Source organism: Lactuca sativa, chromosome 7, assembly GCF_002870075.4.
Source record: "Lactuca sativa cultivar Salinas chromosome 7, Lsat_Salinas_v11, whole genome shotgun sequence".
Lineage (NCBI taxonomy): Eukaryota > Viridiplantae > Streptophyta > Magnoliopsida > Asterales > Asteraceae > Lactuca > Lactuca sativa.
In genome coordinates, this window is record NC_056629.2 from 207,980,082 (window position 1) to 208,052,170 (window position 72,089).

General features: G+C 39.6%; 1 protein-coding gene and 1 pseudogene across 1 annotated transcript; one reads left to right on the plus strand and one right to left on the minus strand.

The window, feature by feature from the left end:
- Positions 1-21,154: 21,154 nt before the first annotated feature.
- On the minus strand, positions 21,155-25,331 carry LOC111882306 (2-oxoglutarate-dependent dioxygenase citB-like; annotated as a pseudogene).
- Positions 25,332-49,588: 24,257 nt separating this feature from the next.
- Positions 49,589-53,047, plus strand: LOC111882308 (glycerophosphodiester phosphodiesterase GDPDL3; the record flags this gene model as incomplete). The annotated part of the gene is made up of 9 exons (XM_052765447.1): positions 49,589-49,787; positions 49,908-50,201; positions 50,291-50,403; positions 50,497-51,007; positions 51,074-51,112; positions 51,213-51,491; positions 51,687-51,829; positions 52,008-52,500; positions 52,591-53,047. Coding segments are annotated over 9 exons (2,379 nt in total), but the record flags the coding sequence as incomplete, so codon positions are not given.
- Positions 53,048-72,089: the final 19,042 nt, after the last annotated feature.

Genomic DNA, 72,089 nt, shown 5'->3' on the forward strand with positions numbered 1-72,089 from the left:
CCTTAACTCATCAAGGTAATTGTCTAGGTTAGTTTTTAGGTCTAAGGAAGGAATATAGCCCAAATAAACACACTTTAGGGTTTTTACGGTTGTGGGAGATCCCCAAACCGTAAACACCTAAAAATGGTGGTCTTTGGTATTTTTCAAATCTTAAACTCATAAAGGGAAGTTTTAAACATGTCAAGGAAAGGCTTAAACATCAAACTAGGGCTAGATAAAGGACTTAGGCACACTTTGGTGGCTTTCTTGGTGTTTACGGCCCAAGAACATTCTTGGACCGTGAACACCTTAATCCTTGTATTCTTGGCATATTTTCTTGCTGCTAACATGAATTACAAGATTAATAAGACTCAAGGATGGAAGTACTTACTATAAGGAAGCTTGATTTGAGCTAAAAGTCCAAGAACACTTAGTGTGTGTTCTTGGTATTTTTTGAAATCTAATCAAAACACAAAAATGGATGGACAAAAAGATGTACAATCACTAGATTAAGTGTTATACCAACTTGAAATGGCTAGAACACTTACAAGTTTGAAGATCTTGAATTAAATTTTGGATGATACTTGAGAGTGTTTTTGAGTTTACTCTTTTGGTGATTTGGGGAGTAAACATAAAATGACTAGTTTGGGGAGTAAACTCATGCTTAATGCATGAGTTCATGGTTTTTGGATGATTTTTCGACCCAAACATAAAAGATTGGTCGTGAACTTCTAAGACACGAGGTGTTTGCGGTTTTTAAATTTCGAGACCTGAGACGGCCCATCCGTTCGCCCGTTCGTTTAAAGATTAATTATTAAAATAATCAAATGAACTTATTTTTCCCAAAAACAAGTAAAAGTGAACTTGACTTATAATATGACGTGATTGACTTTTAGGGTTTGACCGAATGAAAATTTAGGGTTGTCACATCATCCCCCTGTTAAAGGGAATTTCATCCCGAAATTAAAGTCTAAACAAATAAAGTAGTTACAAATAACTAAGCAAAAAGATGAGGATATTTCAGCTTCATCAGATCCTTACGCTCCCAAGTGAATTCTGGTCCTCGCTTGGCGTTCCAGCGAACCTTCACAATCGGGATGTGGCTTTGCTTCGTCTGATTGACCTCACGGTCCATGATCTCTATCGGTTCTTCCACGAAGTTGAGGCTCTCATTGATCTCGATCTCGTCGAGTGGGATTACAAGAGTCTCGTCGGACAAACACGTTTTCAAGTTAGAGACGTGGAATATAGAATGTACGTTACGAAGTTCATTGTGTAGATTGAGTTTGTAAGCTACAGGGACGATTCTTGCGAGAATCTCAAAAGGACCTACGTATCTTGGATTGAGCTTCCCACGCTTTCCGAAGCGTAGCAAGCCCTTCCAGGGTGAGACCTTCAGTAGAACTCAATCGCCCACCTGGAATTCCAACGGTTTTCTTCGCTTGTCAGCATAGCTTTTCTGTCGGTCTCTAGTGGCTTTCAATCGTTCACGAATCTAAACGATCTTCTTTTTCGTTTCCCGAATGATCTCCGGACCCGTGAGAGTGCTTTCGGGAACTCGTCCCTTAGCTAACTAGGTATCACCCACCTCAGCCCAGCACAGAGGGGATCTGCACTTTCGGCCATAAAGGGCCTCGAATGGAGCTGCCTTTATGCTCGTGTGATAACCGTTGTTGTAGGAAATTTCAACAAGGGGTAAATGGGTATCCCAAGTTTTCCCAAAGTCAATCACACAGGTTCGAAACATATCTTCTAAATGGGTATCCCAAGTTTTCCCAAAGTCAATCACCGGTCTGTGGATGGTAGGTTGTACTCATGTCCAGCCTAGTTCCTAGGGAATTTTGTAACGACTGCCAGAACCTCGAAGTGAATCTACTATCTCTGTCCGAGATAATAGATAAGGGAACACCGTGCAGTCTTACAATCTCCCTAATGTAAGTTCTTGTAAGTTTCTCCGTCTTGTCTGTTTCTTTGATTGGCAAGAAGTATGCAGACTTGGTCAGTCCATCGACCATGACCCATATGGAATCAAGTCCACCCATCGTCTTGGGTAACTTGGTTATGAAGTCCATAGTGATCCGCTCCTAATTCCATTCTGGTATCTCCAGTTGCTGTAGAAGACCGGAGGGTTTCTGGTATTCGACCTTGACCTTTACGCAAGTAAGGCATTTACTCACGAAGGTAGCAATATCTGTTTTCATGTTAGGCCACCAGTATAACTTTTTAAGATCCAAATACATCTTATCTGAACCTGGGTGGACGGAATAACAAGTGTTGTGAGCCTTGGTCATGACCAAGTCTCTGAAGCCACCGTGTTTCGGTGTCCAGATCCGATCTATGAGGTATAAGGCTCCGCCACCCTTGACTTCCAAGTTCTTATCCATCCCTCTAAGGGATTCACCTGCCACGTGTTCAGGTTTCAAAGCGTCGAGCTGAGCCTCCTTAATTTTCGTGGACAAGTGTGAATGGATAGTTAGAGCCAAAGATTTGACTCTACGACCAGCATATTCTTTCCGATTTAGGGCGTCGGCTACTACATTGGCTTTACCCGGATGATAATTAATTTCGCACTCGTAATCACTGAGTAGCTTGACCCACCGTCGTTGTCTTATGATGAGCTCCTTCTGGTCGAAAATGTGTTGTAGACTCTTGTGGTTTATAAAGATCGTGCTTTTTGTAGCATATAGGTAGTGTCTCCAGATCTTCAGAGCAAGCACAACTGCTCCTAGCTCAAGATCATGGGTGGTGTAGTTAACCTCATGTGTCTTCAACTGTCTCGAGGCATAGGCTATGACTTTACCTAGCTACATCAGAACACATCCGAGTCCTTGATTTAATGCATCGCAATAGACAACGAAGTCTTCTATCCCTTCGGGGAGGGATAGTATTGGTGCGTTGCACAAGGCTCGCTTGAGCGTTTGGAACGCTCTTTCATGTTTCTCTTCCCATTCAAAGGCCACGCCTTTCTGGGTCAGGGTTGTAAGAGGTTTCGCTATGCGGGAGAAGTTCTGAATGAACCTGCGATAGTAGCTAGCGAGACCTAGAAATTGACAAATTTATGTAGGTGTCTTCGGTGCTGACCAGTTCTCAATGGCCTTGATTTTGGAAGGGTCCACATGTATTCCTTCTTTTCTAACAACATGGCCCAAGAATTCGACTCGTCGGATCCAAAATTCGCACTTGGAGAACTTTGCATAGAGCTTCTCCGCTCGCAATGTTTCTAAGACTCTACGGAGATGTTGACTATGTTCCTGCTTACTTTGAGAGTAGATAAGTATGTCATCAATGAAAACAATCATGAGCTGATCCAAGTAAGTGTTGGATTAGTGTCTAAGTCCATAACTATTTTGGTATGTACTTGACCCGATGGTGCATGGTCCTTTTGGGTTGCCTTCACCAAAGCAACTTGATAAGATGAATTATGGAGAGAAAGGATTAAATATGATTTATTAATATATTATGAGAATAATATATTAAAGGAGAAATCATATTGTTTAATTAATATTAGTCAAGAATTAATAAGAATTAAGTTTGTGACTAAAAGACATTAATTAAACTAAAGGGACTAGAACTGTCAATTGTATGATAGTTGAATATTGAGCTAATGGACTCCATATTAAAGGGGTGGACGAATTCTATGGGAAACCCATTAGAAAGCGTTCCAAGGCCTTTAAGGAAAGGAGTCCATGGGTTGCTTAGGGCTTAATCATCCAAATTAGGGTTTCCTTGTTAGATAACCCTAATAGCCTCACTATTAAAGGAACCCTTATTCCCAAAAACGTGGATAAGCTTCCTTCTAGGGTTTCCACATGTTTTGGGCAGCCTCCTTCTCTTCTCCTCTTCATCCTCTTGCTCTTGGTGTTTGTGAACCATTAGAGGAGTGACGTTTGTGACTCTAAGCTTTCTAAAATCAATACAAGAAGGAATTGTGATTGTTATTGCTACATAACAATCAAGGTAATGTCTTAAACCCATTCTTATGTTAATATGATTATTTGTAAGCTAGAATTAGGGTTTATAGTCTTGGATAACTTGCATGTACAATAGAGAAACCTAGATCCAAGCATTAGGGTTTGTATAAGCACATAGGATGTTCTTATGACCAAAACCCATCAGTAAGGATGACACACCCTATTCATCAGATCCATGAATACTGCAGGCGCGTTAGTTAATTCGAACGGCATCACCACAAACTCGTAGTGTCCATAACGAGTTGGGAAGGCTGTCTTGGGAACATCCTCCTCTAGCACTCGTAGTTGGATTTATCCGGATCGTAGATCTGTCTTCGAGAAGTAGTTGGCTCCTTGAAGTTGATCAAATAAATCGTCAATGCGGGGAAAAGGATAACGATTTTTAACGGTAAGCTTGTTGAGTTCTCTATAATCAATGCACATACGAAATGATCCATCTTTCTTCTTGACGAACAAGATCGGTGCTCCCCATGATGAGAAGCTTGGCCTAATGAATCCCTTCTTGAGAAGCTCGTTAAGCTGATTGGAAAGTTCCTGCATCTCGGCCGGTGCTAGACGATAAGGAGATTTGGCTACGTGAGTAGCTCCTGGCACTAAGTCGATTCTGAACTCGACTTGGCATTGTGGTGGTAATCCGAGAAGTTCTTCTGGGAAGATTTCTGGAAAGTCGCGTACTTCTGGGATGTTCTGAATGTCTTTCATTTCTTGACTCGTATCGACGACGTGTGCGAGGAATGCATGATATTTCTTTCGCAAGCACTTCTGGGCTTGGATGCACGGAATGATGCGAAGGCTTGTACTAGGTTTTTCGCCATAGATAACTAAGGTTTCGATGTTAGGAAGTTTAAGACGAACTGCTTTTTCAAAGCACATGATGTCAGCGCGAAGAAGACTCAACCAATCCATGTCGATGATAACGTCGAAACATTTAATTGGGACCGGCATGAGGTCTATCCTGAAAGTATGACCATCTAAAGTTAAAGTACAATCTAAGTATATGCAGTTAGTACTCTCCGTTTTCTCGTTATCCATTTCTACCGTGAACGAATTATCTAATGCACATGGTTTTTGTTTAAGCAGGTGTGCAAATTTATGACTTACGAAACTTTTCTCTGCTCTCCTGTCGAAAAGTATGCAAGCATATGAGTTACTGAGGAGAAACGTACCAGTAACTATCGTAGGATCAGCTACCGCTTCCTCGTGGCCCATAGCCATAACTCTTCCTACTCCTCCAGCCATCCCCACTTTAGGCCAGTTCCTCTCGTAGTGGCCCACTTCACCACAACCATAACAAGCTTGGCCCATACCGGCATTAGGAACCTGGGCGGCCTGAGCTGTTGGAGCCTTGCAGAAACGGGTTGTATGCCCCTTCCTATTGCAGTTAGAGCACTTCATCTCCTTGCAAGGTCCGTGGTGGTGGAAGCTGCATTTGTTGCACTTTGGGAGAGTTCCAACATAAGTTTTTGCTGGTAAGGGGTTCGCAGGGACAACGGGAGTTACCGTGGCAACATTGATTGCCACAAGTTGTTGTCTCTTGGAGGATTCTTGTGAAGCCCCTCTTTTCCTCTTGTTCCACCCCTTCTTGTTGTTGTTGACCTTTTGTGGTCCGGGTGCAGGGATTATTAGGTTCTATTGTTTTCCGTGATCTATGAGAGATTTTGCCAGTTCCTTGGCACTATCGAAGGTGACAGGCTTAGAAGCTAACACACTTGACTGGATCTGGGGCGACAGTCCCCAGATATATCTCTTTATCTTCTTGCTTTCGAGAGCAATCATATCAGGGCATAGGATTGCCAGATCACAGAACCTATTTGTGTAGGTTGATATGTCAGATCCAACCATTTGTAGACCCCACAGTTCTAGTTCGAGTTTTTGTACTTCACCTCGTGGACAGTACTCTCTCATCAGCATGTCCTTCAAGTGTTCCCAGCTGATGGAATATGCCACCACTAAAGTTAGATACTTAACATGGCCGTTCCACCATCTTAGTGCTCTGTCAAAGAAGGTACAAGCTGCAAACTTGACCTTGTTGCCCTCCTGGCAAGCACAGATTTCAAAGATTGATTCCATCTTTTCAATCCATTGCCTTAACACCATAACCCCACTAGTCACATTGAAGGTGTGGGGTTTGGCATTCGTGAAGTCCTTGTAGGTGTATTCCCGGGGATGTCCATGGATTTCGCCGTGGTTTGTGGGATGTGCACCTGATCCCGATCCACTAGGGACAGGAGCGTTGATGGCTGACACAGCAGCTACTACTGCTGCTGTGAAGGCTGCCTGGAACATAGTGGCATTGAAAGGAGGAGGTGGTTGAGGTGGTGGTATCGGTGTTTCGTTATTTGAGTTATGCCTGAGATTCCTGCGTGGCGGCATCTTTAACTATACGTTTAAAAGATGACGACATGGATAAGAATAAATGAATTCAGCCCAATACCTTCCTGGCCATGGGAAAAGCATAACCATAGATTTCGTAGGACGATTGCCCTATCTCCCCAGTTCGATACTGGTCTTGTTGCACTTCTTCGAGTTAATGACGGATAGCCCGCTAGGTGAATAATGAATGTGTCTCATGGACTAACCCTCCATAGTCCAACAATACAATGAATAGGATAACTAAATGAAGATGATAGTATTTGGATAAAAATTTCCATATGATTAGATATCTGTCAATAATACTGGGATTACAGATGTAACAAGTTCAGGAAAAATGGCCTAGAAGTAGGCCTTACATCAACCAAGATAGGAAAATTTTGACAGAACTATAACTAGATCAAGACCTAACAGGTCTAAGATTTACAAAGATAGGAAATTAGACCAAAGTTTTTACATAAAGTAGGTTATATCCAAAAGATGAGTCGTCAAGATTCTATCGGCGATGAGAACTGCTAGCATGAGTTCTTGATCCCGACAGTAGACGTTCTATGTCCCTTATACGCCTGCCAACTCTCACATGCTGAGCTCGCAGTTCCCTAACTTCAGCTTGAGTTTCAGCAAGTTCCCTCTGCAGAGCTGCATTGCGGACCAGGGTCCTTTCATGAGCAGACTCTAGTTGGCGAGTGTGGACAATGTTAACGCCAGAGTTGGCGTCAATCTCCAAGACTCGACCGATAGTTGCTTGACCCAGTATCGTGTTCCTAGAATTCCTATGAACCATGATGGGTAGGACCCTGTCAGCAGAACCTCCCTCAGTGAGGTTGTAGAAACTTCTGTCTCCGTTGTAGGGAATGGGTTGACCATGTTCCTGACTCCATCTATTCAAGTTAGTGGCCCACAAAGGTCTGGGTCCTTGAAATGTCGGACGAGGGTTCAGGTTTGGGTCTTGAGCAGCTGGGGGTAGGTTGTTGACTTCAGGCTCCAAGTCAGAACTATCGGAAAAACCCTTAGCATGTTGACCATCTAAAGGGATTGGGTGATCATCTTCTGGTGCTTCCTCTAGCCATCCAGCGTTGCCTTGGTTTGGGAAGTATGGATCGCCGTGATGAAATCCATCCATTAAAATCTACGCGAGAAAAGGGATATTAAGAAATAGCTAAATAGATGAACTGAATACGATAATTATAGTAAGACCAACTACCCCTATGGTATTTCTTTATGGTTGTGTTGGTAAGTTTTTAGACTTGTTGCCACATCACAACCACTCTTGGGCATATGCTAATCACTCCTTAGACCATCATAGTTGATCAGGCTATGCCATTCCCAAGACTGACCATCTATCCCCAGGCTTACTTTTGATATTCAACAATCGTAATACTTTTGATCTTGTCATTGTGACACTGATTTTAGTATGAATACAGGCACGTATACTTACTTAAATATTTTCTTATTTAGAAGTATAACTCTTAGACAGAGTGTTTTAATCCTATTGTATTTATAGTTAGTATATCTTTTATGGGTTGATATACTATATTCACAACAAACAATGCTCTGATACCAATCTGTCACACCCCAAAACCGAGAACGGCGGAAACGTTCTAGGGTGGAGGACGTCATGTGAAGTATCATAACAATGTAAAGTAGCAAACAAGCAACAACATCATCCATTGCGTTAAAAGTATAGTTTAATACATGTGTGTTCTTTCATTGTAACAAGACACCAAAATATATAATCAAAATAAAAGACGAGTCTTTTCTGTGCTCCGTCTTCTCAAAACCTGGCCATCGTACCTGTCTACTGGTGACCTGAGAATACAAGTTATTTTGAAAGCGAGTATCAGCCTAAAGCTGGTGAATTCATAAGTATTTAAGTGTCATTGTCTTGTTTTGGAAAGCTGTTATGTATGCTATGTAAATCTCTGAATGAAATAGTTGATATAAGTATGAAAACCCTAGAAAATCCCATATTTCCTACTAGTATGAAATGTAGTCTTCTACCAAGACCCGAATGTTTTGCTACTAAAATGATAGTTTTTCCTTCCTTTTTGACTATTACAAACAGTACCTAGTCTAACTCATCATTTATGTGAATGTATCACAAAATAAAGTAATAGGAAAATTTAATCATGTAAGTGTTATCCTTTTGTATTAGGATTAACACGACATCGCGTCAAGCAAAATGTATAACCTTTGAACATCTGTATATTGTTCAATTGTCCTCTGTAGCTGTAGCAGGTTTAAGGAATGGTTAATCCCATAAAGGTACTCCTAATATAAGTATTAACCGTAGGCATCCGTAGATGGTCATTTACCTCTGTAGCGAACAGCAGGTTAAAGGAATGGTTAGTCCCGTAAACGTACCCCTAGTATAAGTAATAACCATAGGCATCCGTAGATGTTCATCTACCACTGTTGCTAACAGATGGGTTCCTGAATGGTTAGTCCCGTCTAGATATCCCATTGAACTGGCATAGGCAGGACAATTTACACATAAGGTACTAGTAAATAATCCTAGTAAATCTCGGTACAAGTATTCATGTAAGTGTATACAGGTATATGTATCTATGTAAAGGTATTCATCTAAGCGTATCTATGTAGACGTATTCATGTAACATGTAATGTATAGTATAGACTCATGAATGAACTGACTCTGGTGTAATTCCTTGTAATAGGAATAATCTTTTGTATCTTCTAACTATCCCTATAATAGTTAATTGGAAGGTAATTGGTTGTCCAAGCAGTTTTATACACCCTTGCTACACATGAGTGTGGGAAACTAAATGAAGGCTGAAAACTATAACATCAATACATATATAAGAACATAAGTGTATAGATATAGTTTTGTTCAAGAAGATAAAATGGTTTTACGAGACATCTATGAGTTTTGAACAATAATTAACAATGACTTGATGTCATTTTAATAAACATTTCAAACGTAATACTTTTGTTACCAAGGTCTTTTTAAGACAGAAAACCATTTCATGCATCACATTTTGAAGTATGTGAAATCTACTGGATGAAAACACAATTATAAATACATAAGAGTGATTTAATAACATGTTGTTTTCTACTTGTATTCCCCCTCCCCCATTAAAGCATTTAAAATCATTTAAAACATTGATTAAGGGGTATGAACTCACATGCAGCGAGTGGATTGGATTGAAGTGTCGGATACTGTGCTAGGTGACAAATGGAGACTTGTACACGCGCACGAGCCTAGTTATCATATAATGAACATATATATAACTAATTAGCCAATTTATAACTAATAAATTAAGGTGGGACACTCTAGAACATGAAAACACTTTGTCTCAAGTGTTAAAGATCACAAGGGTTGCATCCTAGTGTTTGTAGGGCAAAGCTAGAGTGTTTGGAGTTCAAGGGTAAACTCCTTTGGAGTTTACGGTTTTAATGACCATTACCCAAGGAGTTTACGGTAGTAAACTCAAGGGTTTACGGTCTTAAACTCTACTCCTTATGACCATATGTTGTTTTGAGGTTTTACAAGTCCTTTGAAGCATTTCTACTTGGTGGTTTGGCCTTTCGAAGGGACTAGAGCAACAAAACACCCCCTTTGAGGAGTTTACGGCCTCATGGTCATTTCCCTTTGGGTTTACTACCGTAAACCCATATGGAAAAGGGTATTGCCATGTTTTCAAGTCCTTAACTCATCAAGGTAATTGTCTAGGTTAGTTTTTAGGTCTAAGGAAGGAATATAGCCCAAATAAACAAACTTTAGGGTGTTTATGGTTTTGGGAGATCCCCAAACCGTAAACACCTAAAAATGGTGGTCTTTGGTGTTTTTCAAAGCTTAAACTCATAAAGGGAAGGTTTAAACATGTCAAGGAAAGGCTTAAACATGAAACTAGGGCTAGATAAAGGACTTAGGCACACTTTGCTGCCTTTCTTGGTGTTTACAGTCCAAGAACATTCTTGGACCGTGAACACCTTAATCCTTGTGTTCTTGGCATATTTTCTTGCTTCTAACATGAATTACAAGCTTAGTAAGACTCAAGGATGGAAGTAGTTACTATAAGGAAGCTTGATTTGAGCTAAAAGTCCAAGAACACTTAGTGTGTGTTCTTGGTGTTTTTGGAAATCTAATCAAAACACAAAAATGGATGGATGAAAAGATGTACAATCACTAGATTATGTGTTATACCAACTTGAAATGGCTAGAACACTTACAATTTTGAAGATCTTGAATTAAATCTTGGATGATACTTGAGAGTGTTTTTGAGTTTACTCTTTTGGTGATTTGGGGAGTAAACATAAAATGACTAGTTTGGGGAGTAAACTCATGCTTAATGCAGGAGTTCACGGTTTTTGGATGATTTTTCGACCCAAACATAAAATTTTGGCTGTGAACTTCTAAGACACGAGGTGTTTGCGGTTTTTAAATTTCAAGACCCGAGACGGCCCATCCGTACACCCGTTCGTTTAAAGATTAATTATTAAAATAATCAAATGAACTTTTTTTCCCAAAAACAAGTAAAAGTGAACTTGACTTATAATATGAAGCGATTGACTTTTAGGGTTTGACCGAATGAAAATTTCGGGATGTCACATTTGCCTTTTTGGTTGGGAATTGGGCCGTGTGAGGACCCATTTATTATTGGGCTTTGGTGGGCCCAATGTGCTTAGGGTACTAATGGGCTGTTAGGTGGTCTATCTTTAGAACCAATGAGTGAGAGGTTGGACCTAGCTCCTAATTGAGATTTATTGTAAGTTTAGCACAGAGTTAGAGTCTGGTACGTAGCAGCAGTGATTATAGGAGTTGTTCTTCATCCGAGGTGAGTTTTCTTACTATACTTTACCAAGAGTGGTAATTAGAGTTATGAGACAGAGTATTTGTATGTTCTTGCATGATGTGATTTCTATGTGATTTATGCTATATGCTACAGAGTTTATAGAGTTAGGACCTGAAGGTCCACAGAGTTAGGGCCAAAGGGCCCACAGAGTTATGGGACTGGAGAGTCCCACTGAGACACATTGACCGGAGGGTCAAACAGAGTTATTGCCTCGAGTGGCTAATATGTGTTGTGTGTGGTATTTTGGGGAACTCACTCAGCTTCATGCTTACCGTGTTATGTGTTATGTGTTTCAGGTTTTCTTATTGGATCGCAGGACGGCACCGACTTGATTGTACACACCAGAGAAATAGTTAAGAGGATCTTGGATTATCATTTTATTAAACATGAAGCTATGTTTTGTGATTTAATAATGATGTTTTGTGAAATATGTACTGAGAATTATAATTTTTCAAAAGAAAATTTGTTTTGAAATTTACGGTGTTACACATGCATGGCTTAATGGGCCTCTAGAGCTCAAAAGAGCTAAACCAAGGGTCTTAACAAATGCATGAGTCCATCTACACCATAAAAATTGCATTTTTATGCTTAAGGGAACAATAAAATGTCCAGATCTACATGGTTAAGATTCTGAAATGACCTTAGCTCACAAGGACCAACCAAAAGTGACTAAAATGGCCATAAACAAGCCCAAAAGAATATCTATATAAGTATTTGACAAGTTATGGACTTTATAACTCAAAAGTTACGAAATTAAGAAGCTAAATATTGATCTCTAAGCTCCTCCTCAAAGAATGAGTCTTCAACCTTCTTCTTCCACTTCAAGATGCACAAAACACACGAAAGTTCTTTACAATAGCTCAAAAGCACCACACAAAGGATAAGGGACGAAATTAGGGTTTTGAAGATATGAAGGCTGGTCTAAAATGTCCAAGAGGTGAGTTAAAGAACCTTAAATAGGGAACAAACCCTAAAAATTAGGGTTTGTACCAAGCCAGTGTATGCCCAATGTAACCCACGTACGCCTAACGTACGTGGTCGATGCCCCGATCAAAGTCCAACTAGTAAGCTAAGCGTACTAGCTAGAGGACTAAAATGCAAAAGGTTTTTATTATTAAAGGTAAAAAGGGAACTTACAAGATCCAAATGTTACACACCTAGCATCCTTCACATTATAGTGAGAAGACTCACCTGACTCACGAAGTCAGCTAAATTCTTTCTCACAATGGAAGATAGCTCGATCAGGGTTTCTCTCAGTGTGATAAGGTGATGAGGGAGGCAGGGTACACTACTAGAAAAACAGCATTTTACGACGTGCAATGCGTTTTGTAAAACGCTCAGACGACGCGCAAATGCGCGTCAAGAAAGGCCCTGTCATAACGGAAGACGACGTGCATTTGCACATCATTTATTTACGACGCGCAGTTAGGACGCGCAATGCGTATCAACAAAGGCCCTATCATAAAGGAAGACGACACGCATTTGCGTGTCGTAACCTTACGATGCGCATGTTTATGACATGCAAAGCGTATCAAGGAAGCATGTGTCATAAAGGAAGACGACACACATTTTTGCGTGTCATAATTTTAATTTTTTTTTTAACTTATATATTTTTGATAGATTTACTAATTTTCAAATTAAATAACACATTAAAAGTCTCATAATACAAAATAAAATACCATAAACAATAAAGATAATTCATTGCAGTAAGGACCATGTTAACAAAAGAATATAACATTATATACCATAAGTACCCTAAACTAATTAATCTCTTACAATGTTACTAAAATACCCTCAAGTAATCAATGTTCATAAGTTAATAACTAACTTGAAGATCGATTAGATCTTTATAACAAACAAAATAATAAATAAGAAAACTATAAGAACACAAGAATGGATCAAAGTCTGTCGAATGATTGATTCAACAATCCTCGGCAGAGCTCGATAAAGAACTTCCGCTGTAGAGGATTTAGGGTTTACAAGAACGATGAAGAAATAATGCACTGATCTATCATAATAATCTTTTCTATCGTTTTTTCTAATATGCATGCAAGCATATCAATTTATACTAAACCCTATCAAGCTCTCGGTTGGACAGGCCCAAACCGGAGCTACAAAACTTGGACTAATAAACGAGCCCAATAGACGCAATACATAATAAACCGCTACGCTACCCAACAATCTCCCCCTTTGCGTCAAATTGGAGCGAGACTACTTCTTCTTCTTGCTTGGGCCAGCGGCAGGAACCGTCTTCTTTACAGTTTCAAACAGACGTGAGATAAGCGCCAGGATCGTCTGTCTGAACCGAATGTACCATTGTATCATATCGTCAAAATACTTGATATCATCTGCTGTATTTTCTTTGCATCTATGGATGATCCCCAACACATGCTCTAGGCAAGCAGTGGTGTACAGATGTTTATCAGCTAAGGCAAAAAGACATTTCTGTCCTTCATTCCTAGTGAACATGACTGAGTTTTGCCTCGCGTCAATTTTGCCCATCTGCATCTGGTTCAGATCACTGGTCGAGCCAACAGGAGATATTGTTGGTTTCTTCTTGAAGACGCTTGCTATCTCCTGATCCATCAGTGCAACTTCCATGATGTAGCACACCAGCATCCTCTTCAGATGGTCGATGATCGGACCATATTCAGCTTCGTTGGTCAGAAGGATGTTGTGCAGAATAATCCAATCATGGGGATTGAGGTTCGTAAGATCTGCTAAAGAAATAGCATGTTCGGTTTTGGCAGATCCCCTGAGCACCTTGAACCGAATGTTGATAAACTTCTCTTCAGTGTATGGTTTCAAGACCCGAACATTGATGATCTTCTGAGCGCTCTAGGTTTGATATTGAGGTTGAGCAGCCTTCAGATAGAAATCAATCAAGTCCCGATCAACCTGCGGATGAGGATGAGGGAACTCTGCAACGTTGGAGAAGGCGTGAAAGATGAACGCCTTTCGGGTCAGTGGCATGTCGAACTGAGAGTCGATAGTATTGGAACAATCAAAGGAAATAATTGGTTCCAGCCACAAGATGCTCAGAGTGTCAATTGCTTCCTTTATCATCCTCTCGAGAGTCCAAGCAGGAAAAAGAGTTTTCCTACTCTCGAGAAGGTCGTGGGCTTCCTTCTGTTTTCGATCAGCTTCTTCAGCTTCTTTTTCCACACGAACACTATCATCATCATCATTGCGTCGACTTTTACGCTTCAACAAGTCGGCAATGGTTTCGTTGTCTTCTTCCTCTTCTTCCTCAGCAAGTTTCTTGCCTTTATCCTTCACACTCGAACCGGAGGCTTGGCCTACATGAGGAGGTTCGGTTGTGTGAGTTGCCTTTGAGGAATGAGGTGGTTGAGATCCAGACTCCTTTTCTCCCCCTTGTTTCGGAATGGACACGAAATCGGGTAGCCCTTCAATTTTGCTTAACAGATCCAGGGCAGGAGCGAGCTTCTCTGCAAGGGTACGCCTCACAGAATGATTAAGGATCGGATCATGTGCTTCGAGGATGTTAGAGATGGCTGAGTGGACATCCGAAACACATGTCTTAATGACCTCGCGTTCGGACCGAAGAGTGTCAATTCGCTGTTGAGAATGGGTGAGTTGAGCACTCTTGACCTTCAGGGAAGTGGTCTTCTTTGCCAGAACATCCATCAACGAGTTCTCAGCAGCCAAATCTTCTTGGAGCTTTGAGAGACGCTCGTCAATAGATGCATGGAAGGCTGAGTTGTCGTCTGTGAGCGATTGACGAAGTGAAGCAAAGGACTTCAACTTAGTAGAGATAAACGTGGCCAACTGTTGAACAATTGGTTCCAACATAGTCTTGGTGGCAGTAGCACTCTCCTGTAACAACTTTAACAGGGCAGAGGCATCAGAAAATAGTTTATCGACTTTTTCAGTCACAGCCTGACAGGCTTTCGTTGAGGCATTGATGGCGGAGGTTGTAGAAGCGATAGAATCTTTCTGAGCCCTTGAGAAAGCATCAACAATCTTCTGAATAGCAGCTTCAGAGAGTGATGATTGAGACGTGGAAGAAGAGGCAATGAGCAAGTCGAACTTGTCATGGAGCTCCTTAAGATGTTTCTTTGTGACCGGAGCGTCATCATCATCATCATCGCTCTGCACTTGAAACGGACTGTAGTAGACCGAATCAAATGTCATGTTTTCCCCGCCAAGGAAAGTGTCGTCTCCGTCAGAGGCATGACCGGGAGATGGTGGTGGTGGTGAAGCTGGTGGTTCAATGGTATGGGTAGGTTCGGGTTGGGTTGTTTCGGGTGTAGGTGTAGGAGTAGGTTCGGGTGCTTTTTGGGTAGGGGTAGGTTCGGGTGCTTTTTGGGTTTCGGTTGTGTTTATGGTTTCGGGTGCTGGTGGAGGTTCGGTTGCATCAGTATGAACCCCCGTATCAGATACGTTGGTTGTAACCTTTGCAGTGGATGTTGTTGTTGCATCGGTGAAGATGGTTGGTGGCATTGGGATTGAAGTGTTTGGAATGTGGGTAAAAGGGTTTATGGTGGGAATGGAAGTAGGAATAGTTTGAGGAGGAGAGGGAATTGGAGAAGGAGGGATTTGAATCTCAGGGGTAGGAGATCTGGGTGGTGTGTTGCCTCTTGGAGAGTCGTCAGAATCCGAACTCTCACCCTCTGACTCACTGGAGGAAGAAGCGATAATTAGCTTTCTCCTGGGTTGTGTTTTTTGCCTCTTCTGCTGCGGAGACTGAGCAGCTTTTGTGGCTTTCCACTTTTTAGGAGAAGGGCCTTTAGCCCCTTTCGCCACATGTTTCCCTTTGTCTGCCTTCTTGCCTCTTGGAGCAGGCTTATCGGCTTCATGGATCGACTTCAACATCTCCGGTGTGAGATCCCTCGGACCAGAACGCTTGAATTCTTTGTAGGTTCTGATAATCCGGCTATCAGCTGGAACGTCAGCATACATGGATTCCGGTATGGAACCATTGAAGGGAAATTTGGAAGCATCTGAGACGATGATCTTCGTGGTATGAAAGGTACCAATCGAAGAGATCAGTGCACCGGCGACAGTGGGGACATTGTACTTGTCCATCACCCACTTCGTAATCAAGGTCCAAAACCTTGCATAAGACACCTCTGAATGTCGTGAAGAAGAGGAGAGACTCTGGATGAGCTGTTGCCAAAGAACAAACCCATAATCAACATTGATGCCATTGTAGACACCATACAAGATGGACAGAAACAGACGACTGGAACCATCAGAGCCAGAACTCCGTTCAGAAAGACCTTTGAATAACACAGTGAACATCCCGTTCCACTGTGGCGGCAAGCACGACTTTTTGAATTTGGTGACGGAAGTAAGCACCTCTGTATAACCCATTTTGTAAAACATATTGAACAGGTGTCCCATTGGAATCGTCTCTGGATTAACCCTCGTAAGGTCAGCTTCCAACCCTAACATGGAGCAAAATCGTTGCTTGGAGATGGACGCTTTGTGATGAGAAACCTCAAAGAAGATCCTGTCAACCACTTTGTCGTAATGAGCAGTCGCATAGATTTGCGACAGGAACTCCATTGGAACTGATTCCGCCCTTGAAAGTGCAGGAGCAATCGGCGAAAACTTCAAACACTCGATAATGGGGAACATGTAGGAATCATAAGCGTGAGGGGTTAAATCGATAATGAGGCATTGTTGAGGGAAAATGGGAAGAATGTGGGATGTTGCGTGAACAGAAGATGAATCTGCCATTGTTGAAGAGAGTGAAGAAGATGATGAACAGTTAGGTTTCAGGGATTTCTTGCGCTCTAGGAATTTTACTTGCAGTAAAGAGGTAAATGGTAGAGGATGTCGCCTTTTATACTGGGATTTAAGGAGAGAGAAAGATCTTCCCAAATCTTCTATCGAAATACGAAGAGTTTTCCGGAATTTGACTGATGCGTGACAGTTAGGGTAACCGATGATCACGCATGAGAGAGAGTGTCAGATCCCTAAGAACACGCCTCCCATCAAGCGTCGTTTGAAGATAAACCGTTTCAGATTCACACGCGCCCTTTCTGTGCCATTTAGAGAAGAACCGTTTCAAATTCACACACGCATCTGCGACGTCATTTGGAGATTAGACGTTTCAAATCCGCACGCGTTCCCTTTTACGCCGTTTGAAATCAAATCAATTAGACTCCTGCCTGAGTCAGCAACTCTTCATCTTATCCCTTTAAAGTGTAACGACATTTTTTGAATAATACGCCCACGTGGATTAAAATTGACCACAACTTATAATCAACCACCAATCCAATGAAAAAGCCTGTAATTATTAGAACCAGAATTTTGGAAAATCAAAGATTTTCGTGCTAAGGGTGTAAAAGAAAAGAAATAAAGCAATCCTTTTTAGGAAAAATTGTGATGTCAATAAAGACACGAAAAAAATGATCTCGGGCACGAATCTCTTCCTTCAAGGTCAAGAGAGACCTTAAAGTGTTAGTGTGGTTTCCCGTTGAATAACGATCAAACACTTATTAAGAAGTGTTGAAAGGCTTCTTTTAATTAAGCTTTTTAGGGTGGCTTTTGCTTTGATTCAACAGTTCTAATCTTGAAATAAGATAGAAAGGGAACAAAGTACTTGTGAGACCGGTGTAGTCTGTTGAACAAGTAGGTTGGTAATAATTTTAAAGTGGCTGGGAAATATAAAATCTCAACAAAAAATTAAAAACTGGATCCCAAGGGAAGAAATGTTATGGTTTTTAACAATTTCATAGGAATCACACAAAATAAAAATTTGAGATTTCATGAAGATACGTCTGTCAATTCATTAGTGAAAACTAGAGCAAATTAATTGTTCACCGTCAATTCAGATTGGGTATGGAATTTTGGGTTTCACTCAGCTCGTAGTGGCACGAAACTAAGATCATAAACGCAGTTTTTGAGTAACCATAAATCTCAGTAGTAATATCTGAGAGTCTCAAGGGTTACGTTTGTGAAACGAATTTAATGGAGAAATGCAATAGAGATGGTGTAAGAAATCAAAGTACCTCTGCTGTGAAAAATTGGACTTAGCAGAAAACTCTTATCTCATGTGAGAAGAGAGTTAGGTAGCTCACGATTAGAATAAATGTGATAGCCTAATTGGGAAGACAGGGTTTGTGTATACCAAGTCATTAAGGCTATTATTCAAAAATGGATGAGGCTTTGGGCATATACAGCAGCATGCTTCTAGGGACACTTAACTATTTCAACAATTTGCCCATAAACGAACACACAAATAAAAGTAAATAAGGAATAAAATATTTTTGGAGTTTTTGATATTAGAAGAAAAGAAATATTTTTGGAATTTTGGATATTAAAAAAAAATAAATGAAAAATAAAAAAAATAAGATTGAGAAAGAAAATAAAAAGATAAAAAAAAAATTTGGAACCGAACCCGAGCGTTCGGTTGATTTCGGTTTTGAAAATTTTTGGAAAACCGAACCCGAGCGTTCGGTTGGTTTCGGTTTTGAAAAAATTTGGAAAAACCGAAACCGAGCGTTCGGTTGGTTTCGGTTTTGAAAAATTTTGGAAAACCGAACCCGAGCGTTCGGTTGAATTCGGTTTTGAAAAATTTTGGAAAACCGAACCCGAACGTTCGGTCTATTTCGGTTACCGAAAAAATTAGATTTTAAAAAGGAAATACTTTTGACAATAAAAGAAATGTAATAGGAACAATTATACAAGAAATTTACAACCAAGAAAACCACCTTTGATTGATGAGCGAAGTGCAGATTATCCAACCGAACCCGAGCGTTTGGTTCATTTCGGTACATGAGTACAAAAACCGAACCCGAACGTTCGGTCTATTTCGCTTCTTACTTGTGAGTTTGAGAGGTGATTTGTGGTACTGACTCTGATTCCATCATACCTAGCCCTTGTAGAATTTTGTTGAACGACGCTTCAGGAAGAGCTTTGGTAAAGACATCAGCCAGCTGATCAGTGGTTCTAACAAAGTGAATTTCAACGTTTCCATCTTCCACATGATCTTTAATGAAGTGATACCTCAGTGCTATGTGCTTAGTCTTGGAGTGTTGCACTGGGTTATAACAGATCCTAATTGCACTTTCAGAGTCACAATATAGTGGGATCTTTTTCATATTGAGTCCATAGTCCCGGAGTTGACTCTGGATCCAAATCACTTGAGAAGTACAGGATGCAGCTGCAATGTATTCTGCTTCAGCTATAAGGGTTTGACACCATCATAGCATAGTCTTCAGAAGTGAGGTCATAGTCCTCCAAGTTGAGGTCTTCTTCTTCCATCACCGCTTTGCTTTTGGACAGAAGGGCCAACGAACCCAAGCTTGAGACCACATTTTTCTCTTGTATCACAATCTTTTCTTGATATTTCAGGATGCCCACCAGTTTCGCCAAAGAGTAGGATTTGAATTGCTCATGTGCTTTAACTGTGGACACTACAGCTCTCCACTCAGATCTGAGGCCGTTCAAAAACGTAACCTTCTGCTCAATAAGCTTCCTTTCAATGTCATGTTTAATCATCTTGCTAAGAAGATGATTGAAGCGATCAAACGTTTGAGTCACGGTTTCTTCGGCTCCCTACTTGAATTCACTAAACTTGGACAAGAGTAAGGTTTGAATGGAGTGTTCAAGATCTTCGTCCGTAGAATACAATTCTCGTAGCCTGTCCCATATTTCTTTTGCAGTTGTGCATGAACTCACCAGCCTGAAAGTATCAGATTGAAGAGCGAATCTGATTAATCTCAATGCTTTGATATTCCACTGAAATTTATCTTTTTCGTCTTGAGCAATATCTTTAACATCTTTCAAAAGATCATTATACTCCTTCTGAGTTTTGATAATCCTTGAAGTTGCTAAATGAGCGAATGGTCCTGAAACTATTGCTTCCCAGATGAGGTATCCATTATCCTCAGATCCTATAACATAGTCTTCAAAGTGATGTGCCCAAACTTCATAATCCTGGGTGTAAAGGATGGGAATCTTCGTCGTTGATCCGATGATGTTCGAGATATTAATTGGATTTGATTGTGACTTGTCCATGCTTGATCGAATAACCTGTTTAAAAGATTAGACTTGTAATGAATTAAATTAGGGCAAAACAAATAAACACCGAGTTACGTCAATTATGGGATGACGACTCAATAAATATCAGTAAATGCGGAATAACCCTAATCGCAACCTTTTTCACAGAAAAGAAGTGTATGAATTACACAGCCTCCTGCTCTGATACCAATTGATAAGTTAATAACTAACTTGAAGATCGATTAGATCTTTATAACAGGTAAAATAATAAACAAGAAAACTATAAGAACACAAGAATGGATCAAAGTGTGTCGAATGATTGATTCAACAATCCTCAGCAGAGCTCGATAAAGAACTTCCGCTGTAGAGGATTTATGGTTTACAAGAACGATGAAGAAATAATGCACTGATCTATAGTAATAATCTTTTCTATCGTTTTTTCTAATATGCATGCAAGCATATCAATTTATACTAAACCCTATCAAGCTCTCGGTTGGACAGGCCCAAACCGGAGCTACAAAACTTGGACTAATAAACGAGCCCAATAGACGCAATACATAATAAACCGCTACGCTACCCAAAAAATGTCTTACAAAGTTACTAAGAGACTTAGATACTCAATTGGTATGTAATATTGCACTAAGAAGCCCAAGAATTGTTCGTGTTTTTCCTGTTCCTGGTGGATCCTACACGGACAAAAGGTATGAATTAACATTTTCAAAGTAAATATAAGAAAAGGGCATTATAGTAATTACCTCCACGCAATACTCAATGTTCTTCTGGATAAGATGATTTAGAATCTCTGGTACATATCATAAGGATCCCAAAATCATGTAGTTGGTTATTGTTTAATTATTTAATTTATAACATTTTTCCCAGGATAATGATGTTTATAAAAATATTTGAGAAGCCATACTCATATATATATATATATATATATATATATATATATATATATATATATATATATATATATATATATATATATATATATATATATATATATATATATATATATATTAAGTTCATTAAGTAAAAAAGAAACTAACATAAAAACTTAAAATGGATACTTGGGTCCACAACTTCAGCCAAATTATCTGAGTTTAGCAACAAGATGTACTCTTTATCCTGAAAAGCATGATTGAGGTAATCTTGTTAAGTCTTATAAATTTAAAAAGTTAATATAAAAAATAAAAAAATGGTCAACGAGCTTTACCTGTAATAATAATTCATCAATTTGGCCACTCTTCTTCAAGGAAAGCAAAGCCTCCTTTTGATCAAAAGCATACCTTTTTGCAAAAGGAAGAATTAAAAATAATTATACCATGTAGATACATAATGTCATTGAGAGGTGACAAGATATGATAATAGAAAAAATAAATAGATAAAAAGTTAATATATATATATATATATATATATATATATATATATATATATATATATATATATATATATATATATATAAAATAAAAAACAAAGGCTCTGAAAAGATTATTATAAAGCCATTAACTGATTTGTAAATGCAAAAAGACACATAATTTTTCATCTTAGTGTAGCAATCTCTTCTTATTCTCCAATGGTGTAAAGTGTCAAATGTTGTTTTCTTTTTGACATAATGGTCTTACCCTTTAAGGGTTCAACAGATTCCCACACCTGAGGCTTAGCATCTTTGTCCTTGCATATCTTTATAAATAGAAAATAAATAAAAATTAAAACTTTCAAAAGAAAAACATGTATTTGTTGCTAATATTTGCATACTTGGAGTCCAGAAACATTATCTGTTGCCAAGAGAGTTATAAAACCATGATCAGAGTGTGCACCAGCTCCATAAATTCCCTTCAAAGGGTATGATATTTGACCTACAACATAAACCATTTTTTATCATCTTTTATTAAAAATAATGTTGAAAAAATTTAAAATTATATTATCATTCTTGAGTTTAAATTCTCACCTTCATAATGCAGTAAACGTAAGATTGCAATCGGATTTCCAAGCATTTCTGGTCTTTCAAAAAAGTAGGAATCAAGATCAAGAGAAAGGGAAATGAACCTTGCTATGTTTTTAACTACTTCCCTAAAAGAAAAAACTCATATAAACATGAAGTACAAAAAAATGGTAGTTATATGTTTTGTTATGCCAATAAATGGTCGTAAAATTTGGTAGAATATAAACTCAAGAAAGCTTACAGAGCTTGTTGATGATATTTTTCCATAGTCTGCCTCCATCCAGGCAAGATATCTGTCAAAAACATTCAAACAACATAAAATAATCACACAAATTACAATATTTATGCAAAAAGGGTTATTTTCCAACAACAAGTAGTTGAATTTTGAAATTAGAATTACCTGAATCAGGCCATAAATTTGGCCCATAAAATGTTCGTTGAGCTTCAGGATCATCTTCAGGAAGCTCGATACAAATATAAAATCCTTCCTTGTCATCACCTATGATATTTTGATTATTGTGCAAACGAGTTGTGAAAAGTTTTATGATGGAATTTAGAAAGAACAGGTGGATTGTTAAAAACTTTACTTGAGTTTGAACAAACCATGGAGTTGATTCGTGGGATCAAGGAGTTCACCAAGAACAAGAGTGTAGCTTCTGTGTTTCTCATTTCTAAGAAGATTTTCTACTCTAATGGAAGATTGAAGAGCTTATTGCTTTCACCAAAAACTTCATCCATAAATTCCTCACTGATTCCATGATTTGTTACGTAGAAGAAACCGGAATCTATGCAGGCCTATGAAATATAAAACAGATCAAATTAACGACTAGTAATCTTTAAGAAAACTTAAATCGGGTTTGTTTAGATGATATATATGCATACAAGAAATCCGCATACATGGGACACTATAACTAATTAACTATACAATCCTTTCCACGGAGTTCTTCTGTTATATCCCCAATTTTCAAATCTAATTGCAGAACAATTAAATAGAACTAACAAGTAAGTATTTCCATAATCGATAACAAATTGTAGACAATTAAACATCCAAAATCAAACAATACCTACTTCTGAGTACACTTACACATACACACAAAACCATACACAAATCCTTTCACTCCCCACAGAGAGAAACCTGTAATGAGTCCAGAGTCTTCAATGAAGGACCTATAAATGTAATAACATATCAAAAATGGAAGTTGTCACGAATTTAAAATTACAAAGTAATATATCAAATTTGGTGTTAGCAGCATTCTTACCTGATCATGGATCCACCCTTTCCTATGATTCCACCACATGAGCTATTGGGTACAATCCACCCTTTCCTATGATTCCACCCTTTCCGATAATTGAACCAGCTTCAGCTTTTGATGCAAGAAACCTCAGATATGTTGTATCTATACCGTCTTGAACGAAAAATGAAATGCTACTAAAACATAAAGACTGTGAGACTCAGGTTTCTGTAATGTTTTACTTTAAATTTATTCAAATATAAGCATGTTAGATCTAATTTTCTTTGGTGTGTTTGTACAGGGGGGTGAAGTTATAGAGATTAGGACAAGGATGAGCAACAACCCTTTCAAATACATGGGCACTGGTGTTTCTATAAGAATATAAGTTTCAATAATGCACAACAGAAGTAAATATTTGTTGAAAGAAATAAAAAGAAATTCTTATAGGAATTCCAAGTTTGAAAGGATCTGCAGGTCTGTTAAACTGATCAGCTACATCCAACTTCATGATCTTTTTAATTACCTACAGTAGAAAAAATGACATCCATATGACATCCATGAGAAATCATAGTCATTGCAAGTAGAGACAGATACATAACAGATACATGTATAAGAAAGTTTACACAACAAGATTTCCAATATTTGCAAGCCCTAATCGATAAATAAAACTGCAGAAAAATGCCAAAATCAAGTATCAAGATTATTATGGTTAACTATAAAGATGAAATTGATAAAGGGTTCTCTGAAACCGAAGCAAAGACAAAAACTAGCCAAAATAAACACACAAATCAGAAGTAAAAACATACTAAACCATTAATACCTTCTGAGGAAGAGGGTGGGACTCCAGATTCAATCAGATGATACACCAGTGATACAGTGAGGATCAATAGTCGTTGCATATAATAAGTCCACATACTAATGATGCCCTCATTCCCTACTTGACCTTGATTCCCTGCTGCTATGTCAAATGAAGTCATGCCACTGTCAATTTGATAGGAGTCAGAATTGCAGGCATCGTGACATCGTCGATTGGCGGTGCTCATGCATGGTCTGGTGATCTGATGGAGAGAATAAATATGAAGGAGGGTAGCAAGCAAGATCTAGGGTTCGAGTGTGAGAGAGAACCATTATTGCATCGCCGATGATCAGATTTCATTAGACGCACTCCAAAATCAACCTGAAATCGACTCCTTTGAAGGCACCAGTGTGCGGTACATGTTTGCCCTAGATCCTGAACTCCTACCGGATTTCTTCCCGGCCTTCTTGCTCTTCCATGCATCAAATTTCTCCCCTTTGCCACTCCGATTACGGAGACGTACCTGTGAGAGTTGGTCCTTGAAAATTTCAGTCTCGAGTAATTCGGAGGTGGGACCACCGGTAAAGGAAGAATCATCGAGCGTTGCTTTTGTTTTGAAGGAGAAGGTTAGGGGCAGCAGTGCATAGGATCGGAGTGGGGATAAAGGGAGTGGTGATGAGAAGAGAGGGGATAGAAGGAGTGGTGATGAGAAGAGAGGGAGTGGTGATGCAGGAATAAAGAGTCAGTGTTGGTTGGAGGCAGTGGAGGTGGGTGAGGGGCGGAGACGAAGGAGATGAGATGTTAGAGAACAGATAGAAAAAAAATGTAGGAGAAGAAAGCGAGGTTTAAAATTTTTGGGGATTTCATTTTCCCTCTGAGAAGAGAGACGCGCGTTTCTTAGAAAAAAATATAAAGCGACATTCACAGAGGACGCACATTTTAGATAAAGTGCCCTCCGTGTTTTTATTTTTTTTAGAAGAGACACTAATTTAAGGGCACGCAATAATGTGTGACCTAAATCCTTAAATTTGTTGAAGAGATGACATTTTTTTAATGTCACTCTCTTTTGTGTAACATAAATCAACGAGTGTTGTGGTTTGCGCGTCGTAAACGGGTCTTTTTCTTGTAGTGGTAAATGACTTAAGGTCCTTTAAATACGGTGCAAACCCTAAACATTAGGGTTTTCACGCTCAGCTCCTACTCGTCGAGTTGGGTCCTCCAACTCGTCGAGTTGACTCTAAAACCCATGCGGCTATCTCAATCTATACTCGAAGAGTTAGGGCCTCCAACTCGTCGAGTTGCCCTGTCAAAATGAATATAAAACAATTCAAATTTATACCTGGGAGTCGGGATGTTACAATTCTCCCCCACTAGAATCAGACTTCGCCCTCGAAGTCATTCTCCGGAAACAGCTCTAGGTGTTGCTCACACATCTCGGACTCCGGTTCCCAAGTCCACTCGGATCCCTTCCGATGTTGCCACTGAACCTGAACCAAGGGCACCTTTTTATTCCTCAAGAACTTCACCTTCTTATCAAAAATCACCACTGGCTTCTCAATGTATTTCAAGTGATCATCAACCTGAATGTCCTATAAAGGGACCATTGTCTTCTCGTCAGCTACACACTTCCTCAGCTGGGATACATGGAAGGTGTTATGAATTTGGCTCAACTCTGCAGGCAGCTGTAACCTATAAGCCACCTTACCCACTCGAGCAATCACTTTAAATGGGCCAATGTATCTAGGGCCCAGCTTTCCCTGCTTCCTAAGTCAGGTCACCCCTTTCCACGGGGATACCTTCAGGAGGACAAAATCGCCGACTTGGAACTCTAGATTGGAACATCTCTGGTCTGCGTAACTCTTCTGATGACTCTAGTCCGCCAGTAACCTCTGTCTTACCTATTGGATTTGCTCTGTCATCTTGAGCATTATCTTAGTACTCCGCATCACTCTCTGCCCAACCTCCGCCCAACAGATGGGAGTTCGACTCCTCCTCCCGTATAAAAGCTTAAAGGGCGGCATATCGATACTGGAGTGATGGCTGTTGTTGTATGAAAACTCAGCCAAGGGCAAGTAAGTGTCCCAACTCCCACCGAAATCCATAACACATGTGCGTAGCATGTCCTTGAACGTCTAAATCGTCCGCTCTCTCTTCTCGTCTGTCTGTGGGTGGTATGCGGTGCTGAAATGCAGCCGGGTGCCCAACTCCTCATGAAATTTCTTCAAGAACCTGGAAGTAAATCGCACATCATGATATAACACTATCGATGTTCGTACCCCATATCATGCCACTACCTCTCAAATGTAGACCTCGGCTAATTTCTCCATGGAAGAGCTTTCACTTATTGCCAGGAAGTGAGCACTCTTCGTCAACCGATCTACAATCACCCATATCACATCGACACCCCGCGCAATCCTCAGTAACTTGCTAATAAAATCCATGGAGATCTGTTCCCACCTCCACAGGGGAACCTCCAAAGGCTGCAACTGGCCATGAGGACGCTGGTGCTCTGCCTGGACCAGAAGTCAGGTCAAGCATCTCTCGACTACCCATGCCACATCTCTCTTCATACAGGGCCACCAATAATCCTTTTTCAATTCCAAATACATCTTGGTGGCTCCGGGATGGATCGAGAATCTTGACCTATGGGCCTCCTCCATCAAAATCCGTCGAGATCCACCCGAATATGGCACCCACATCTGCCCACGGAAGGTCATAAGCCCCTGACTATCAGTCTCAAACTCAAAAATCTACCTAATCACCCACTCCCTCTTACGGTTCTCTAGTCTTATGGCCACCGCTTGGGGCTCTTGGATGGTATCTAAGACTGGACTCATCACCGTAATCCTCATGCACACATCTCGGATCGGAGCACTCAGTGCCCTACGACTCAGGGCATCGACTACCACATTAGCCTTGCCAGGGTGACATAAAATCTCACAGTCATAGTTTTTCACTACATCCAACCACCTCCTCTGTCTCATATTCAGGTTGTGCTGATCCATAAGGTACTTCAAGCTCTTATGGTTCATGTATATGGTACATCGGACACCATAGAGATAGTGACACCAAATCTTGAGGGTGAATACCACCGCCCCCAACTCCAAATCATGGGTATGATACCTCTCCTCGTGAGGCATCAGTTGCCTCGACGCATATGCTATCACGTGCCCCTTCTGCATCAACACGGCACTCATCCCCAATATGGGTGCATCATAGTGTTGGGTTTTATGTACTATAACACTCCTATGGTGCACATACAACCCTAAAGCTTTGGATCTAAGATTTCTTGAATTATACATGCAATATTCATTTCCAAAGCATGAAGCCTAACTAGTTAGAAGATTACCTCTTTGTTGTAGCTTGTAGAACTTGGCCTTTCAAGAGCTTAGCAGCCCAAGTGTGATGCCTCAAACAAGTCACAAACACCATGAACAAGTGGATGATAATGAGAGAGAAGTTGTGGAGCTCAAAATTGGCTAGGAAATAACCTTGGAGTACTAGTTTCCGATTTTGCAAGCTTAGGGATTCAATTTATAGTTGGAATTCCTAGGGATTCAACTTGTAAACCCTAACTCACTTGGGCTTTTAATCCAATAACTCATTTGCCTTTAGGACTAACTCTTCATGGACTATCATAAAGAATTAGTCCAATCCTAATCAACATGGATCATTAGCCCAAACTATAAATATCACTTATTTAGCAAATCAACCCCTGCAACATTAATTAGTCTCTTTTGATCACTAAATTAATTCCAAATTAATTTTTGACCAATACTAATTAAATAATATGATTTCTCAATTAATATATTATTCTTATAATATATTAATAAATCACAAATAACCTCTTTCTCAAATATCCATCCTGTCAAATTGCTTTGATGAAGGCAACCCGAAATGGACCATGATACTCTCGGGTCAAGTACATACCAATTATAGTCGGCACGATAGTAGCGCATCACACCATGATTTTCCGCACTAGGATGTTCTTGGGATTTTTTTACTCTGCCATTATTACATTATGACATGTTTTGAGACACATGACGTATGGGTTTTTATGATATGAGATAACTTCATGATTTTTTCAATAATCTATTTTATGAATTATTAAATTAAAAATAAAATTTTTGGTCTTGAATTTTGGGATGTTACAAGTTGGTATCAGAGCCTTGGTTTGAGGGATTCGGACACACCTTCGGGGGTGTCTGGACTGCAATCGTTGGTTTCAAAGTTTTTGCAAACAAAATAAATTTTCAAAAATTAAAATTAAGAGTTTTGAGAAAGAACAATGTGTGTGATGTGTGTAATCGGCGGAGCTCAAGGAAGTTATCCCCAAGATACCCATACATGTTTGTTATGATATATGATATGATTATGAGAATTGCATTCTAGATTAGGGCTAAGGATCTAGGAAGGATACCTTGTATGCCTACTATATGAGAAATGAATGCATATTAGGGCTAAGGATCTAGGAAGATGCCTGATATGCCTGTTGTATGTGCTTATTGAGTTGCATGATAGTACTAAGTAACCAGTGATATGATAGCCTGATTAGGATATGCTTGGTTTGGGTTACTTAATGACCGAATGCTACTTGCTTTGTGCTTTTAGGAGTTCTAGTTATCTTTAAGTAACTAGTAAATGAATACATTAAGTTACATATTACAAGGACTAAATAGTTTCAGAAGTTTAGGTCTAGCCCTATTTCGCAGCTCTTGTTTGAGTCCAACCGTTGTAGGGTAGGACCTCTTATTCGAAGAATTATCTGGTCTTAGTAATATGTAATGGTATTCGCGAGCTAGTTAGGGAGAGGTAGTAGGGACTTCTTATGCAACTAATGGCAGAGAGTGGGTTGGAGGTTACCCTAGGGTAATCCTAGGATGATATTAGTACAGCGAGTAGTAGTACTGAAAGGGACTTGGTGATGTCAAGGCAATCCTTGATGAAAGTCCGGATAGATGTGGAAGGTAGTATGGGCCCATACTACAGGAAGCAGATGATCCGTACTCGAGTCAAGGAGGGCTAAGATAGAACAAGTGAATCTGTAGAGTTTATAACATCTCAAGATTATGTATGACCCTGACGATTATGTGTTTTGTTTCAGAACGGTGGTTACACATCACTGAGCAGGAGGTTCAAGGTTTGGATCAGGTTCAGGTTCAGGCTCGGATGCAGGTTCCGAGCCGGTTGATGATGGATTACACGAGTTCATCACATCTGAGATTACGTGAGGCATCCTTGAGGCGACCACGATGATTTTTTGGTCGATCAAGGAAGGGATCATTGAGCTGATGGAGGATCACCTCAGGGGATTACAGAGTTACATGGAGTCTAGCCAGTCAGGGACACGCACACTCTCCTTCAAGGACTTCAGGGGATGTGGTGCGCCAGACTTTCACAGGGTGAAGGACCCCATTGTGGCCAGGAGATGGATTGCATACATCGAGTCTGTACAATTGATGAGCTTCTGACTGGGTGGGAGGCAGTCGGTGATTCATTAGGATCCCCAACCATTAAGGCTATGACCTGGTCAGACTTTGTGACTAGGCTTAGGGATGAGTTTGCGCCGGCTGTGGAGCTTCAGCAGCTGGCTAGGGAGTTTCTGGATATGAGGCATACGACTGAGTCAGTGACGAAGATTACCACAAAGTTTAGGGAGAGGGCCTTATTGATGCCTCGGTATGCAGGGGATGAGGAGATGAGGAAGACCCGATACCACGACATGTTGAGAGCTGACCTCCGAAAACATTTCGGCTACTCGGCATACCCGACCTTAGACGACATGATAGCCACGGCGAGGGAGAGGGAGATTGACATAGATCACCTCAGGAAGAGGAAGGTGGAGACGGGGTAGACGAATGGGGTTTCTGGGAAGAAACCCAAGGGATTCGACTCGAGGTTGAAGGGCCAACAGGGCCAGAGTCGTTGTGGGAAATGCGGCAGGCCACATGAGGGAGTGTGCAGGGCTGGGGGATCGGGTTGCTACAAGTGCGGCAAGACTGGGCACTTTAGCAAGGATTGTACAACCCCTACCCCCCACTATTCATATATTAGACCTGATTTGCTTTCATTGCAATCAGAGGGGCCATAAAAAGGCCAACTGCCCTAAACTGACATCAGGAGTGCCAATGGGGGCGCCAGCTCCAACGACTCTGCAGATCATGGATGGCCAACAAGGCAAGACAAAGGCTCCAGTGGTGAGGAGTCGAACCTTCCAACTGACCACCGAGGAGGCATGTGCCGCATCGGATGTGGTGACATATATGTTTTATTCTTCCAAACTCTTATTACATGTCGGTTATGATATTTATGTTCTATGTTTATAGGGTTTGTTTAGGATCGTTCCATGTGAACGGCATCCTAGTACATGTGTTATTTGACTCGGGGGCTACCTGATCGTTTGTCTCTCGTACAGTTAACAAGAGGTTTTCTGAGTCTTCAGGCATGTTTGATTGTCCTTTAGAGGTCGAGATTGCTGACGACCGATCTATCCGGGCATCGGAGGTGTACATGGATTGTGTCTTGAGGATGTATGACGAGCGGTACCTCGTGGATTTGGTAGGTCATCATCAGCATGGATTGGTTGAGCCCTAATGGGGCGGTAATCGATTGTGCGCAACAGTTGGTACGTGTCAGGACCCTAAGTGGGGGAGAGTTGGTGATTCAGGGAGAGAGGTCGCAGCGTGGACCAGTAGGGTTGCACAGGGTATGTCGCCTACGTTATGGATACCCGGGAGGCGGGTTATGCCAGTGGTGCGAGAGTACCCAGAAATATTTCCAGAGGAGTTGTCTGCGATACCTTCGGAGAGACAGGTGGAGTTTAGGATCGACCTAGTCCCTGGTGCGGCTCTAATAGCCAAGGCGTCATATCGGTTGGCTCCTCCCGAGATGCAGGAGTTGTCTACACAGCTGTAGGAGCTATTAGACAAGGGATTCATTAGGCCGAGCATTTTTCCTTGGGGAGTCTCGATCCTGTTTATGAAGAGGAAGGATGGGTCACATCGGATGTGTATAAATTATCGATAGCTGAACAAGGTAATAGTGAAGAACCGTTACCCACTCCCAAGGATTGATGATCTCTTCGACTAGCTACAAGGGGCATCATGGTTTTCCAAGATAGATTTGCGTTTAGGATACCACCAGATGCGAGTCAGAGATGAGGATGTACAAAAGACTACTTTCCGGACTCGCTATGGCCACTACGAGTTCGTGGTGAGGCCCTTTGGGCTCACCAATGCCCCTGCCATATTCGTGGACCACATGAACCGCGTAGGCAGACCGATGTTGGATCGGTCTGTGATAGTCTTTATTGATGAAATCATGGTTTACTCCATGATGCAGGAGTAACACGAGGAGCACTTGTGGGAGGTGTTGGATACCCTGAGGAAGGAGAGCTTGTACGCCAAGTTCCCCAAGTGCGAGTTCTAGTTGCACGAGGTGCAGTTTATGGGGCACCTTGTCAACCAGAACGGTATTTTGGTTGACCCGGCCAAAGTGGAGGTAGTAATGAGATGGGAGGTTACGAAGTCCCCATCTGAGATTAATAGTTTCCTCGGGTTAGCAGGCTATTAACGGAGATTCATACAGGACTTCTCCAAGATAGCAGTACCCTTGACCCAACTGACGAAGAAGGTTGTTGTATTTCGTTGGGAGCCTGAGCAACATGCAACGTTTGAGACGTTGAGGCAGAGATTGTGCGAGGCGATGATCTTAGCCCTACCAGAGGGCATTGAGGATTTTGTAGTATACTGCAATGCGTCCATATCGAGTTTGGGCACAGTGTTGATGCATCAGAAGCCTCATGAGGTGAACTACCCAACGCACGACTTGGAGTTGGGGGCGGTTGTTTTCGCTATCAAGATTTGGTGACACTACCTCTATGGGGTCCGTTGTACCATTTACAGGGACCATAAGAGCTTGATGTACCTCATGGATCAGCTGCATCTGAACATGAGGCGGCGTCGGTGGTTAGATGTGGTGAATGATTACGACTGTGAGATCCTCTACCACCCGGGGAAGGCCAATGTAGTGGCCGATGCACTTAGCCGCAAGGCATTCGCAGCCCCGATTAGAGATATCTGTCTGAGAATGATAGTAGTGACTCCGCTTGTGGAGAAAATTCGGGAGGCCCAAAAGGATCATATTTCCTCCTTCGACTATGATGGCCACGGGCTGTTGACACTTCACCGCAGAGTATGGGTTACGTATGTAGGGTTTTAAGCATTTTAACACTCCTAAGGTGTACATACAACCCTAGAAACCTTGGATCTATGTTTTACAATGATACATGCAAAATTGATTTTCCAAGGTTCTTAACCTATCTAGCATAGCATGGGGAACTTTTAAACATAAATGCTAGAAGAAGAACATGCCTTTTATTGTTTGGATTCCTTGAGAACCTTGTGAGCCTAGCACCTCAAGTGTGATGCCTCAAATGTCTCACAGAACACTACAACACTTGGAATAACCCTAAGAGAAGTTCACTAACACCTCAAAATTGGCTTGCCTTCTTTCTTGTACAAGTAGTGCCGATTTTTGATAAACATGGGGTCTTTATATAGTTGTGACACAAGTAGGGTTACACCATGTAAACCCTAATTGTCATGGCTTTACATATTCCATGATCCATGGGTTTGTAACCTCCATGGATTATCCATGGAGCACCTTATGGGTTTTAGCCCAATCCATACAAACCATGTATCATTAGCCCACTATACAAGAATAGATGATTTACACAATCAACCCCATATATTTAATTAGTCTCTTTTTGATCACTTAATTAATTCTTTGATCAATACTAATTAAATAATATTATTAATATATTAGAACTTATAATATATTAATAAACCTTAAGTGTCCTTTCTCTTATTTAGTCTATCTAAATGTTGCAATGTCATGCAACCTAAATGGACCATGCTAATCGGGTCAAGTACATTCCAAAAATAGTTATGAACTTAGACACCTAATCTAACAGTCTCCCACTTGGATAAGTCTAATAACTATAACTGCAAGAATGACTTCAGGAACCGATCAGCAATCGTAGCTCTTTCAAGGTCTCGCGGAACTGAGATGATGATGATACGCCATTTAAGATAAGTGATCATATAATCCTCTATTCTAGATATCAGCCGAACAAATACATGGAACAATGTCTTACTTGTTGTCCAGCAGTTTGTTTCTCAATTTCCGATTTGTCTGACATAGAACTTAATTGAACACATCAACTTAGTTCTGACCGAGCCCAGTACATGGGTCAACACAAAATCATCGAGGGGCCCAAATATTGCTTCTAATCCAAGAAGGAACAGATAAACTTCGACTCATATGCTTGTTCTACTACTTGTTGAATCATACACAAAGGCACGTCTTATAACATCGAGTTACCAATGCGTTTTCGTATAATCAATGTATAACCAACTCATAGGTAACAAGTCATATCTCTAGGTTTGAAAAATTATATGACATTACCATCTCATGATCACTCGAGATAAATTCCATGAAGTGATACCAGTGACCGTGGGTTGAATCCAATACTCATAACTTATGAACACTCATGAGTGTTGTAGCAACACTTTGCAATTTCCAACACCTTATACATCTACAACCAATTACATCAGAGTCTTGATTCATATCTACTTCCAACATATGACCGACTGTGGAGAATTTGAATAATATGAAATACAATAACATAATTATTCTGGAAGTCAAAACATGCAAAATGAAATGATAGTAAACAATTAACAAAAGATAACAACACTTTACTCATAAATAAACACAAATTTTATTCATCATCAAATGTCAGTTACACTTTACACATTTCAAAGCTATCTAACTACTAAAACTAATATCATCCTTCAGCCCTATGCGCCTCACATGTCGGAGATGCTTAACCTTGCCCAGTCCCTTCGTTAGGGTATCTGTTAGGTTCTCATCCGATGATACCCTCTTTGCCATGAGGAGTCCTTCTTCTATTCGATGTCTGATGAAATGGTATTTTCTGTCGACGTGTTTGGATCTCCCGTGATCCCTTGGTTCATTTGCTAAGGCAACTGCACTTTCACTATCACAGAAAATCTCTATAGGCTCCTTTATAGCTGTTACAACTTCAAAGCTAAGGCAACTGCACTTTCACTATCATAGAAAATCTCCTACGATCCTTTGGTTCATTCGCTGCCTCGCTTACCGCTATATACTCTGATTCACAAGTTGAATCAACCACTGTCTCCTGCTTGGAACTTTTCCAAGAAACAACTCCTCCGTTTAAGGTAAAGACCTAGCCTGACTGAGAGCGGAAATTATCCCTATCAGTCTGAAAGTTAGCATCACTATACCCTAATACTCTCAAGTCATCACTCCCACCAAGGGTAAGGACCCAATCCTTAGTCCTCCGCGGGTACTTGAGAATGCTCTTTACCGCAGTCCAGTGAGCCTTGTCAGGGTTCCCCTGATATCTGCTGACTATGCTTAATGCAAAGGCCACATTAGGACGAGTACAAGTCATAGCGTACATGATCGAGCCTACAACAGAAGCATATAGTACTCGGATCATCTCTGCTATCTCATCCTCTGTACTCAGACTCTAAGTCTTACTCAGTCTGGCATTACTCTGGATCGGTAACTCTCATTTCTTGGAATTCTGCATGCAGAATCTATTCAACACCTTCTCCAAGTAGGTACTCTGACTAAGTCAAATTAGTCTTTTACTCCTGTCTCTCAAAGTTCTTATCCCTAGGATATAGGCAGCTTCTCCAAGGTCCTTCATAGCGAAACACTTCTCAAGCCAGGATTTCACTTCCTGTAGAGTTGGGATGTCATTTCCTATGAGTAGTATGTCATCCACATACAATACCAAAAAGCTGACTATACTCTCACTAGCCTTGACATATACACAAGATTCATCTTCACTCCTCGAAAAGCCAAACTCTTTGACTTTCCCTTCGAAACAAAGATTCCACCTGCAAGGTGTTTGCTTTAATCCATAGATGGATTTCTCAAGCTTACACACTCTATTAGGGTACTCTATAGTGACAAAGCCTTCTGGCTGACTCATGTAAACATCCTCAACCAACTTTCCATTAAGGAAATCGGTTTTGACATTCATTTTCCATATTTCATAATCATGAAATGCAGCAATGGCTAACATAACCCTAATAGACTTAATCTTCGCTACTAGTGAAAAGGTCTCATCATAATCAACTCCCGGATTTTGAGAAAAGCTCTTTGCAACCAGTCGCATCTTATAAGTGTGTACATTACCATTCATGTCGGTCTTCTTCTTGAAGATCCATTTGTACCCGACTGTCTTGCGACCTGGTACATTGTCAACCAAGTTCCAAACTTGATTGTCATATGTGGATTGTATCTCGCTGTCCATAGGATCTTTCCATTTAGCAGCCTCAGGGCCTGCCATGGCTTCCGTGTAGCTGTTAGGTTCATCCAGACTTACCAGTGTGCTATCACTAATAAGTGTATCACCTTCCATAGTAATATGGAAACCATAGTAATGCTTAGGTGCATTCCTAACTCTCGTGGAACGCCTCAGAGGTATAGACTCCTCTGTCGGATCAACAGGAGTTTCCTCCTCAGGTTGATTGCTAGGGTTTGGGGTTCCTTCACCACTTGACTCTTCAATTTCTTCAAGGTCAATTTGCCTCCCACTATTTCCTTGGCTCATGAATTCTCTCTCGCGAAAGACTCCTCTTCATGCTACAAAGACCACATTATCACTAGGTCTGTAGAAGAGGTAACCGAAGGATCTCTGTGGGTAGCCGATGAAAATAAACCTCTCACTTCGAGGTTCGAGCTTATCATGAGACTCGCACCTCACGAAAGTCTCGCAACCCCAAATCTTGATGTGGTCTAGATTGGGAACTTTTCCGATCCACATCTCATGAGGTGTTTTGGCAACCTTATTTGTAGGGACTAGATTAAGGATATGGGCGACAGTCTCTAATGCATACCCCCAGAATGATATTGGTAGCGAAGCTCGACTCATCATGGAACGAACCATATCCAACAAGGTTCGATTGCGCCTCTCAGCCACACCAGTAAGTTGTGGTGTCCTGGGAGGTGTCAATTGTGAGATAATCCCACAATCCTTAAGATAGTCAAGGAACTTTGTACTAAGATACTCACCACCACGATCGGATCGAAGCATCTTAATGTTCCTGCCCAACTGATTCTCCACTTCCTGTTTAAACTCTTTGAATCTTTCAAAGGTCTCTAACTTATGCTTGATTAAGTAGACATATCCATATCTACTATAATCATTAGTAAAAGTCACATAGAAGCGGTTAGCATCTCTTGTGGTGGTTCTAAAGGGTCCACATACATCAGTATGTATGAGGTCCAACAAACCCTCACCCCTAGCACAAATACCAGTGAAGGGTGAATTTGTCATTTTCCCAAGCAAACAAGATTCACAACTATCATCTGACTTTAGGTCAAATGACTCCAAGACTCCATCCTTTTGGAGTTGGCCTATGCGTTTCTTGCTTACATGTCCAAGATGACAATGCCATAAAGATGCTTTATCCAAACTAGTGGAAGAATCGATACACAATACATTCTTTCCTAGGTTATCCATAATCGACACAGATTCATATACACCATCACAAGGTAATGCTTTAAAATAAAAAACATTATTAAAGAAATCATTAATACCACCACTATCATTATCAAATGAAAAGGTAAAACCTTGTTTGTACAAACCATGAAAGGAAATAATATTTCTTGCCATTTCTGACGAGTAACAACACTTATTCAAATCTAATTCTAATCCATTACTTAGCAACAAAGAATAAACTCCAATCTTGGTGACAGGTGAAGGTTTCCTATTCCCCATGATCAAGTTTATCTTCCCATGCTCTACATTCTCACTTCTTCTTAGTCCCTGCAAATCAGTACATATGTGAATACCACAACCTGTATCAAGGACCCAAGAAATAGAATGGGGTGAATTATTAGAAAATATAGTGTATGTACCTACATGATTGGGTTTCCCTTTCCCATCCTTAACATCTTGCTGGTACTTTGGGCAGTTTCGCTTCAAGTGCGAATTTTCATGGCAATAGAAGCATTCAACCTCTTTAGGGTTAGCAGAAGGAGTGACAGAACCTTTCTTGGTTCCACTTGAAGAGGAGCCATCAAGGATCTTCCCCTTGGTGCCCTTCAAAGGATCTTCCTCTTCTACCCTTTACCTTGCCCGATTTCCAAGACAGGGGCCGCAGTAGTAGTAGGAGTGGTAACAGCCGATTTACACTTAAGACCACTTTCCACGGTCTTCAAGAGTCCTTGAAGTTTGCTAAGTGTAACTTCCTCCTTGTTCATGTGGTATGTCATACGGAATTGATCATAACACGAAGGTAAGGAGTGCAAAATGATGTCTATTGCCAACTCCTCGGGGAAGTTCACATCCAGTTTCAGCAAACGGTCCACATACCTTTGCATTTTATGCATGTGGCATGTGATAGGTTCAACATCCTTCATTCAGGTTTTTATCATGGAGGAGATGATTTAATATCAATCTTGAAGAGCACTCTGATGGTAGCAGTCCATCAAATCCTGGTGCATCTCAAAAGGATAGTAGTCCTCATAGGACTTTTGGAGCTCGGTTGTCATAGTGGCCAACATGATACATGCCACTTTGGTAGCATCTCTTTCATGTGCCTGATATTCAGCGATCTCTTCAGGAGCAGCACACGACTCGAGCTCCTTAAGCTCCTTGTCGAGGACATATTCCTTGTCCTCATATCGAGTGACCATCCTGATGTTCCTAATCTGATCCATAAATTTGGATCCATCAAAGATGACTCTTCCACAAAGGTTCATGAGAGAGAAGGAGCGGGTAGGGTTTGAGCCAGAAGTAACATTGTTGGAAGACATCTGAAAAGAAGAAATACAAGTTTAGATTAGATATAAATATAGTCCTTAATAAAACACCCAAATGTAATATTAAGGCTAGGACCCAACACAATATTTTATAACTTAGAAGAGGGATGTCGTAATCCAAGCTATAAAATATTTGAAGGTAGGTGAATGACGATTCACCAATTTTCACCATGAAAAATGAAATAAACTATTAGGTTTTAATTGGTTTTGAAACTCCTAGATTCTTTGAGATTCATTGAACTTTTCAATGGCATGTTTCAATCTCGAGTGTGCCCTTAAGGTTTTGTGACTGGGATGCCGAGGATCACAAAACAAGGTGTGAAGTAACCATGCAAATTACTTGGTACCCTTAATATTTACCCCTTAATTGATGTTCCGGTTAACGACACACGCTCCATCGATACTATGATAAACATTAAGTTACCCTTTGCCTACCTTGTTAAGTCCAAGTTAGTGTACCGGTTAACCACACACACTCCACTAACGACTTAATCAAAGTGTAAAGTGTAATTTCATGGGTTAGCACCTTATTCACATTTTCCTAAAGTAACTAAGATTGGGGATTTATAAAAGCATTTAGTTACTTTATATTCATTATACTTTTAATGAAGATTTAAAGTCCTTGTGTTACCCATTCGGCTAACGACCCTCCATCGATCAAGGAAACGGTGGGTGAGAGTGGACACCCATTAAGCTGTCATTTTATAGACAACAACCTTATACCCCCTTATAGACCGGCTTCATGAATGAGGCCTACTAACGGTAAAATGACTTATTCTTATAGATATATAATAATTATTAATCTTATAATATTATAAAGTATAAGGGTTGAATTTTAACTTTTAAAATTCTAGGCGTTGGACCTAAAGTTTTTAAGGTGACTTTACATGTTCCAAAACTTGAGGACAAGTTTTGTAACTTTCAAAACTTTTCATCTTTCATAACTTATGAGTTAAATGGTTTATTAAAATGAGAGACTTTTCATTTGATGTAACCTATGTGTTTCATAATGGACTTTAAAAGAGTGACTTTTGGTAATCCATAACTTGAGGAAAAATTATGGATTCCATTAAAACACATAATGATCAAGAATTAAACTAACAAGCAAGTTACAAATAATTCCTATGATCTTCTAAACTCATAAGTTCATGAACATGCATATCAACAATTTCAAGAATCATAAAATAACCATATAAAACTTAAAATTTTGATAATAGCCATTGAAAATGGATTAGCATAACCATTACACCATCTAAACCAAGTTTTATAACACCAAAACAGTTTAGGGTAATGTTTGTAGTCCATTTCCAACAACAAAACTCGAAAATCTGCATTATGGGGCTCCTACTCGTTGATTGCACGAACCTACTCGGGGAGTAGGATGAATTTCCTCATGGACTCGTCGAGTCCCCCCACGGACTCGGCGAGTTCATGCTGCATATGCAGAAAACTTGAGTTTTTTCAACAATTTGCATCAAGTGTAAAATAAGCAAGCCTAGGCTATGATACCACTATAGGGTTTTGAGCATTCTAACACTCCTAAGGTTTACATGCAACCCTAGAAACCTTGGATCTATGTTTTACGATGATACATGCAAAATTGATTTTCCAAGGTTGTTAACCTATCTAGCAAAGCATAGGGAACTTTTAAACATAAATGCTAGAAGAAGTACATACCTTTTGTTGTTTGGATTCCTTGAGAACCTTGTGAGCCTAACACCTCAAGTGTGATGCCTCAAATGTCTCACACAACACTACAACACTTGGAATAAACTTAAGAGAAGTTCACTAACACCTCAAAATCGGCTTGCCCTTTTTCTTGTACAAGTAGTGCCGATTTTTGCTAGACATGGGGTCTTTATATAGTTGTGACACAAGTAGGGTTACACCATGTAAACCCTAATTGTCATGGCTTTCCATATTCCATGATTCATGGGTTTGTAACCTCCATGGATTATCCATGGAGCACCTTATGGGTTTTAGCCCAATCCATACAAACCATGTATCATTAGCCCACTATACAAGAATAGATGATTTAAACAATCAACCCCATGTATTTAATTAGTCTCTTTTTGATCACTTAATTAATTCCAAATTAATTATTTGATCAATACTAATTAAATAATATTATTAATATATTAGAACTTTATAATATATTAATGAACCTTAAGTGTCCTTTCTCTCATTTAGTCTATCCAAATGTTGCCATGCCATGCAACCCAAATGGACCATGCTAATCGGGTCAAGTACATTCCATAAATAGTTATGAACTTAGACACCTAATCCAACACCGTACGCAGGTGGTGTACACCATATCTTGATGGAGGAGGCTCACAAGTCCAAATTTTCCATCCATCACGAAGATGTACAAAGATCTTCGCCCTGATTACTAGTGGCCCTGCATGAAGCGGGATGTACACTAGTACGTTGAGAGATACTTTACTTGTAGGAAGGTCAAGGCAGAGCACCAGTGGCCTCATGGCAAGACGCAACCGTTGGATATCCCTATATGGAGGTGGGAGGATATGACTATGAATTTCATCACAAAACTTCCCAGGACTACACGAGGAGGGGATTCAATTTAGGTCATCGTCGATCGGTTGACCAAGAGTACCCATTTCATCCTAATCTAGGAGAGCATTTCGGCCGAGAAGCTAGCCGAGATCAACATCCGAGAGGTAGCAGCTCAACATAGAGTGCCAGTTTCCGTGATTTCTGACCGAGACGTATGGTTCACTTCCAGATTCTGGAAGAAATTTCATGACGAGTTGGTTACTCGTCTGCATTTTAGCACGGATTTTCACCCCCAGATGGACGGTCAGAGTGAGCGGACCATCCAAACCTTGGAGGACATGTTGCGGGCGTGCGTATTAGACTTCGGTGGTAGCTGGGATACCTAGCTTCCTTTGGCAGAGTTTTCCAACAATAATAGCCACCACACGAGCATCGACGGTCCTCCTTTCGAGATGTTATATGGGAGGAAGTGTAGAACCCTGATATGTTGGGGTGAGGTTGGACAGAGGGTCATGGGGAGTAGCGAAGTGGTACTAAAGATGACAAAGAGGTCCATCAGGTCCGGAGCAGGCTTCTGGCTACTCAGAGTCAGTAGAAAAGTTGTGCCGACAAGCGTCGTTCAGACTTGGAGTTTCGAGTAGGGGATATGGTTCTCCTGAAGTTGTCACCTTGGAAAGGTGTCATCCGGTTCAGGAAGCGGGGCGAGTTGGGCCCCAGGTACATTGGTCCTTTTAGGGTTAGAGCCCGGGTGGGCAACTTGGTGTATATGCTAGATCTTCCAGCCGAGCTTAGTCAGATCCACAACATCTTTCATGTCTCCCAGCTGCGGAAGTGCTTGGTAGATGACTTTACAGTGGCGCCTCTAGAGGATATTCAGCTGGATGACAGCCTGAACTACATCGAACAACCAGTAGCCATCCTCGACAGGAAGACGAAGGATCTGAGGAACAATAGGGTCGAGTTAGTGAATGTGCAATGGCAACACTGCAAGGACTCGGAATGGACCTGGGAGTCAGAGGACGAGATGTGGGAGCACTACCCAGAGCTATTCCCAGACACAGCAAACTTCGAGGACAAAGTCTAAAATAAGTGGGGGAGATTTGTAATGCCCGGATCCTGTTATGTATTTTAAATCAAATTATTTATTTTTGTAAAGGTACTCGATGAGTTGGACGCCCCACACTCATCGAGTAGGAATGGAATTTGGACACGGGACTTGAAGTCTACTCGACGAGTTAAGAGCCTCAACTCGACGAGTAGGGCTGCCAGAGTGAAACTCTAATTTTCAAGGTTTTGCATCCTATTTAAACAACTTAAACTCGAATGGTTGGCCTCATTTGCAGCCTCCATCACCCCAAACCCTAGCCACGAAACCCTAATCCACTTTTGAGTGTGTTTGTGCCATTTCTGTGTGTTCTTTGTGAAGTTGAAGAAGAGGATCCTTGAAGAAAGAGCAAGGACCTGAAGGAGGAGAGTAGATCCAGAATTTAAGCTCCATTTCTGGTTCAATAGATATAAAAAGCTTCTAACTTGTTCATTGTGTGCTTAGATACCTTCATCTCCACTTTTGTTGAGTTTTTGGTCCAAGTAGCTTGGTCCTTGGGAAATGGACGTCCCAAGTGATTCACCTTTCAGATCTGGGGTCTAGAAGGGGTTTCATGGCATAAAGGTGCAAACTTTATGGCTATGGAAGCCCCATGTAAGCTTTAAGGTGTCATTTTGGCCTTTTAAGCCCTAAAAAGCCATGCATGGAGGGAAAGTATGAGACTTTACATGTTCATTTGGTGTCTAGGGCCTAGATCTTAGTTTTCATGCCTTGGTTTGGAGTATTATGGCTTTTGGACCAAGATCTAAGTCTAAAAGAACTAGGGTTTGAGCTAAACCCATTAAGAAGGACTATTAACGGGTAAAGTTGGAAACTTTACCCTTAAAATGACATTTTCAGTGTGTAGAAGAAGTGTGGAGTCCAGATATGGAGGATAGGAGCTTAATCTATTAAGATGGCTCAATAGAATGAAGAACTCGTTGAGTTCATAGAGGAACTCGACGAGTTGGGTTGAAATGTCCCGATTCTATAACGGGGAAAACTCGACGAGTTCATGGATGACTCGACAAGTAGGATGGGAAAGTCCCGATACCATGGATAGGAGGAACTCGACGAGTTGTGAAAGAACTTAATGAGTTTGATCGCGAGTTTAGAGTTTTTGGATTTATGGAACTCGACGAGTTGATGGGTCAACTCGGCGAGTTGAGTCAACTCAGAACGTTGACTTTTGACTGGATGTTGACTTTGACCAGGGTGTTGACCTTGACTTTAATGTTGACCAAGTTGACACTTAAGGGGGGTTATAAGTATGAAAGGGTAATTAAAGGAGATGTTTATGTGTAGGAGTTTGAGAGGAGTTGATTCCAGAGCAGAGGATAGTTCAGTTACTTCACGACGTTTAAGGTGAGTTACCTTCCAGTAGAAGTGGGTCGAAGGCACCAATGCTTGCCCACTAGTAGTTGATTATAGTTGAGATGATTGTCTTTGTGATAAATGTCTGGTATGCCACTATCTGTTATGCATGATGTGCTAGTATGCTATGATATTATGTGATAGTGGTAGGAAGGGTAGGTTAGACCCCGTAACCGGTTGAGATAAACCGGAGTGTAGGTCGGGTACCCAAATATGCTTGATAGTATGTTATGCTATGTATTATATGGTAGTGGTAGGGGTGAAATAGTCCCCGTAGCCATTTGAGATAAACCGAAGGGTAGGTTAGGCGCCCAGATATGCCTGGCAGGGTAGGTCGAGCACCCATATATGCTTGACAGGGTAGGTCGGGAACCCAGATATGCCTGGCAGTATGCTATTATATGGTATGCAGTATTATGAGGGAACTCACTAAACTTTCTGCTTATAGTTTTCAGTTGTTGTTTCCGATCCTTCTTCTTCGAAGGGAAGGGAGCCGACATCATAGTAGTGCATCACACCATAATTTTCCGCACTATGATGTTCTTGGGATTTTGTACTCTAACATTATTACATTATGACATGTTTTAAGACATATGACGTATGAGTTTTTATGAGATGAGACAACTTCATGATGATTTCAATAATCTGTTTTATGAATTATTAAATTAAAAATGAAAATTTTGGTCTTGAATTTTGGGATGTTACACTATGCTCAATTATCCCGCGTTCCACCCCGGTCATTTCTGACGGCTGACGGGAAAAGGTGCCGGAGAATTTCTTTAAGAGCATAATTAATTTGACTTTGGTTTCTTCCGATAGATCGGCACCGATCTATACTGCTTGCTTCGGGTGATCTGGGTGTATGGTGTGGTTTTCCGTTGGGTGGTCCTCCTTGGATTTTTTGGTAGTTCGAACCAACTCCAGGGCTGTGAAGATTTGGTGGCAGATTTGCCGACATGGCGTACTGGCGACGATTGTGGCTAAGCCACGTGCGTGCTAAATTTGACGGTTTCGTGAATGGTTGACGGTATGGCTTGTAGTTGGAACAACATTGGTCGTCCCAACATGATGTTTTGTTCTGTCGGGTAGTGTATTACATAGAACTTGATTTCCCGTGTTACACCTTCTTTCTCGTCATGGCTAACTAGCGTAAGGGGGAGTTGTATGGTGCCTAGTAGCCATAGGTTGTGCCCTGTGAAGCCCAACAATGGGCTCCCAGTTGGTGGTTTTTAAGTCTTATTTCCAAGAGGTAGGTACTTGCCTGAAACAGTGTTCATACAAGATGTCAATGTTGCTTCCATTGTCTATGTATACGCGGTAAACCTACTTTTGGCGTATGCATATTGTAATAAGGATTGGATCTGTGGGGTTCCAGTTGTGGGGATACGAGTCTGCTGACGAGAAGTTGATGTTTCCGATGTTCCATGATAGCTCGTCTACGTCGTTCCGTTGACAGTGTGTGTTCGTTTCGCGGCCTTTTGATTGCTAAGGTTTCCTACTTTTGTTGGTCTTTGTCGGGTTTTCGTCGAGGTTTGACGTTTTTCATGCTAGTGTTGGGTTTGGTAAACCAAGCGACCCTGTTGACTTGTTATGGTTGTGGAGTTCGTTGTAACGTATGACAAAGGTCACGGGTCGGATGTATGGCCCGCTACGAGATTGTGGGCCGACGCCACTCGTGTGCTAAGAGAAGATTGCGCTTTTGGCGTGGGCAAACCTAGAGCCACCAATGGGTTGCTTCGATTTGTGCATACTAGTGTTGTTACACAGGTTGTGTAGCTCTTAGTACATGTCAAGATGGCGCCAGATGTTGTGATATGTTCCACGGACTTAACGTCGCCTCTTGTTATCCCAATAGAGGTAAGCCTTAGAATCATATCACAGAGAAAAATGTCTTCGATCGTCGTCCGGGATGGGCTCCCGGAACGAAGCTTCGACGGTCAAGTTAGTGACTAGTTGAGAGAGTATGGGTTTAGCAGAAGAGTGAGTGAGAGGTCCCATTTCTCTTGAAGGAGAAGGGTTATATTTATACCAATCATGGCGGGGACAAGATCCTGATAATACATTTTGGTCCCTATTAGGCCGACAGGACGTGCAGGCGTCTCCTTGGTGGATCGTGCTCCAATAGTGATTAACTACCATTGGTGCATAATTCTTAGGAGGCGTGGCCCTGAGTACTACACGTGTCGCTTTGGTAGACGACTGGTACTGTTTTGTCTATGAGTTGGCTTCAGTGCTTGGGCTCCAAGGAATAAACATGGGATCACGAGGGTGATGTCATGGTCTCGGCGCTAGGCGCACGTTGATCCTTGACTACCACGTTTATCAGACGTGGGCTCCGTTACATTTGACATATTCTTAGTGGGTTACGTTAACAATGTTCTAGAACCCACTCCTAAAATCCCTCCGAGCTTTTTTTATTTATGTGTCCCTTATCTTCGTAAACATCAACATGTTCATTTTCCAACCATTTCTTTGACTTTTGGTGTTTTGTATAATCACGTGTATCGGCAATAGGTTCGTAGTCTTCACTTTCTTGTTGACTTCAACCAAGAGAAAATTGCATGTATTAATTATATATAATATTTTTTTTCGGAAAGCCTAATTGATTGTAGGATTGTTGCATAGGGCATTGGTTAACTTTTTGTTGATAGTTTTGGTATTTTGGATAGTTTGAGTTTTGGGATTCCGGAGTAGAAAAATGGAATATCTTGATTGATGTTTACATTTCGTCACTTGTGGCTTTGGCTAGAACCATCTTGCTTGTATTTGTCATGGGAATCCATAGTAGGGAATTAAAGATATGTGGAATGAAATTGCGAGAAAATAAAATGGAATTGGAGTATGGTTTTACTGGTATATAACTACATATATCTAAAAATGTAAAATACAATAAAATTATATATGCTTGTGTACTTTTTGACCGGTCAATGGTCAAAGAGGTGTATGGGATAGAGACATGCAACTAAGATCACGGGCTACACAACCCGCCAAAGATGCAAATCGCAAGAGCACGGGTTGCTCGATGTTGTTTCACAAACATTATCGTCGCATGTCTTGTGCCATCTTTCGTTGATACCATCCACCCTTATGAGTAGTATCTTAATTTATAATTTCTTTTGTTCCCTAATATTACATTAGTTGAGAATTTTTTAGGGGTAGCCGATGCTATCACTGGCTACCACACAAGTGGACAACACAAGTCCATCATTGGTTGGGCTGATAGCCGCCCCCATCCCACTCCACCTCGTGCATGCGAATGCGATATAAGTCGTCCGGTCTATTCCGACCACCCCCTAGAACGGGTGGATGGGAATGACGGTCAAGGATGGTCGGTCCACCAGTCATTCCTATCAGCCCACCATAACCGAATGTCGTTTTCCTTCGACTTTGAGCTTCCTCACATCAAATTAGTAGTTTAAAGAAAGATTTTCATAAGATCTTTCATCAAGTTATTTCATGTGAACATGTTTGACACCTTTCCTTCTCTTTACTGCAATCATTGGTCCTAGTCTGCTTTATAAAATTCATAATTAGTAATTAAGAAACAATATATTTAATATTTAAATGATAAACTTAAAAAAGAAATAAAATTACAGAGATAAAACATTAAACATTGACGCATAATGTAAGCCATGTATTCATCTATATGGCAAAGTTTTGATTCATATTAAGTTAACCAATATTAAGTTAACCAATCGTACATATAACATTTGCTTTCATACATTACATTCTATAGATTACATTCTATAGTGGATAAAAATATGTTTTGAAGTATTCTACTAAAAAATAAAAATATTGTAAATCGTAGGCGACGGAAGGTAGTTTATTAATTTCGAGCATTGGGTGTGGACAACTAGTCATAACATCATTCTGGTGCTACCTCACATGTCACAACACCAATGTTGTTATAACACTAAGTGGGGAAATGATCACTATGTTACATCTTGTTATAACACCAACTTTTTTCACTTTATAATTTCTTTTATATTTTTTTTTCGATTTTTTTAATTTAAACAAATATATTTTAAATATAACATAATAAATAAAACATAATGTTTAAAAATTATAAATAACATAGAATAAAAAGTAATCTTTAAAAATAAAAATAACATAAAAATTAAATTACATATAACATTCAAATTCAATAAAATAGAAAAAAAACAACCTATTCGTAAAAAAAAACATTTTTTTAAGAAAAAAGCTAAACGTTATTCGTTATCGTTACCACAAAAGATATAATCCGCCAAGTCCTTTTGAAGTTGTCTGTGTTTATTTGCGTCCTGAATGTCAACGACTCGATGCAAATACTTTGATATTCCTAGTTGAAATTGAACGTGTCTTGGCTCCGTTGGGATATAGTATGCAATATTTCGTCATTTATCTTCCACTACCATGTTATGTATTATGATACATGCATACATGATATATCGTAGAATTTCTAAATCCAATGGTCGTGTTGCATGTTTAACTATATGCCACTTCGCTTTCAACACTTCAAAAGCACGTTCCACATCCTTACATGCTCCTTCTTGTATTCTCTTAAAAAAATTGTCTCTTTCTTTAACCGGGTGTCGGAATTCGTTCACGAAATGGAATACTGAGGATATATTCCATCCGTAAGGTAATACCAATATTTGTATTCATTTCCATTCACCATGAAAGGAACATCCGGGGCCTTTCCATTCCAAAGATTGTCGAATATTGGCGACCGATCAAGAACATTGACGTCGTTGTTGGAACCTACAACCCAAAAAAATGCATGCCAAATCCATAAATCTTGAGAAGCAACAGCCTCTAAAACCAACGAAGGCGATCTGTGATGACCACTTGCGTATTGCCCTTTCTATGCAACCAGACAGTTTTTCCATTTCCAGTGTGTGCAATCAATGCTTCCGATCATTCTGGGAAACCCATGACGTTCTTTATGCGCCGCATACAATTCTTACAAATCATACAACGAAGGTTTCCGCAAATACACGTCTCCAAATGTTTCAACAACACCTCTTGACAATGTATACAAACTCTCCCTTGCGGTTCTTTCGGACATTCTCATATAGTCGTCCATGGAGTCGGGTGACTCCCCCATAGCCATGAAACGAATGGCCACAACACATTTCTGCAACGTTGTAAACCCTCGTCTACTTCTAGCATCATATATCAATTGAAAAAATTCATACCTAAACATAAATTAACTACAGTTTAAACGTATAATACATTTGTTGTAAAATTAAAGAAACATGTAGTACATTTGTATTTATTTTGTATAAAAGTATAGCAAAAAATCGATACCGGTTTTCCAAGGTGTTGGTGATCCATAGGAACACATTGCTACTCAAACGAAATCTTCTGTTGAAGTCCTTCGATCAGTATACACAATTATCCGCAAAGTAATTGTGATATAGATGTTCGTGTGCTTCCTCGAGATTTCTGTTTAACATCGAACGTCTTGTTAGTAGCGGGGTTGAGTCTGTTTGTCGCAGGTCGGTAGTATAATAATGATACAACATCCTGAAGAAAATATCGTCATCGGAATCATCGGACGAGACGAAAGGATCTATAATTTTTTTTAAGATAATTGAAATTATATAGAAAGAAAGAGAGAAGTTATGTGTAAAAAATTGTATAGATAATAAGTATTTATATAGGAAAAAAAATTAATTTTAAAGTTTTTTTTTTATTAATTAAATTGACCTTCTGAGTTTAAAATCAAACGGTATAATTTCTGTTTCATCCGATGGTAACGAGCACAAATTATAAGACGACGAGAAGCAACAAGTAGGGAAGGGGGTGTTCCCGCGTTACAACGGCATTAAGGCCGTCCATCTCAGCCATAACTAACAAATATGTCTCATACCGTATGCTCTTAAATAATGTTGACATTTATATAAATAAGATAAAAAATAAATGTGAAACACATAAAATAAGAAAAGAAACCAAATGAAAGGTCGTGTTCATACTCATATTGGCACTTGGAATCACCTTCGAAACATGCATCGATTACAACATATTCTATTTAAGAAAAAAGGTATGAACATTGAGATGATTGTTTCTGGAAAGGGACAAAATAGGATTATTAGTATATTAAAAAAAAAAGATATGAGAATAAATGTATGTATGTATGATTGTATGGAATAATGGTAGTAATAGTTTGGAGACCGGAGATGCAGTTTTGTAATCGTTGGGCCCTTTAAGAACGTGAATTCATAACGTGACATCAATCACATCTTATCTTCCCCCCTCCTTTTTTTCTTTTTCCTTTTTTTTCCTTGTAGTTGTAGCCTTGTAGGCAGCAGGCCGGCTAGGCTCCCTTTATTTTATTTATTTTTTCGCCGGTTAGCTGTTGGCTAAGCCGAGTCTTTGGCTCCAAATGTAAATCCATTATCCACGGTCTGCATTTACCCTTTTTTCTTTAACTTTTTATGTATTATGTAGCGGAAATAATATTAATAGACTAGTAATGGGTTGTCTCTATCTACTTTTATTTTATGAATCTATTTTTTAAAAGCTGTGCATTTGAGGGCCTTCGTGTTAGAAAATAATTAAATATTAAAAAAACTAAAGAATATTAAAGACGGCTGGCTTGGCTGGCAGAGAAGGTGCGGACGCGCTACCACCAACATCTTCTTTGTCTGTCACTATTTAAAGTTTAAACCACACATTTCTCTTTTCCTGCTTCTCTCTCTCTCTCTCTCTCTCTCTCTCTCTCTCTCTCTCTCTCTCTCGTTGCAGAAAACATTTGCCGCGAATGTGGAACCTCCGGTGCCTCGTCTACCTGAGCCTCCTCTCGTTGGTCGCTGCTCAGGGATCTACCAACACAACTTCTCCATGGCTAACATTAACGGGTACATACAAATATAATACAACAACTTAATTCTCCTTCTTTCCCCAATTTTAATGTCAAACGAATTAAGCCTCAGGCTTGGTTTTTTTAGTTTTTTGATAATATGTATGTGGTTTTGCAGGAGCTGCCCCTTTGGTGGTGGCACATGGTGGGTTTTCTGGTTTATTTCCTAGCTCCAGTTTCAACGCCTACACTTTGGCTGTGATTACTAGCGTACCCGACGTCATCCTCTGGTGTGATGTACAATTGACTAAAGATAAAGCCGGGATCTGCTTTCCAAGTCTTAATCTCCAGAATTCTTCCACCATTGTGTCAGCGTTTGATAAAGGGGAAAACACCTACAATGTAAACGGAGTCCCTGTTAAAGGATGGTTTCCTATCGATTTCACCCTTGATGACCTCGGCAAAGTCTTCTGTAACTTACTTCATCTTCATCTTAATATTTCCATCAATCTTAATCTTGCTTGTAGTTTGTTTGTTTGTAACTGTCTATCTTCATTCCAGTAACCCAGGGCATCTACTCGCGAAGTCCAGTTTTTGATGGGTCTTCCTCAATTCTTACCGTCAACGACGTCGCCGACCAAATACAACCACCGGGACTGTGGTTAAATATCCAGGTGAGCTCACTGATATAGAAGATGAAGATGATTGATCAGTGATCACCTCCTTCCGGTTGTTCTAATTCTCTGTTGTTGTTGTTGTTGTTGCAGCATGACGCGTTTTACAAGCAGCATAATCTGAGCATGACAAGTTTTGTGACAAACTTTATGAGAAATACTTCGGCAATTGTCTCCCATATATCTTCACCCGAAGTCAATTTCCTTACGAGTATTGCACCAAGTTTCAGACGAAGCACAACCACCAGTCTGGTGTTCTGTTTTCTAGGAAAGTCGGAGACTGAGCCGACAACCAATCAAACATATGGTTCACTTTTGAGAAACCTGACATTTATCGGGACATTTGCTTCGGCCATTGTGGTTCCTAAATCATATATATGGCCTGTTGGCACTGACTTGTATTTGCAACCCGCTACCACACTCGTCCAGGACGCCCACAAGGCGGGTCTCCAAGTCTTTGCTTCCAATTTCGTAAATGATGTGCAACTTCCCTATAATTACAGTTATGACCCTGTACAAGAGTATCTCTCTTTTGTTGACAATGGGGATTTTGCTGTTGATGGCGTCCTTTCAGACAACCCAATAACTCCGTCTGCAGCTTTTGGTACTTTTTCTTCTTCCTCTTCTTATTAGTTCCAGATTAAGTATAATTTGACATTTGAATTTGCAGATTGCTTATCTCACATGGGGAAAAACGAATCACAGAAAGGTAATAATATTTTCTATAAATATTAGTAGTTGAATATTTCTATTCATGAATCGCAAGCTGACAACATTTTCATTATATATATGGTGTGTTGTGTGTTTAGTAAAAGCCTTGATAATCTCATATGAAGGAGCAAGCGGGGAGTACCCTGGGTGTACTGACATGGCATATGAAAAAGCTGTTTCAGATGGTGCAGATATTATCGACTGTCCTGTTCAGATGACGAGTGATGGAATACCAATTTGTTTAGGTTCTATAAACCTTCTTGATAGAACAAGCGTTGCAAACTCACTTTTTAATAAGCCTTTAGTAATTCCTCAGCTTTCTGGTGCTGGAATCTTTACCTTCCAACTCAAATGGGAAGACATTCAGACCTTACAACGTAAGCAGCAGCATCATCATATATATATATATATATATATATATATATATATATATATATATATATATATATATATATATATATATATATATATATATATATATATATATATATATATATACTTAAATTGATGTATTATATGCTACTTAATTTCTTATTTTGTTTTTATATATTTATTTCTTTGATGCTTTATAGCTGTAATGTTCAACCCATATTCAAACTACTCTCTATCGAGGAACCCTAGATTCCAAAACGCTGGCAAGTTTATGACTTTGTCTCAGTTTTTGGACTATGCAAGTAATTCTACTTCCCTTTCTGGAGTCTTGATTAACATAAAGGTTAGTCTTGATTCAACATTATATATATATATATATATATATATATATATATATATATATATATATATATATATATATATATATATATATCTATCATTCCATGGATATAGAAAGAAAGATAAAGATAAAGAGAAAGAGAAGAGAGTGAGATGTTTTTTGTTGAAATGAATGAATGCAGAATGCAGCATACCTAGCATCTGGTCAGGGAATGAGTGTAACAGATGCAGTGATGGGCGTCTTGAATACGTCTTCTTACAATAACCAGAGGAGAAAGAAAATTTTGATCCAGTCTTCAGATAGCGCAGTGCTGAGATTATTCAAGGCAAGAAGCAACAGACATGAGCTTGTTTATGAGGTGGATGAGAATATCCGTGATGCACTCAACTCGACCATCTCAGATATCAGTGAGATTGCCAATTCCGTTATCATTGGAAAGGAATCCGTGTTCCCTCGTAACGCAGGATTTCTTGGTGGACAAACCGATGTTGTCGCAAAGCTTCAGGCTTTCAAGCTCCCTGTCTACGTACAATTCATGAACAATGAATTTGTTTCACAACCTTGGGATTTTTTTTCAGATCCATACGTCGAAATAAACTCCTACGTCAATGGAGTGTCGGTCAATGTCAACGGTGTTATTACGGATTACCCCGCCACTGTTGCCAAATACACAAGTAAGCTGTTTTCAGTTCAATTCGGACTCCTTATCTTCATCCTTTTACTCTCATAGTTTGAATTTCTGATTGATTTGACGATGAATTTAGGGAACCGTTGCTTAGGGTTAGCAGCGAATATGACACCGGCATACATGGCTCCTGCATCGCCTGGCCAATTGTTCTCAGTCATGACACCCCTATTAATTCCACCAGCCGAGGCTCCTAGCCCTATTCTCACCGATGCTGACGTTGCGGAAGGTCCCATTCCTCCAGCTAGAATACCATCTCCGCCTTCTGGCGGTGGTTCAACAGGGCCGCCTACGGCATCACCAAGCGGTGAACCACCTAAAGCTGCCGTGGGCGTCGTGTTTTCTTTTCTTGCCGTTATTGTTGCGGCGACGGTGTTGGTGTTTTGAGGTGGTGGTTGTTGATTCGTAAGTGTAACCTAATTTAGGAGATTTTGATTTCGATTCATATTGTTGTATTGTAAGTAAGTATATTATTGATTCATTTGTGGAATAATGTTAATTTGAAACATAATACATGTTAGCTTTCTTTGTTTGAATCAATGTGTTTTATAATTGTGTTATTCCAATCAATTTAGTGGTTTTGTTTAAAAAAGTCTTAATGTTTTTTTTTCTTGGCATTATAAACATACGAACTATAGTTTTAGCAGCTTATTTGGGAAATTTACCTATTCCAGTAGGTTTCCTCTGCCACATCGGAAGAAAAAATGATGACATATTGCTTATTATGCCTCAAGTAAACGATGTGGCTGACAAGTCAGCAAACCCTGGAGTTGGAGCCTAAGGCTTGAAGTGGTCCCCTTGTATACAACCTAACCTACGTGAGGACTAAACAAAAAGGTGCTATCCGCCAATGACAGGTCCACCACGAACCACACTATATAAATTCACATGAATGCCTTATTGTAACAATCTATTTTGTGACTACAAATGGAAGCTCCAGAAGACTCGGGTGGAAATACAAAATATGAAATAGGATTTTGGGTGAGACATCGTCAGTTCCAGTACCAAATTCATCCATCTGAAGCATGAAGTCCGTGTGTTTCGAAAGTGATGCGGAGCACATAGATGGCCTGCCGGAAGCTATTATTGACAAGTCGGAAGAAAGATAAGTGGGGCCAAAAGATGTTTCACTTGAAACGGACATAATTTTTGATCCGTAAGGATTTGGAGACGTGCGATATATCGACGGAAAGCTATCGATGAGTCGAAACTCCTGAAAGCTCAAAGTGCTTCATAGTTGACCTTTAAATTCTACTATTTATGCCCTCAAATCCATGTTTTTCCAATTTTTCAAATAATTTCCAATTTTACTTTATTACCTATTAATAACAGAACATCTATTTTCCTTATTTATTATTATTATTTTTTTGAAATTCTTTCTCTTATTTAGAAGGTTATTTAGTGAAATTTATTATATTGATTTTAGTTTTCAAAATTTATACCTGCCAAACTTTGAATCGCTCTTTATTAAGGGTTCATTGTAAGCCTTTAGGGTTATCTTGAATTTCACAATGAAAATACTTTGAGTCTCTCTATTTTTTTGTTTTCGTTGTATAGAAAGATATTTCAAGCTAAGAGGTTTTATTGGGTGGTGGTGGTGGTGGTTTGAAGAGATAAAGTTTGCAATTTTATGGTTTCTCTAAGTCCCTTGAGCATTAATATCTTATAGATCTAGGAATTAATGGTGGTTTGAAGACATTGCATAGATCTTAGGTCATTTTACATTTTTTACCTATATTAGGGAAAGGATATGCATCGGTCATGTATGTCCATAAAATTTGCATTTTTAGGGATCATTAGGTTCCCAAAAACCGTTCTAGAAGATTTGGACCGAAAACCTTAGGACTTAAGTGCATAATAGTTGATTCCATGCATTATTGTTGAATCATGAAAAGTAAATCTCTAGCAATCCCAAGCATTCAAGATCCGATGTCAGCTGAGTCCGAGATACGGTGAAGTTTCGAGATTGAGATCAAGTTTGAGATCAAGATGTTCCGAGATTCGAAGTTTGTTCACGCATTTAATGCATTTTGTCTTATCTTTGATGTAACAGTTCATAGGACTTATTTATGTGTATCTTTTAGATCTCAGTTTGTCAAACATTGATTTTTGTCTAGTCCTAAGAATGTTTTCTCGGTTTGTACTAACATTCTTCTTGTTCTTTTAATATCTTTGCATTGTTTATACTCTAAGTTCACCTCATTTATTACTTAAATAGTTTGTTGAATATTTACCTTTAAGTCCTAACCGATTTACCAGATTTGACTGGAACTTTATATTAAGAGCAGACGTTGATCTTAAAGATTAACTCAAGGTTTGAGTTTTCAAACCTTGTCCTTGCGCATTGATTATTGTACTCACAATTAGTATCAGAGATTGAGTGGTTGTCCTTTGAATCCATAAGAACAGATTATAGTTTTCAAACCTTACCGCTGCAACTCTCATGGGCCAAGAAGAACAACGCCCATCACCTCTCACTACTACCGACATCAAGAAGCTACATGAATATCAAGTTGCATATTCCGAGATGGTGTTTGGTGTTCCTCCTTCTCTCTTTCAGCACATTCAGTTGTGCAAATCTACTAAAGAGATTTGGGATACACTCCAAGATATGTTCGAGGGATCAGAAAACATGAAGGATAAGCGTCTGACGTCGGTTGTCAACGAGTTCAATACCTTCACCACTACTCTCAGTGAATCAGTTTGTCGAGAGAAAAACTTGAGACACACTTGAACAAGCGTTAGAACAAGTATAGTTGCAGAATAGTTAATCTCAAAGGATTTAAAAGCTAAACAATAATAAGTTAACGAGTTAGATAATTAGAGAGTTAGTTGTGGAAATGTAAGGAAATATAAATGACAGCAGGTGATATATCAAGTATACACATAAGTTGATTCATAACATGGAATGCATTCAGACCAAGTTAGTGAGTGAGATCAAGCTTAGTGATAAAGTCATAAATGACTTGCTCCGAAGAGAAATAATATTCAGTTATGTTCTAGAGGTTTTTAAGAGTAAGGAGAGATATGAGGTGCGTAATAGAGAGATGTAATTCATAGACTTGAAGATTGTTATAATTGAGAAAGAATGAGCTCTATATATAGAGACTCAAGAAATACATTGGATCAAATCTATAAGAGTAGCCATGCAAGGCATACTGGACAATAGAGAGTATTACAGAAAAGTAGATAAAGTTAAACTAAGTAAGACTACGGTTGGATGATGACTTCGAATGAGGTTGTTAAGGAATGCTTGACTGCGGATCCTTGAGGGTTTCAGTAGACGAAGTTTAAGAGGGTCCCTTTCATGATTTAACAATTTCCCCCTAAGTGAACTCTTTAACTTTTCTTCACTTATCAAGTTTTAGGAACTTGATCAGAATCCACCAAAAATTTCTGATATTTTCCAACCAGGTGATACTTCTTAAAATCTCGAACTTGACTTCGGTAGTCGTGTGTTTTGATTTTTCTACTGCGGTTCGACAGATTTCAAGTTGCTTCCTTGTAAGACGATTCATGGAGGTCATGAGAATGAAGTATTTGATCTCATCGACCTTCCTTTTGAAAATGACTCAATGTTCAGGTAAGTTTGTTACACCTAGGGATCTCTATTTATAACCTTCGGTAGGCATCGGTGCAGGTTCAAGTGGTGGTAGATTGAACTTCTTGGCAATTGTAGGGTAGATGTCCGCATCAATCTTTGCAAAGTCGCAGACGGTTTCCTTCAGAAAAATGTTTGCCCTTTCAAGTGCTATCTTCATCTTTGGATGCTTTTCGCATTTGTTTTGGAACACCCTAGTAACTAAACTCTTAATAATACCCAATCTTAGTTACTTAGGAAAATGTGAATAAGGTGCTAATCCATGAAATTACACTTTGCACTTTATTTAAGTCGGTTAGTGGAGCGTGTGTGGTTAACCGGCACACTAACTCGTATTTAACAAGGTAGGAAAATGGTAACTTAATGTTTATCATAATATCGATGGAGCGTGTGTGGTTAACCGGCACACTAAGTCGTATTTAACAAGGTAGGCAAAGGGTAACTTAATGTTTATCATAGTATCGATGGAGCGTGTGTGGTTAACCGGCACATCGATTGAGGGGTAAACACTTAAGGGTACCAAGTAATTTGCATGGTTACTTCACACATTGTTTTGTGATCCTCGACATCCCAGTCACAAAACCTGAAGGGCACACTCGAGATTGAAACATGCCATTGAACAGTTCAATGAATCTCAAAGATCTAGGAGTTTCAAAACCAATTAAAACCTAATAATATATTTCGTTTATCTTGGTGGAAATTGGTGAATCGTCATTCACCTACCTTCAAATATTTTATAGCTTGGATTACGACATCCCTCTTCTAAGTTATAAAATAGTTTGTTGGGTCCTAGCCTTAATATTTCATATTGGATGTCATATTAAGGACTTTAGATCAACTATCTTGAATATCGCCCAAAAGTTGTATGGTTTAGACATTTATGATCTTCCCAAATCTCTTGAAACAAGCTTTCCTAAATGAAGATGATGTCCCATGGAAATCATACTTCTTTCACCTCCTCCAATTATTCTCCCCAACCCACAAGTTCAAGGTCACTCAAGCCCTATTGGCAAGGCAAGGTCTAGGTGTGATCACATCTTGGAGATGTAGTCACATATTGACAAGCCGGGAGAGTTGGGTGTCAAAGTCTTGAGAAAGTTGGTGGCTCAATCATTTTCTAAGTCACATAGTGAGTTTGTTTGGAACTCCTATGAAACAGACTATGACAAGACCCTTAATGATCTTATCTATTTGCTAAGATCATCTTTCTAAAACTTTATGGACATTGACAATGCTGACATTGGATATCCAGTAAATCTCTCTCTTCCCAATGGAAAGGGATCGGCCATAGTCAACTCGGTTGACCAAATGGTAAAGAGAAAAGCTAAGTCTATGATAGTCCCGTGTACCATTACCAAAGGGTCCATATGTTTATATATTGCCAAAGGAAGGGGCATTGGTTGTGAAGTTGCTAATTTACCTAAGGGTGTTAAAGTCAATAAGTTTGACTCTACTTCAGGTAAAGTCCACTAGCTAACTCTGCTAAGTTTCTATTATGAGATTCTTGATATATGATGTGACTGGGTCACATGTTGATGTTTTAAGAAGTAAAGAAAGGTAAAGAAACTTAAAGAAAGAATATGTTGAATCTGATCGCGTAGATGGATTTCTACCGCATAGTTTGAAGATCGGACTCTTGAGCTACTTCATAGGAGTTATGATATATTGCTTAGGAATAGATAACAACAAAGTTTTCATGCTCTTTTGCATGGTAAGGATAGTTTTTCCGCAAAGTTTTTTAAAATAAAAGGAAATTTTTTATTATATTTATTTTAAAATATCCTTACAATGGCATCTGTGGAAATTTTGTTGCTTATAAGATTCCATTAAGAGCAAGAGTGGAAATATGAATTTGATTCTTTCATTTGTGGTAGTGTCTAGATTTACCAAATAAGGAAAGATTCTCATCACCCAAGTTTCAGTTGGATAGAAACTTGGAATCATGCAAGTTGTATAGCATGATGAATGAGAACTTTCAAGCATTGGAAAAATTAAGACTAACTACTTGTTCACATGGATGTGTGAGTCAAGTGAAGGACTAAGGGATCAAGTACACATACTTGTGCATTGGTCAAGTTCACAACAAAAGATCGATAAGACTATTTGCCATAGTTTACTAAAGCTCAGTAAATATGATTATACTTACAAGCTTAAGTGTAACTCTGAGACATTGGAAAAGGTTCCAATGTATGGCAGAGAGAATAAGAAGAATCAAATTAGGCAGAAGGATAAAAGTTTCTCAAATCTGAAAAGATGGGAGAGTACTTTAGTATCAGTTTTATGATCATCTTAATGATTAAGAGACCATAGCACAATTAGTTCTCTAAGGAAATCTTAGTGCATTCTTATGACTAAGAAGAGGAATATTGAATTATTGAAATGGTTAAATCAAGAAGATGAGTCATACTTCGTTCCAATACAAGTCTTAGAGTCATACTCCAAGATTGTAATTTAAGTGTCATGTCTTAAAGAAGGTTTAAAACACTTGTCAAATGTAAGAGTAAAAGTTTCCTACTCTTGTACATTTGAAATTGGTAAGTTGTGATGTTTTGGATAAAACAAAGACCAACTAAGGCCAATTATGTGAAGTGTTTTTCTTGATTAGAATCCGCACTATCTCTTGGATGTTTGACAAGGGAGTCTTATAGGTCAAGAGGACAGTGAGAGTCTTAAAGGTCTTGAAAGTCTCAAGAACTAATCAAGAATAAAACCTAAAGTTCTTCACTAGCACACGACTTGAGGTTCATAACCTATCGTGTTGACATATTCAGTGCCCATTCCAGTTAAAGTTGGCTTTGCATATGAGTTCTTAGAGTTCTCAATTGGGTGCATAACAACTTGGAAGCAATGGCAGGCCCTTGAGCTGCCAGATGGCAAGAAATTAGATTGAGTTCAGTCCATATGAGTTCGGATTTGTCATTATTCTTGTCCTATGACTATGGTTTTGACAATTCACATGGATAAGAACACATACACCATTAAATCTAAGTGTCATAAGGTTTCTCTCCGATTCATGAAAATGATGGTAAGGAAACACTTTCACTAAGTAGATCTTAGTTAGATAGCAATTATGATATTTGCATTCTCAAAGTCGTTAGTGGAGCGTGTGTGGTTAACCGGCACACTAACCTGGACTTGTGAGAAGTGGCAAAAAGGTCTAAACCATTATGATTACGACATCCCTCTTCATAATTGTTTAGACACACCTATGAGCTATCTAAGGGAAGGTGTATGATTTTGATAAAGTTTTATCAAAACAATCTAGTATCAGAAATCTAAACTTTGGTAAGAAAGTCAGCTGATTTCTGAGTACATGTCAAAGCTAGTGGGAGCATAAATGTTATGCTAATAATCATCATGTTAGTGGGAGCATGATAATTATGATAAAGATTGCAAGTTAGTAATGTTAATTATAGAAAACAAAAGTTTCAACTGGGAAAGAGTTGTTTTGCTATAATTAAGGGAGAGGAAATTATACTTCATCTCAAATCTAAAAGCTTAGATTGAGGTTTTAATCGTATTTAGTCAAGGATATATATATATATATATATATATATATATATATATATATATATATATATATATATATATATATATATATATATGAATTTCATGTTAGAATGGCTCAACATAAGGAAATTCTATATATGGGTCCATTATTTGCATTCTAAAATTCGATTATGATTACGACATCCCATTTCATAATCTGAATTATGAGAACTTGGCAAATTGAAATGGAAATAGTATAACAAAAGATTGGTTTAGTCTTTATGTGAGACATCATGAATCGTGTCCCATATGCTTCAGATATAGGATCGATTACATGTGCTATATTCATCCTTTCTAAAATTTTCCAAATGCCTGGGGCATTAAGAAGGGAAAAGGTCTAGAATTGGATGTGACTAAAAGGATTAAACAATTGTCGAGGACAATCTATGGTTTACCAAAGATTGGTTGCTCAAGGACAGTTGGAAGTATAGTGATAATTCTGGAAGGACCATATTGACATAATCTGTAAGGAGGCAACTCTTGTTCAGTAGTGATAGTCAAAATGAATCTGGAAATGTTTCAAAGTTAGAATTTTCAATCTGTGTAAGATTAAGGAAACTTAATGCAAGAAGCATGTTTCCAAGGAGTTGATCTCCTTTGGAATACTTTGTAATGTTTGTTGTCAAGTCCTTGTGACTTTGTGCATAATCATTACAAGAGGATCAATGCATATAAGTTTAGAATCTAATAGATTTCAGTAAATGACATGAATTTGGAATTCTTGCATTTGCAGTAAGGATTTGGGACTGTGAAAAGAGGATCATTGGAGTTATGTTCAATTGATCTATTTCACAAAGTAAAGATCATAGACAAACATAGTATGCATACTTGGTGTATGGCACGACTGGTGTTTAGAAAACATAGTGTACATGCTTGGAGCATGGGACAATTATTGTTTTAAATTCAAGAATAAAGTTGATAGCTGAAACAGTATACAATGAATAATGTGTAATCATATGGTGATAAATAAAAGGTGTTTTATTTATGTTCATAGGTTTTGATACCATATTGGATTCAATTATCTTGTGTTTCATTTTGCATGTTTTGACTTCCAGAATAAACTAGGTTATTCTTCCGGAATGACTAAGTTATTCAAACCATCCACAGTTGGTCATATGTTGGAAGTAGATATGATTTAAGACTGTCATGGGTTGGCTTGTAGAGGTCTAAGGTGTTGGACAAAGGGCTACAACACTCATGAGTGCTCATAAGTTCTGAGTATTGGATTCAACCTGCGCTCATTGGAATCACTTCATGGATTTTTTCACGAGTGATCATGAGACGATAATATCTTATATTCTTCAAACCTAGAGATATGAGTTGTTACTATGAGTTGGTTGTACATTGATTGAACGAAAACGCATTCGGTAACTCGGTGTTATAAAACGTGCCTTTGTGTATGATTCACCAAGTAGTAGAACAAGCCATATGAGTCGAAGTTTATCCATTCCTTTTACCTTCGGGATAAAAGCGATATCTGTGGGCCGCTTGATGATTTGATGATGACAAATGGAAGTGCTCGGCCGGGCCAGGACTGATTTGATTTGTTCAATTGACCAGTCGTCATAAATCGGAAATCGGGAAAAAACAAATGGACAGAGAGAATGATTATAATCCATGTCTCAGTCCATATGATATCTAGAATGGAGGAATATATGATCCCTTATCTAATGGACAAGTCATTGACAAAGGTCAGAGTTCATCGACAAGGTCAGAGTTCGACAGAAGCTTTTGAGAGTTAGATTGCCAGTCGGTTCTTGAAGTCATACGCAATAATAGTTTTAGACTTATCCAAGTGGGAGACTGTTGGATTAATGTCTAAGTCCATAACTATAATTGGTGAGACTTGACCCGACCCGCATGGTCCATTTGGGTTGCATGACATCATGCACTTGGATAGACTAAATGAGAGAAATAAGACACTTATGGTTATTAATATATTATAAGTTCTAGTATATTAATAATAAGAATAATAATATTTAATTAGTATTGGTCAAGAATTAATTTAGAATTAATTATGTGATCAAAAGAAGACTAATTAAATATATGGTTTGATTATGTAAATCATCCATAACTTATATCGTTGGCCAAAGCTCCATGGATTATCAAGTTGGGTTAAACCCATAGGATGCTCCATGGAGGTTATATAACCCATGGGTCATGGAAATGAAAGGTCATGACAATTAGGGCCTACATGGTGTAACCCTAATTGTAACAACTATATAAGGTCATATTCTTTGGGAAAAATCAGCGACTAGAGAGAGTAAGAAAGGGCTAGCCGATTTTCATAAAGTGTAGAATTTTCTCAAGTTATTCCAAGTGTATTTGGTGTTGTGTGAACCATTTGAGGTGTCACACTTGAGGCACTTGGCACTCAAGCTTCGTGAAGACTTTCTACATGAAAGAGGTATGTATTCTATCTTGTTATATTCATTGTTTTGTATGCTAGATTAGGATAATACCTTGGATGTTCATATTTGCATGTATAATTGAGAAAACATAGATCCAAGGTATTTAGGGTTGCATGTACACTTAGGAGTGTTAGAATGCTCAAAACCCAACACAAACTTACATGGTGCCCCCACATGTTACAGTCATCTATTCGATGTGCCGGTTAACCACACACGCTCCACCGAACTATGAGAAACATTGAGTCACCCTTTGCTACCTTTGATTAGAACCATTTAGTGTGCCGGTTAACCACACATGCTCCACTAATGTCTTCGCAAGGGCACAAAGTGTAATTTCATGGAATTGCATCAATTCACTTTTGCCTAAAGTAACTAAGATTGGGAATTTGTAAAAGCATTTAGTTACTTTTGTACTTCATTATACTTATAATGGAAGGTTTCTGTCCTATCCTACCCGTTCGGCTAACGACCCTCTGCTAGTCAAGAGTGCGGTGGGTAAGAGTGGATACCTATTCAATCTCCATTTTATAGGCAATTTGCTTAAACACCCCTTATAGACCAACTTCGTGAATGAGGTCTACTAACGGTAAGACTGACTGTTTACTCATACATATATAATATTAGACTTGTAATGATATATATATATATATATATATATATATATATATATATTATAGGGTGTATTTTACACTTTTAAAATACTAGGTGGTCAAATTTAATAATTATACTTTTAATTTAATTAAATGTAAACCAAAACTTTATGGGTTTATTAAGTCTCTTTTAATTATACACCTTAATTAATTAATAAAACCATAAGGGTGTGATTTGAACTTTTCAAAACAATACTAGGGTTTTATAATTTAACATTTCTAAATTAAACTTTTAATCAACTTTTAAATTCCAAAACTTGAGGGCAAGTTTTGAAACATTAGGGTTTCAACTATTTAAATTTCAAAACAAAACCTTTATGTTCAAATTTAAACCATAAAACTTACATGGGCACAAATGAAACTTTTTCACAACAAAAGGATCAAATAACAAATAACAGAAATTAAACAATTAATTTTGTCATTATCTATATTTGACCTAATTTCAATTTCTTGCAAGATAAATTACCCAATTAATAAAAATAATCAATCTTTAATCATATAAGGAAGTTATTATCTAATCAGTTGGAGCAACTCGTCGAGTCCACATTGGAACTCGCCGAGTTCATCAGTCAGGGAGCCAAAAAATGATTTTGAAGCTTGAACAAATAACCAAGGCATCAATACAATAGAAAACCAATGAAGGCTTTGATACCACTGATGAGTTTTAGCCATAAGAACTGTTGGATTAGTGTCTAAGGTTGTAAGTATATTTGGTAAGTACTTGACCGGGTTGTGCATGGTCCTTTTGGGTTGCCTTCACCATAGCAACTTGATAGGGTGATTTAGAGAGAAAAGATATTATTATTAATGTATTATAAGAATAATATGTTAAAAGAATAATAATATTATTGGATTAATATAAGTCATAAATTAATTAGGAATCAATTTGGTGACTTCAAGAGATTAATTGAATAAAGGGGTATAAACTGTCAAATGTGCGAAAGTTGTATTTTGAGCTGATAACCCTTATTGATATGGGTTGGACGATTTTAGGGATGTGGATCATCTAGAAATCGTCCAAGGCCTTATCGAGAAGAGGATTTGGATTGCTTTGAGGCTAAGTTATCCAATTAGGGTTTTAAGGTGAAACCCTAGGAGCTCACTGTATAAATAGTGTGACAACCCGAAATTTCCATTTGTACGAACATTATCTATTCAATAGAAGCTAGTCCAGTTTCAGTGATTTTCATACTTTTCCAAACAAGTTTTTGTACATTAGGGTTTACGTTTAAGGAGGTATCAGGAGAGTGGATGCTCCTGGACTTGTGAAATTTGAACATTCCAAGTTTCATAATGTTACAGTCCAATATCCGGAATAAAAATATTTTCTGCCAAAATATTCCAAGACTATAAATATATTTCTGAATTAAATTAATTCATTATTCACAATTCCAAATAGAGAAAAGCCACTTTCTCTTTCACGGATCTTCGGGTTTTCATCCCAGATTGTGAGTCTACTTTCCTAGATGTGTTTCATTACTTGTTATATGCTTTATAACATCAATTTCATGCCTAAAATGCAAGATCCGGGAGTTTACCGCCCAAGAACGTTCTTGGGGAGTAAACTCCAAAATGGAGCTTTAAGGCTACCTAGTCCCATTTCCTTGATAAGCAACTAGTTAGGGACTTAATGTATGACCATTAGAGGCTTGAAATCATTTAAGAACCACAAGTAATAGGAGTTTATGGCCAAGGACATTTCTTGGGCCGTAAACCCCTTTTTAAGGGCTATAAGTGCCCTAAACCACCCCTAAAGCTTAAGGACATTTACCCTCTAATTCTTGTAGCTATTTTGGACACCAAAACACTTCAAAATCATGGGGTTATAGAATTTTACGGCCAAGGATATCTCTTGGGCCGTAAACCCCTTTTTCTAGGGCAAAATGTACCCTAAACACCCCTAAGGCCTTAAGACTATTATCCTTGGATACTTGTAACTTGAATAAGGAGTAAAGGACATCAAAACCATCCCTTAAAGGGAGTTTACGGCCAAGGAACATCACTTGGGCCGTAAACTCCAAGTAAAGGCACAAATGTATGCCTAATGTCCCCTTTAGCCTTAGGTAAAAACATAGAAGGTATCCTACATGTGCAAGGGCCTCAAATGAATTAAGACCAACACCCCATAAGAGTTTACGGCCGTAAACTCTAGGGGATATGGTCATTAGGCCGTAAACTCCTCTATGGAGCATTCTAGGGCCTTATACTACTTCAAGGATTATTCCAACAAAGCTAGGCTTGTTCTAGGATCAATTTAGCACCTTAAAACACCCAAAACCACCAAGTGAGGAGTTCACGGCCATAAACTCATGGGTTTACGGCCGTAAACTCCAAAGGTGGGGTTTGTTGGGTGGTAAACTATTATACAAGGTCATTAGTGCATTAAACCCCTTTTGCCTTGTCCCGTATCGACTTATATGCAACCCTTAGGACCTATAACATTCATACAAGGTGTTTTCATGCTCCTAAGTGTCCCAACTTATTTGTTAAGTTATTATTTGGCTAATTAGTTATATATATGCTTATTATATGATAACTAGGCTCGTGCGTGTAAACAAGTCTCCGTTTGCCACCTAGCACGGTATCCGACACTACAATTCAAACAACTCACCACAAGTGAGTTCATACCCCTTTAATCAACCTTTGAAATGATTTTAAATGTTTAAATACTTTATGGGGGGGGGATACAAGTTAAATACTATTAGTTATTGCTTCAATCACATGTGATTGCATTAATCACATGTGATTAATAACTAGAAAACCAATGATTTATTCACTGTTCAAACTGTTCTACTACAAAATGTTTTACAAACTCCTTTACTTTTCAAACTTATTTACAACTGTGATTCAAACAAATATTCCTTATACTTAAACTGTTTTATCAAACTTATGTCTTCAAATTGTTTTAAAGATTGACATCAAGTCGATCTTTTCTTGAACTAATATTTAGGTTTAAAATGTCTTATAAGAACTTATTTATGCTTTTATATTATAAATTGCATGCCCATATATGTATAGATATATAAGTGTTTAAAGGGCTTAGGAATGCCATCCACCCTATTTCCTTTTCCTCGATTTGGATGTGGTATGGTGGGATTTCCGGTGACCATCCGAGGGTCGTTTCAATATTAGTTATATATCATATATACATGTATAGACATAAAAGTACTTCCATATTCATACTTATCAGTACATCAATAGTTAGTTACCATCGGGGTAACTCAGGATCATACTATTACAACTGCGAGATCAATGAGTCAGTTCATTCATGTGTCCATATACAACTATACTACGAGAACATATACAACTATACTAGAAACATGAACATATACAACTATACTAGAAACATGAACATATACAACTATACTAGAACGAGAAACATTACATATTCATGAACACGTTAACAATTGTGATCCACTGTGTCGGAGCATGCCTTAAATGTCATGGCCCGAGTTGTAGCCAGAATTCTCTTGGAGGGAGAGCGTGAGTTTGCGTATAGATCTATACTGGATTGACTATCCTACACCTTGCTGCTAGCTACAGCCGGACTTGCAGGTCTGCGGGTGCCAAACGTCATTCCGTTATTACGACCATTCATTATGTCGTTGTTACCAGTCGATAGCATGGTGCAATTTATCACATTATACCTTAATATAAATCCGGTTTAAGGTAGTTAGTACAACAGTAGTTCCTATTATACAAATCTACAGTACTACAATGATTTACCCATTACATATTTTAAGTGATAACCTCACTTAAACATTAATGTACAAACTATATTTTGTTAAATGATAGTTACACTTGGTAAATTACTTACTTTTACAACAAACGAGCATACAAAACAGTTAGGCCTTGGTAGAAGGCTACTTTAATAGAAAATATAGGATTTTCTGAGAGATTCAAACTTTTACAAACACTTTCAAACACTTACCTGCATTTTACAAACTTATACATTGAGACAGGTTCAAACATTTTTGACAACAAACATTGACACTAAAATACTTATGAACTCACCAGCTTAATGCTGATAAACTCTTTCAAAATAACTTGTATTCTCAGGTCATCAGTAGACAGGTACCGAGGCCAGCTTTTGAGAAGATGGAGCGTATTCAAGACTCATCTGATTATTTTGATTTACATTATTTTGGTGTCTATAACTGTACAGAACACCCTTGTATTAAAATTATATATTTAATGCAATGGATGATGTTGTTTGCTTATTTACATTTACTGTGTTGTGATACTATACATGACGTCCTCCGCCCCAGGACGTTTCCGCCGTTCTTGGTTTTGGGGTGTGACAGATTGATATCAGAGCATTGTTTATAGTGAATCAAGTATATCAACCCATAAAAGATATACTAAACTATAAACCCAATAGGGATTAAAACACTCTGACCAAGAGTCTATACTTTAAATATTAAAATATTTAATTAAGTATACTAGTCTGCATTCATACTAAAATCAGTGTCACAATGACAAGAACAAAAGTATTACGATTGTTAAATATCACAAGTGAGCTCGGGGATGTATGGTCAGTCCTGGGAATGGCATAGCCTGATCAACTATGCTGGTCCTAGGAGTGACTAGCATATGCCCTAGAATGGTTGAGGTGTTAACAAGTCTAAAAACTTACCAACAATACCACAAGAAGATCAGTAGAACTTAAACTTAAAATACTATAGGTGTATTTTGTACTACTAGTTACACGTATACTATATTCTTATACCTCTCTTCTCGCGTAGATCTAAATGGCTGGATTCCATCATGGCGACCCGTACTTTCCAAATGAAGGCAATGCCGGGTGGATCGATGAAGAGCCCGAAGATGAGCATCCAATTCCTTTGGATGATCACCTCGTAGAAGGCTTTTCTGATGGATCTGACTCCGAGCCTGAAGTCAACAACCTACCGCTTGTAGGTCAAGCCCCGAACAACAACCCTCGACCAGCTTTTCCAGGTCCTACTCCCTTGTGTGCAACCAACTTGAATCGCTGGAGTGATGAACAGGGTCAACCCTTACCATACTTTGGGGACCGAACCTTTTACAACACCAGCGATGGTGGCTCTGCTGACCGAGCTCTGCCGGTCATTATCCGCAGAATAGCTCGTAATGTCGAGCAAGGTCGAGCAGCCATCGACCGGGTCATGGAGATTGATGCCAACTCAGGTGTCAATATAGTCCGCATCCGCCATCTTGAAGAAGACATGGAACGGACCCGGAGAACCAACGAAACCCTACAGCAATAGCTGGCTGCTTCCCGTGCTGAAGTATTGGAACTTCGAGCTCGTCAGAGGGCTCAGGATCGACACCTTCAAGAGGTGTTTCGTCAAGTGTCCGACCTCAGGGCTCGCCCGAGGAATTCCCATCGCCGTTAGTTGATGTCTAGTACATCTCTGTCTTTTGATTTAGGAATAGCCTTGAACATATGTGCTCTAAGTAGCACTTGTCTGTAAAATATTCCTAACTTTCGGTACTCTAATTAGGAATCTAAGAACTGTCAAACTTTCTGTATGGTATGATGTAAGACCTACAGTTAGGTCGATTTTCCCTGAACTTATTACATCGGTAATACCAGTATGATTGACAGCTATCTATTATGTGTGAAAAATCTATACACTTGTGTTTTCCTACTAATATTCCTTGCTATGTTTTCAAACACTCATTCAACAGTTGGGCTATGGTTAGTTAGTCCATGTGAAACTCTCACGTTTCTTACAAATTGATTCTTACCATTTTTCTTATCTTTATAAACTTATAGATGAAAGATGCCTCCTCGCAAATCTCCCAGGAATAGGAATAACCCTGCACTTCGACCGCCTCCACCGCCTCCGGTCATCGATACTGCAGCCCTGAATGCTGCCGTAGCTACAGCAGTGGCAACTGCCATGGCTCAGTATAACTCATTCGATGCCAGCAGAGGTGGAACCCCTGTTGAATCTATTCCGATCGAAATCCCTGTGCGCTCGAGAGAGTGCTCCTACAAGGATTTCACAAACTGCAAGCCGAAGCCTTTCTATGGCACCGGCGGAGTCATTGCCCTCTCGCAATGGTTCGAGAAGACTGAATCAGTCTTCGAAATTTGTTCATGCCCTGCTGCGTGCAAAGTTAAATATGCCGCATGCACCTTTGAGGGAAAAGCCCTAACGTGGTGGAAGGGCCACGTTAAAGCCCTAACACTCGTCGTGGCTAACGACATGGGCTGGGAAATGATGAAGGACCTCATGACTGAGGAATACTGCCCGAGGGGTGAAGTCCAGAAGTTAGAACATGAACTCTGGAACCTGACTATGAAGGCCACAAATGTGATCGGTTACACTGACCGATTTAGCGAACTGGTGGCCCTCTGCCCCGATATGGTTCCCACTGAAGGGAAAAAGATCGAACGGTACATATGGGGGCTAGTGCCTCCGTACCAGTGGAATGTCTTAGCATCAAACCCCACTACCTTCGACAGTGCCAAGCGTTTGGCACAAAGACTTATTGACCATGGAGTCAAAACCCCTGCAACCACAACCACCTTAGCCATCCCAGAACCCTCCAAACCCGCTGACACTAAGCGAAAATTCTGGGATGAGAAGAAGAAACAGCGAGCCGCCAAGAAACAACAAATGATGGCAGTGCATGCTGCGGTAACCCCTGCTGCTGCTACTGCTCAGGGGAAGCAGTATGCTGAAAGTTTGCCGAAGTGCAACAAATGCAACTTCCACCACAACGACTCCTGTCGTGAAATGCAGTGTTCTAACTGCAGCAGGAAAGGACACACCATCCGTTTCTGTAAATTCCCGGCATAACCGATCTCCCAAGTCCCTGGCTCTGGCGCGAGCCCAACTTGCTATGGATGTGGCGAAGCAGACCACTGTAAGAGGGACTGCCCCAAAGCAAAGAATGCTGGTGGAGCAGGGAGGGTACTAGCTATAGGCCACGGGGAAGCAGTTGCTGACTCGACAGTGGTAACTGGTACGTTCCTCCTTGATAACTCCTATGCATGCATTCTGTTTGATAGTGGAGCGGAGCGAAGCTTCGTAAACCACAAATTTGCTCGCATGCTTAAGCAACAACCACATGCACTTAATGAACAATTCACAGTAGAAATGGCCAATGGGAAAACTGAAAGTACTAATAGCATATACTTAGGTTGTCTCCTGACCTTAGATAACCATTCATTCCCAGTCGACCTTATGCCGGTCTCAATAAAAAGTTTCGACGTTATTATCGGCATGGATTGGTTAAGTCTTCATCGCGCCGACATCATGTGCTACGAGAAAGCAGTCCGTCTAAACCTCCCGTCTAACGAAACTCTTATAGTCTACGACGACAAACCTGGTGAGAGTCTTCGCATTATATCAAATATTCAAGCACAGAAATATCTGCGCAAAGAATACCACGCATTCCTTGCTCACGTCGTCGACACGAACCTAGAAACGAAAGAACTAAAGAACATCCCAGTAGTGAGCGACTTCCCCGACATTTTCCCAGAAGAGCTACCTGGATTACCTCCGCAACGACAGGTCGAATTCAGAATCGACTTAGTCTAGGAGCTACCCTAGTAGCCAAGTCGCCCTACCGATTAGCACCAGCTGAGATGCAGGAACTCTCTGGTCAACTTAACGAACTGCTCAGTAAGAGCTTTATAAGACCAAGTTTCTCACCTTGGGGAGCACCGGTCTTGTTCGTTAAGAAGAAAGATGGATCATTCCGTATGTGTATCGACTACAGAGAACTCAACAAACTGACGGTTAAAAATCGTTACCCTCTGCCACGCATAGATGACCTATTCGACCAACTGCAAGGGGCGAACTATTTTTCCAAGATTGATCTGAGATCCGGATATCACCAGTTACGAGTGCTAGAGGAGGATGTGCCGAAGACAGCCTTCCGAACTCGTTACGGACATTACGAGTTCGTGGTGATGCCCTTCGGATTGACCAATGCGCCCGCAGTCTTCATGGATCTGATGAATAGAGTATGCCGACCTTACTTGGATCAGTTCGTCATCATTTTCATTGACGACATCCTGATCTACTCCCGAAGTAAGAAAGAGCATGGCGATCACCTGCGACAAGTTCTAGAGACATTACGAAAAAAGAAACTATATGCTAAGTTCTTGAAATGTGAATTTTGGATCCGAAGAGTCGAATTCTTAGGACACGTGGTAAGCACAGATGGAATCCACGTGGACCCATCCAAAATTAAAGCCATTGAGAACTGGTCAGCACCTAAGACGCCTACCGAAATTCGCCAATTTCTAGGTCTCGCTGGCTACTACCGTAGATTCATTCAGAACTTCTCTCGAATAGCGAAACCTCTTACGACCCTGACCCAGAAAGGCGTGGCCTTTGACTGGGAAGAAAAACAAGAAAGAGCGTTCCAAACGCTCAAACGAGCCTTGTGCACCGCGCCAATACTATCCCTTCCTGAAGGGATAGAAGACTTCGTAGTCTATTGCGATGCTTCAAATCAAGGACTCGGATGTGTTCTGATGCAGCGAGGTAAGGTCATCGCCTACGCCTCGAGACAGTTGAAGACACACGAGGTTAACTACACGACCCACGATCTTGAACTAGGAGCAGTAGTGTTTGCTCTGAAGATTTGGAGACATTACTTGTATGGAATGAAGAGCACTATCTTTACCGACCATAAGAGTTTACAACATATTTTCGATCAGAAGGAGCTCAATATGAGACAACGACGGTGGGTTGAGCTACTCAGTGATTACGAATGCGACATTCGTTATCATCCGGGTAAAGCCAACGTGGTAGCAGACGCCCTAAGTCGGAAGGAATATTATGGTCGCAAAGTCAAATCATTATCAATAACCATTCATTCACACCTGACTAAGCAAATTCAGGCGGCTCAACTTGAGGCCATGAAACCTGAAAATGTGTCGAGTGAATCCCTTAGAGGAATGGACAAGAATTCGGAAGCCAAGGGTGACGGAGCTTTATATTTCATGAACCGGGTCTGGACACCGAAACACAGTGGTTTCCGCGACTTGGTCATGAACGAGGCGCACAACACTCGATATTCCGTCCATCCAGGTTCAGATAAGATGTATCTGGATCTTAAAAAGCTATACTGGTGGCCTAATATGAAAGCAGAGATTGCTACCTTCGTAAGTAAATGCCTTACTTGCGCAAAGGTTAAGGTCGAGTACCAGAAGCCCTCTGGTTTACTGCAACAACCAGAGATTCCAGAATGGAAGTGGGAACGGATCACTATGGATTTCATAACCATGTTGCCCAAGACAACGGGTGGACTTGATACCATATGGGTCATCATTGATAGATTGACCAAGTCTGCACACTTCCTGCCTATCAAAGAAACCGACAAGATGGAGAAGCTTACGAGAACATACATTAGGGAA